The sequence below is a fragment of the Tamandua tetradactyla genome, chromosome Y (assembly GCF_023851605.1).
Source record: "Tamandua tetradactyla isolate mTamTet1 chromosome Y, mTamTet1.pri, whole genome shotgun sequence".
NCBI classification, from domain to species: Eukaryota; Metazoa; Chordata; class Mammalia; order Pilosa; family Myrmecophagidae; genus Tamandua; species Tamandua tetradactyla.
The window spans coordinates 3789685-3861773 of NC_135354.1; the positions used below are offsets into that span (position 1 = coordinate 3789685).

At 39.9% G+C, this 72089-nt stretch overlaps 1 long non-coding RNA gene across 1 annotated transcript; it reads left to right on the plus strand.

The window, feature by feature from the left end:
- The first annotated feature begins 12219 nt into the window (after window positions 1–12219).
- LOC143672568 (uncharacterized) lies at window positions 12220–51997 on the plus strand. The gene is made up of 3 exons (XR_013169896.1): window positions 12220–12286; window positions 20677–20734; window positions 51793–51997. It is a non-coding gene; the product is annotated as an uncharacterized LOC143672568 (long non-coding RNA).
- The last annotated feature ends 20092 nt before the right edge of the window (window positions 51998–72089 follow it).

The following is a 72089-nucleotide window of genomic DNA, read 5'->3' on the forward strand; positions in this document are numbered from 1 at the left end:
CTCATGAGCAGGCGCGGGAGCTGCAGCGGAGCCAGCCGTTCTCAGATGCCCGCTTTACGCGGACCCTTAAAGAGGAGCGGGCGGAGCCGGGCCGTGACGTCTGCGAGGCGCGCGGGGATGCAGATCCTCCGCGGCTTCGCGCTGGGAGGCAGGTAAGGGCGGGGCGTGCGCGGCGGCTCGGTCCGACTGACAGGCGCCCCCCCCCCCCCCCCCCCCGCCCCGCGGTCTCGCCCGGCCCGCCCCGCCGGCTGTGAGGTGCGAGACCCACCCTCGGAACCAGGCGGCGGCGGCTGCGGGAACCTTCCCGGTCGGGACCTAACGGCTGGGCTGGGCGCCCTGAGAGCCGGCGGCGGCGAGGAGCGCGCGGGGCGGCGACAGCGCAGCAGGGGCGAGTGAGGCCGCCTGCCGTACCCGGCCCTCCGCCCCCTCCCTCCTGGGCCCGGGGACGCCCGCGGCGCGGCTGAGGCCCCGCAGCCGCCGCTGAGACCGGCCAGGCCGGGCCGAGGAGCCTTGGCGGGGCGGGAGACCGCCCTGGACGCCGCGGTCCTGCCGGGCGCCACCACCGTGGGCTGCGGCTCCTCCAGGTGAGTGCCCGCCGCGTGGGCCGGGGCAGGGGGCGCGGGCTCCAACCCCGAATTCAGACCCCGACGGCCACTGCCCCGCCCCGAACTCTGCTCTCCTGCCCGTCCCGGAACCCGTGGCCCCGGATCCCGAACACTGTCCTGGATACGGCCCTAGAACCGGACCCGAAATCGGGTCCAGGCCCCTGAACCCTGGGCTCGAATTTTCAGCCCTGACTCCCCAGTTCCTGCCCCACATCCTGGTTCTGGCCTCAGAACCCCGAGTTCCCATCTAAGCAACCACCCCTGGTTTCTGACCCTTGACCACATCTCCTGACCCCTGGGTCTTGGGTCAGTCTGCGTCTTGAACCCCAAGTTTGTTGCCCTGGATTCCCAACCCTTGCCCAGGAATTCTAACCCTTGGCTCTCGACCCCACATGCTGACCCCTGACCTCTGACTCCTCCTGGCCACCTGTCCCCTCTTGCCCAGCTGTCTTCCCAGCCTCCCAGACTGAGCAGTACCCCAGGGGGAGGGAGGTCACTGCTGGGCCTCATCAGGCCGGGCCTGGCTGCCATGGGGCAGGGACGGTCAGTATCAAGAAGCTCATTTTGCCAGGACTTTGTCAGGGACATCCTCACTTCACCCGTTCCACGTCTGGCAGTAGCTGCAGTGTGCCGTGGGGGCAGCTCGTCCTTCTGCTTGCTTTTCTAGGGACATAAGTTGTGTTCTAAACAGTGTCCTGATTCAGGGACGAAGCCTTAGCACCATATTGAACTCAGGGTTGAAACTGTAAACATGTTTTAGGTTTACCCACTTAGACCCTCTTGACTTCACTTGGGTGGTGGGGGTGACTGCAGGCGAAGCTGCAGTTGGGGCAGCAGGCCTGGGCCGAGAGGGGTCCAAGTCGATCAAGCCAGGACTTCTGTTTCATCTCCTTGCATCCTCAGGACTCCCTTCTGAGGTGGTTTGACAGTGCACTTGCCTGGCAGTGAGGACAGAGAAAGCTCCCCGTAGCTCCACTGGCCATCGCAGCTCCCTGCACTGGCCGGGTGGCCACCTCTGCTCCACATAAGGAAGGAAGGAAAGCCTCCTGATGTCACGTGAAGTGTTTGTCCGGCGAGTGCTTAATTTTAATAACTCATTTGTTTTCTTCTTAAATTTTCCAAGATGAAGGTGTTATCATTTTAGTCCTTAGTTTTCATATGAAAAGTGACACTTTATGTGTTTAGCTTACAGTTCTGCTTGGCCTCTTAAATGTGGGAAGGTCACAGCCTTTTACTTGTGCCTCCTTTTGTGTTTCTGGGGTGTGCGCTCTGCAGCTTGTGCTGGAAGGAGCATCTTGGGGCATGACCAGCCCCTGGGTTTCAGGTGTGCCTGGGGCACAGCAGGAAGTGGCCAAGTCACAGCCTGTGGGATGTGTGTGGGTCCAGTTTTGGGGCTGGGCCCTGTGGGCCTTGTGCTCCTGTTGGGGTCCAAGGCTATCAATGGCAGCCAGGGTTGTCCAGGCTGAAAAACCATGTGGGCATATAGCTGGGAGCTTTGGGGTTCCTAGAGGGGAGTGGGCCCAGTGGGACAGGGCCAGGGTGGGTAGAACAGGGGGAAGCAGGATGGGGTCTGCCTCGGTGCAGCTTGCTGGCTGCATGACATGCTAGGGCCCTGCTTCTCGCTGTGGTTTGTTTTTCTCCATGCAACTGCTTGTGACCACTTTAGTGTGCAGTGTGTGTCCAGGTTAGTTCCCCTGTGATTTCTTCCTTGCTTTATTCCTTGGAGATGACACCCTCATGCAGGGCCAACTGACTTGGTTACTGATGGGGCCATTGGAGCCCAGTTTAGTTTGCAGAGCTGTGTCGTGCCCCATGTCCCTGAGAGGTACAGTGTGCCCTTTCATCCAATGGGTGCAGCAAAGCCACATCCATCAGGCATTCACCAGCTTCCAGGGAACCCACACTGCTCTCCTCTGTTTGTGGGGTCTCCTGCCAGCATTTGAATGAGGCCAAGTCGTGTGATTTAGGTCCCCCTTAGCCCACATGAGAGACAGCCCATGTTGTGCTGCCCTCCAGGGTTAGGAAATGCTTGCCACTGTCCTGTGTTTCATGGTGCACACCTGGCATCTTGCTGCCCAGGTAGCCTGGAGCCAGACTGTGTGCTGCTGTGTGGCTGGCCGCCTCCAGGCCACCTGGGAAGAGTGGAGTTGCTGAGTGCAGCACATGTCACTCAGGCAGAGGTTGTGGCAATGAGCTCGTGGGTGTCATTTCTGAGAGCCCGTGACTCCGAGGACTGTGGAAGTGGCAGTGACTCGGGGCACCTCAGTGCCCAGAGTGCCCAGTGAGAAAGCAGTAACCAAAGGCCTTGAGGATCCTGTGCCCCAGAGTGGGCAGCTTGGTGTCTGGGTCTCAGACTAGTTCACTGCAAGGGGGTTGGTAGGGAAAGGAGTTGGCATGGGTCCTGGTGGGCAGCCTGGTGGTGGGTTAGGGGTGCTGGCTGGGCACCCCGGCTCGGTGATGGAAGCTCCCACCTACCTGTGCCTGGTGCCCTCCGGGATTGGTGCCGCTGTCACCCTCTGCTCAGCTTGAAGGAGGCGCCTCAACCTGCACCCATGAGGCTTCTCATCCGTAAAGCCCCAGTGTTGGAAGAACTGCAGATTTCTGAGTAAAGAGAAGCCTAAAGGGGAATGTATTAGGTTTCCCATGGAAACAGAACCCATAGCGTATTATGCTAATATGAGGAGATTTATTATAGTAATTTTTTGCTTCCTATTGAAACAGCGCGAAGGATATTAAGGAATGATGAGAAAAAAAGAAAGAAAGAAAGACACAGACGGGCTCAGGGGGTCTGAAGCTTGAGTTTACTTCAGACAGACTTCAGACAACTTTATTCTTAACCAGATCCTAGTTATATACCACAGGATGTCAAAAGATATGCAGGCATTTCCTGAGGGAGCAAGATTCTTATCTCACAGTGTTCTTCATACTTAACATAACTATTTGGGGTAAACATTCTCTTCCTCCCAGACTGCTCTACATAACAATCTCCACAGTTTACTGCCGCCATCCTGAGGCCAGCAGCTTGCAACAAATTCTGTAGGTCTTGCTTTAAACTCTTGGCTTCTACAGTAATTGGCTGTTGTGATTGTGGGGATTGACAAGTCTGACTTTCATGAGGCAGGCTGCAGGCCCCGAACCTAATAGGTTTCCAGGAATCTGCCAAGAGAAGCCAGATGGTGAGTGGGGTGGGTAGGGGAACACAGGCCCTTTGGTGGGTCATGGGGAACCTGGTGGATGGTCAGAGCTCCTGCTGGGGGGATGGGGGCTGAGGAAGTTGAGGTTTACAGTCTTTGGTATGGAGCAGATCTAACTGATGGGGTCAGGTGAGGGAGGGCTGACACTGTGAGGGGCAGCGGGAGGCCCCTGCAGCCCACAGCCATGCTACTGGGGTGGGATTCACTAACCATCCACCTGCAGGCCACCCCAGCCCATGGCATTGAGCACAGCCCTCCTGACAGCCTCTGGGGGTGAGGGTGGGGTCTCTGGTGCTTCTGTCTTGAGACCCCTGGCTAGTTCCCCCTCAGACGTGGAGATTGTGCTGTAGAGGGACAATGTCTGGGCAGCACCCAGGGCAGTTACACCCAAGGGCCCATAGCCCCACTGGGTGGGAGATGAGCCCGTGGCCCAGTGGGAATCTTGCTTTCCCCCAGCTTCTCTCTCTACTTGCTGGGCCTGGATGTGGCTGCCAGCTAATGCTCCCCACTCGTGTGCACACTGGCCCTGGGAACTCTGAGGCAGTTTTTCTAGATAACATCAGGTAAGCCTCTAGAAGAGAAAGTGTTTGTTTTTTCTTTTTCATTTGGTTTTCTGTCCTTTCTGCTCCTTCCTTACTGGAATGTAGATGTGAGGCCTGGAGGCCCAGCAGGTGTGGTACAGACCCAAGGTCATAAGCCTCTTCTAGAAGATACTCCAGGGGGCGAACCTGGTGTTTATGTTCCTGGAAGGGAAGGAGACAGGGCAGGGCAGAGGCCAGGGGAAGTGGCGAGTGTCCTGGGGAAGGGTGGCCGAGGGCTCAGGAGAGCTGGCCGCCGCTGCTTCCGCACGCCCTGATCCTGCGTGGCCCCTCTGTCTCCCGGTTCCATGCCCTACTCATGAGCTCTGTTCTGTGGTGCCTCAGGACATGGCTGGGGGACTCAGGGGGCATTGCATGGATCACACCCATGGTCACACCATACCTGTGTATGGTGACGGTCAAGGTGGTGCATCATGGGAGCCATGCTTGTCTGACCCTGTCCTGGCTGTGAGAGAGCCCAGCTGCCCGCTACCCCAGGGATGGCACAGGCTGCTCAGGGGCCCGTGCAGAGCCCAGCCTGGGAGTCTTCATGGAGGCCAAGGCTGAGCGGGGCCAAGCACTGACATTCAGGCTGGTAGACTCGGGGACAGAAATCCATGACAAATTCCACTTGGAATGATCAGAAGTCACAGAAGGAAGTCCTGGAGTCAGAGCAGGTGGTACATTCCCTTCCACCTGGTGATTGCAGGGCATGGGTCATGCTGAGGTACCCCATGCCTTGGCCTCAGGTGGCCTCTCAGTAGCCCCATTAGTCCCCTCTGTGCAGGAGGAAACTGAAGCAGCAGGTAGCTGTTGCCCCCAAGGCCTGCGGTTGTTGGTTCCACGTGGAACCCAGCCCCTGGCCAGGAAATGTTTCTGTAGTATTTTCTGGTTGGCAAATGTTATTTGATGCCAATTTCTGAGATTCTTGATGCTGAGATTCCAGAAATGAGTACTGTGGTAACTTCTGCCTCTGTAGGAATGTCTGTCACCTGTGAAGGCCAAAGGCTGCAGCAGGGGTGGGGGTGGGTGGCTGGAGGTGTCATGGCTTAGTCTCTTTCTGACCTGAGCACTCGGTTCTGGGGCTGGGGGACTTCCATGTCCTTGACTGGCCTCTCACAGTGACCCCAACCATGCCCTTGCTCATGTCCTTCCCAGTAGTGGTTGAGCTTATGTAGGATGGAAAGTGGAAATCTCATGAATTAGTGCTAAGCCCCTTTCCAAAGTAGATGGAGGAGCAAGCCAGGAAAGTCTGCAGCATACTTAACTAGCTGGCCTCCAGTGGGAATGTTTGACCCCGTGGCCCAAGGAAGGGTCTGAGGAAGGACACTTCAGAACGTAGCAGGGGTCCATGACTGGGTTTCCATGTCAGCCTCAAAGCAGCGTGGGCCTGAGCACAGGTGTCCAGTGAGTCTGGTGCTGGCCGTGGGATCACATGCCCTGGCCTGAGTCAGGGCTGCCCTATGGCCTCAGCATCCTCCTCTATTATGGAATGTGGGCTGGGGGCAGAGGGGCCCCTGCCAGGCTTGGTCACTTCCAGGGAGCTCCCTTTATTGTTTCCAAAGAGGGAGTAAATTGTGTGTGCACAGCTGTATGCACAACCCCACACGCACACACGCACACTCACAGAAACACTTCTTGCTCCTTTTTGGAGGGACACCTGGAAGTTCAACACTGGCTGTATTTATTTATGAGATTATAACTGATTTAAAAATTTGCATGTACTTTTCTTTTTTTTAATTTTTATTTGTTTTTTTTTTTTTTGGGTGCATGGTTCAGGAATCAAATCTGGATCTCCTGCATGGAAGATGAGCATTCTACCACTGAACCACCCATGCACCCTATAACGTACTTTTTATAATTAGAAGATTTTGCCCCTTAATTATTAAAGACAGTATAAAGAAATTCTGCATCCTTTCTTATGAATTTATAGAAATGGGGAAGTGAATGATGACCAGGAGTAAAACAGCTGGATTCGTGAGGGTGGGGTAATGCCTAGAGTTCCAGGTGCAGGCCTCTCTTGGTGTCCCTGACTGCTTGTGCCTTCCTCTCACTGTCCATATGCATGAGCGGCCCTGAGCATGTGTGCCTCCCTCTGACTGTCCACCCACACAAGCGACTCTAAGTACGTGTGCCTCTTCCCTGCTGTCCACACACACAAGCAAGCCTAACTGTGTGTGCTTCTCGCCAGGTTGTTCACACACAGGAGTTGCATTTCCTGGCCTTGCACTGTCAGGAGTTCGGGAGAAGAATATGAAGCCTTGATGGCAGTGCACATGGACAAGTTTGTCAAGTAAGTGACTGTGGGCCTCCTGAGGACTGGGGAAGGGGTTTTCACGGTAATTTTGTCCACAGATTTACCCTCTGGGCATGTCCTCATGATTTGCTCACAAGAGAACATGTGCCAAATGCTTGCCTCTTCCCTAGGGTGGGCACAGAATACAGCATGAATCACCTGATCCTGAAATGGTCTAGTGACTGTTTCCCTTGGGCTTAGATGAAAGTCCCAGGCAGCATTTGTGGGGAGGACACCTCTGTGTGCCCTCTGGATGTCCCACACTGTCCTCAGGCTGCCCACCCCACTCCATGACAGATGGACAGAAAGAGGGTTTCAGTGTTCTTGGTGACTCCATGTCCTTGGTGAGTTTTGTAACTGCAGACAGAAAGCACTACAGGCCTCGTGTCCCCAGCCAAGTGCACGCCTAGCGCCTGTGGGGAACTGGCTCTCCTCCTTATCCTGTATGGGGTCTCAGTTCCCCAGGCCTAGGGAGGTCCCAGCAGTGGCAGTAAGGAGGCTCAGCTCTCGAGTCCCTGTTCAAGAGCAGGAATTCGCATCTGTGGTTGGTGGGCAGCGGCTGCGGGAGGCTTCCCTCCAGGGCCCCTGCCCCAGTTTCCTTCGGTGGCCACGTGTGGGGCCCAGAAGACGCCTGTCCTTTGCTCTGGGGGCCAGGGAGGCCTGGGTCTTTCTGTTCCTCATGTCTTCCTCCTGAGAGCTTCCTGGTCACAAGGGTGTTCTGGTTTGCTAAAGCTGCCAGAAATGCATCGGCTTTTACAAAGGGGATATGTTAAGTTATGAGTTTGTCATGCTGAGGCCATGAAAATGTCCTAATTAAGATGCCAACAAGAGGATGCTTTCTTGGAGGAAAGGCTGCCAGCTTCTGGAACACTGTCAGCTGGAAGGGCCTGTGGCTGGGTCTGCTGGTCCTTGCTCCCCCTCAGGAAAGAGGCCTGCCATGGCCATCCTTACAGATGACTCCTGTCCCCACTCCCCCAGTCTTGCACACTCCCAGCCACCCAGGAAGCTCTAATGACATAGCTGGGAGCTGTGGAGGACAGTGCCCGGGGACCACAGGAAGACCCCGGTCCACAGACCGTGTTGCATCCTGGGCTGCCATCTGGCCTGTGAGGGCTGTGACTCTGCCCATGGTGCCCCCCAGATGTGGGTCTCACCCTGGGCACAGCAAAACCCCATGTGTGGGGCAGCCTGGGCAGGGGTCCCACTGCAGTGCTGTCTGCTGTGAGCTCTCTGGGCACCGGGTCTGTGCTGGGGTATGGACCAGCAGTCCAGGCTCATCTGCAGATGGAGAGTTGGGGAATTCTGTGCAAGCTGCCCTCCTGCAAATGTGAATGCCATACGGTCATGTGGGAGCCCTGTCTGAGTCTGCTGTGTTCTCAGGTTTCCCAGGGCATGTGTCAGGACCCCTGCCACAAGTTGCCATCAAGTGCACTGGGGTGACCAGGCCAGGGGCCCACTTCGGACTGGTGTCCTGGGGCAAGAGCAGCTGCTCAGTAGTGGCCTCTGGGTGGGGCTGAGCTGCTGCTGCTGTTTCCCACCATCTCCCAGGACCCCTCCTTGTGCTGTCACATGTGCTCTTTCAAACTAGGATACCACAGGAACCACAGCTGCTTTTTAGTAAATGCTCACAGGACAGTAGGTGCCCCTGAGAAAGGAGATGTATGTATCTGCAGATAAGTCTACCCTGGCTGTGAGCCTCTTCTGCTGGTTTATTTTAGTTTTGGATTTATGCTTATTACTAACTTGACTGTGGCTTTAAGCAGTGAATGTATACGTGTATGTATTTAAAGCCACAATGTGCCACACAGTTTTCAGGGAAAAAGGTAGTAATTAAATACATCAGGAATTCCTGAAGCCTGAAAAAGACAACAAAACCAGTTGGAAAATCTAATCACTTTAAGCATTTAACATGGAAGAGAAAATGCAGATGAAGAAGTACAAAAAGAGTTAGGAGATGTCCATTCACCTCGGCAGGCAGGGAGACGTGTCTTTTAATTTGGAATGAAGTTGTGCTGTGTCGCATCCCATTGAAGGGACTTAGAACAGAGCATCACCATTTCCAGTGTCTGTATATTAGTACATTTCTACCTGTGTCCTACCTACATACAGGGTCTTTATTTTTGCGTTACATAGTTATCTTTTAAGGAGATTAAAAAGTCAGAAAAATGTCATTTATTTTTAAGAAGCTATTTATCATTTTGAATGCTGTTCATTCTTCGTGTAGATTCAGGTTTCTAAGTGGGATCATTTTCCTTCAACCTAAAGAGCTCCCTTTAATGTGTCTTGTAGCTCCACTCTTCTGCTCTTCGTTTTCTCAGCTGTTACGTGTCTGAAAAATGTCTGTATTTTGTCTTCCTTTCTGAAAGATATTTTGTTATCAAAAGAACTCTGGCTGTTCATTTTTTTCCTGGAGGACTTTAAGAATATTGTCCCACTGTGTTCTGGATTGCATTGCTTCTGATGAGAATTGAGCCATTATCCTCATCTTACTTTTCTTGTCTCTAGTATTTTTGTTTTTCCTGTCTGCTAGATTTGTCTTCATAGCCAATTTTCAGCAATTTGATTATGTTGTGCTTCTGTTGGATTTTATCCAACAGTTTATCCTGCTTGAGGTGCCCTGAGCTGTTTTGATTTGTGTATTTACAGTTTCAATCCTATTTGCAAATTTGTGTCCATTATTTCTTTTAAGTGTCCCCCTCCCCCTTCTTTGCCTTATCCTCTTTTGTTCTGGGACTCTAATTTAAGTTTGTCAGATTGCCACATTCTGTCCCACAGATAACTGAAACTCTTTTAAGGTTTGTCAATTCATTTCTTCTCCTTGCTTCATTTTGCAAGTTTTAAACTGCTCTTCAGTCCATCCATGAAATTTTTTTTTTCCATAAAGTTTGTTGCATTTCTCCACTCTGGAAGCTTCACTTCTGGTCTTTGTATCTGTATGTTTTCCTCCTATGCGTGATTTTCTTCACACTGTTGGCCATATTCAGTGTCACCGTCTCCAAGTTCCTTTCAGCTAATCCCTTCATTTCTGCCCTCTTCATCTGTTTCTATAAACTGAGTTTTTGTAGGATTATGGGTCCTCTTTTCTTGATTCTTCACAGATCAGACGATTCTTGATGTGGCCCAGGAGGCCTTTTGTTCAGTGTATAGACCTTGTTCTCCTTTGAAGCATGCTGAAGTTTGCTGTTGCAAGCTTCTTTCGATGCTGCCTTGTAGTGTTTAAGGTAGGGTCTCTTTCAGCCTTTGCCCTGGACTGACTTGGACACATGCTCAGCAGCGCCCCAGCCTCCTGTGAGCTGCATCTTTTGGCTGCTGTGCTTTGCCCACTGGTGGCGGGTCCCCGGAACTGGGGAGATCTGCAGGGCCCCTGCTCTGTACACAGATTGCTGGGGCTCTCTGTTGGACAGCACATGGTTCCGGGTCTTTGGCGTGCAGATCCCAGCCCCTTGGCCTCCCCAGGCTCTGGCTGCCTCGTCCTTCCAGGCCTGGGGATTTTCGCAGGTGTTCCTCTGCATGGCAGGTGAGATGCTGGTTGGTGCCATGTGAACCTCCCCTCACGAGTACAGCTCTGTGTCCTTTTGGCTGAGGGTCTGCAAGTGGTTGTTTTCTAGTCTTTTTTCTTTTCTTTAACTGGCCTCAGGACAGGTGTGCTTCCATGAGCGTGATTCGTTCGAGTCCTTCCACGGCCCCTGGTGCTAAGCGAGTGCTTTGTGGGGTTTGTGGCCTTCCAAGGTATTGCCTGGCCCCCTCTGGGACACAAAACCATGCAGTCCACGAAGGAGCATACAACACTCATCCCTCCTCCCCGAAGCCAGAACGTTGATAGGAGGACACCATGGCAGTGACTTCCCTGGACCCTGGCTTCCAAGTGGCTGAATGAGGTAGAAATGGCAAGTTTATTTTCATATGATTTCCTGTCACCTTGTCTGGGTGCAACAGCATGGCATCACCCCAGGAATGTCATAAGTGCTCTCTCCTGACTGTCTGATGTAGGAAGCTTGAGGGAAGGGGAGAAAGGGGCTGTGGAGCCATTGCCAGCATTTGGTGTCAGCAGGGAGCCTGCAGGAACATGTTGCCAAGGCCCCTTCCACGGCCCTAGGCCACTCTCCTCCCACCTCTGCCTTGGGCCTCCTGTTGACCCCATAACCAAAGTGCAGTGGGGATTTTTGGGTGTAGCCCACAAAGGGAGCTCAGGCTGGCAGCAGGGGTAGAGGGGGACCCTGAGGGATGGAGAGGTTCTGGAGCTCAGGATTGGGTGGATGGCTGGGGAATGCTGTGGGCTAAGCCTGCCACCCCTTAGGCTCCTACAGCCAAGATGAGAACAGCTCTGGCTCCTCTCCCTACACTAGAGGTTGTGGGTGGTGGGGGATGAGAGGCTCCTTGTGGGGCAGATTCGGACAGCCAGGATGTTTCATTGTTGGGGCTGCCCTTGAGGCTGCAGGGCTTGACAGGGCAATGACCCCACGGACAGATGTCTGAATCCCCCTTCTGGGTAGTAGGGTCCCTGGAGTGAGAGGCCTGTGTACCTGGCATGTGCTGTGAGCAGGGAAGTGGGTGTCAGGCCAGAAACCCAGGGTCATGACCGGTGATAGGGCGGTCTTCCCTTCAAGGCCCCACCCCCTGAATGGTCAGCATTGATGATTCATGACCCTGAAACCAGGCTGTCTGAGGGACCTCTCCTCCAGGCCTTCCTCCGGGCAGGGCCCAACAGCTAGCTGCACAGGGGCCCTCAGTTCCCGTAGCTGGAAGTGGGGGCCCCAGGCCTCTGAGCACGGAGTTGCATTGAGACCCTGGCACTCAGCAGTGTTTGTGCTGATCCGAGGCAGGCTCGAACCCACAGGGTGGCAGCTCCTTCCATTGTCCAGGGCATGCCATCCATGCAGTGGCTTCCTCTGGAGTGTTGCTAGTGGCTGGGCCTGGGAAGGCCAGTGCCCCCAGCCCTTCTGACCAGCAGGTGGGCTTGTCCATTCCTACTGCCATTGGCCCCCTCCAAGAAGCCTCCTTCTTTGGAGGGCCTGATATCTTTTGAGGATGGGCTGAGCCCAGAAGACTTTCCCACCCCCTCCAAGTGGGAGCCCCTAGTTTTCTGGGGTGGGGTTAGGGCATTCTTGCTGAGTTTTGAAATAGGGGATCAACCCAGAGGGCGTCTCCCCAACTGAGTGCAGCCCCTGGGATATGTGAGGGGTGGCCTGGGACTGTAGTTGTGGTCCCTCCCGCTTACTGCCCTCTGACGCCTGCCCCACCTCCTCTTCTCTCCTGGAGAGATTTTGGGGAAGACATAAGGGGAAGGGAAGGGGTAGGGAAGAGGAGAGAAGCGAACGTGCTTCTGATGCAGGAAATGCATTTGCTTCTACCATCAGCTCCTCCCTACCTCCCCCTCACCCATCCTGGGGGCGAGACAGGCCTGAAAAATGGAGAGAAGCAAGACTGGTTTTCTGAGGGACCCTGGCCCTGCTGAGTCACTGCTCTCTGGCCTGTCCACACACGCAAACAAGCCTAACCTTGTGTGCTTCTCCCCAGGTTCACACACACAAGCTGCACTTCCTGGCCTTGCACTGTCAGGAGTTCAGGGGAAGAATATGAAGCTTCCATGGTGCACATGGACAAGTTTGTCAAGTAAGAGACTGTGGGCCTCCTGGGGGCTGGGGAAGGTGTTTTCATGGCAATTTTTTCCACAGATTTACCCTCTGGGCATATCCTCATGATTTGCTCACAAGAGAATGTGTGCCTAATGCTTGCCTCTTCCCTAGGGTGGGCACAAAATACCAACATCAGTTTCCTGACCCTGAAATGGTCTCCTGACCCTGAAATGTGTCCCTTGGGCTTAGATGAGAGTCCTTCCCATTTCCCTCCCTTTTTCTGTCTCCTTTCCTCCTTCTCTACTGTCTCCTCTTTTTCCTTCTTCATTTTTGTCTTTGTCTTCCATCTCCAGGCTTTAATATAATTTTTGGTACATAGCAGATTGCTTCTGTGTATAGGTTTAAGGGATGATTGAATGATCAGTTATTATGTCTCAGGAGAGTTGTGTATGGTACTGATAACAGTCACCAGCCCTAATGAGATTACCTTAGTAACATTTCTGGAATAAGTAAAAAACATGTACTATTGGCTAAAGGAAGCCATTGTGTAGTTACCTGCAATTATCTTAGTTCTCTCTTTCAATTTGCTCTCCTTTCTTGCAACCAGTCAATTACAACTGGAGTTGGACTGGAGGTAGAATCACTGGGTCCCAGGAACCAAAGTTTCTTAAGAAGTGTAGTAAGACTTAGGTCCAACAAGTAGGAAATGTATAGAAAATGAAATTGTCTTAGGAAATGTTTTAGTTGGCAAGCTGTCAGAATGCAATATACCAGAAACAGAACAGCTTTCAAAAAATGGAATTTATTAAGTTGCAGGTTTAAAGTTCTGTGGCCATGAAAATGTCCAAGTTAAGGCACCAACAAGATGTTACCTTCACTCAAGAAAGGCTGATGAAGTTTGGGGTTTCTCTGTCAGCTGGAAGGGCACATGGAATGTCTGCTGCTAGTTTTCTCTCCTGGCTTCTTGTTTTCATGAAGGTCCCCCAGGGGTGTTTTCCTTCTTCATTTCCAAAGATCTCTGGCTGTGTGGGCTCTGGGTATTCTTTCCAAAATGGTTTCCTCTTAAAAGGCTCCAATAGGCAACCCCACCTTGAATGGATGGTGATGCATTTCCATGAAAATCATCTAATCAAAAGTTACCACCCACAATTGTGTGGGTCACATCTCCATGGAAACATTAAAAAATATCCCACCCAGAGATATTGAATGAGGATTAAAGAACATGGCTTTTCTGGAGTATACAACAGATTCAAATCAGCAAAGGGAACTTAGCAAGAAATAGGCCCAACAAGTAGGAAATAAATAGAGTCTAAAAGATAAGTGAGTTAATCAGTAGGATGCAACAGAAAATAACAGGCAGAGATGCGGATAAGCACACAGGAAAACATTTTAATCCAAAATAACAGTGTCAGACAATGAGATTTAAGCCATGGAGATTGAATAAGGGACAGAACTTCATTGCCTAGGAGGATTGTATAGGGTAAGGAAGAAAACCAAGGCAGGATATTTACATGAATTTATCTCCTATCAATTCAGAAATGCAAACAGCATAGGAGAAGAGTAACGATGTATTAATATAGAGTAGAGATAGCAGAAACTGAAGTGCCTCCCAAGAGAAAAGTTATAAAAAGCAAAATAATTCATGCCCAGAACCCCAGGAAGGTACAGGATTTGGAGGTACTGAAATTTCAAGGGTGAGAGGTGGGACTGAAAACAGGGTTATGAAGAATCTCTATAAGGAGCTGGCAGTCCCTCTAGATCCCCATTCATTGCCCTGTTCAGCTAGATTACTATTCTCCATCGACCTAGAACACTGGTAGGTTTGTTTTCTGGGAACACTGATTTGGAGAAGTTGTGGTGTACAAATATCAAGCAGAGAGAGGATGTGGGAATGAATATACTTCTCTGTTAAAAATATAAGGATTAAATGAAAATCTAAACTTAAACTTATAGATCCCTAGCCCTTTCCCCAAACAGGCTGAAATAATTTGAAAGTTAAATTTAATCTTCCAGGCAGGATATTGGTAGGTTCTTCTCTGGAAAGACCTGCAAAATAATAAGCTGCAGATATTGACATTAGGGTAGAGGGTCTTCCAATAAATACTAGGTCCTTTTTAAAACACACAGAACTTCTTATCACTTTTACATTCCTTGGTCTCAAATATGAATGAATAGTCAAATGTCATCAGAAATTTGAAGGAAATCTCTTTCTTGAAAAAGAAAGCCAAAGAAAATAGCAGCAAAAAAGAAAGGCAGAATAAATAGGCATTACAGGAAACAGGGGGAAAAAGTTAACATTTAAAAGTTCTTTTTAATATATCTTTAGAAAGGTAAGAAAAGGTTCTAAATCTATGAAATACAGGTGGACTATAAAGCAAAACTAGAAATTAAAATAATATAGCAGACTTAAAATTTTTAACGACTGTTTGAATTTTAGCAAATTCCCAGAAGGGAAACAAAAAAAAATACCCAAAGATATAGGAAATAAGAGAGAAAAAATGAAAAATGATTTATAAACCCCACTTTTATGGAATAATAGGTATTCCATAAAGATAGAAGATAGAGAACAGAGGGAAAGAAATTATTCAGAAAATTTAAGAAATTCTTGCCCTATTGAAGAACATGAATTTCTTGCTTGGGTGTTCATTTAAAATGAATGCAAAAATATTTATTCCTAGGCATACCATAAAAAAATTATAATACTAGTGATAGAGGAAAGGTTCTAAATGTATCCAAAGATTAGTTTTTTAAAGATAACATTCAACAGCATTTTAACTGATCTATCATTGTACCTAACAATAGCAGTACTGGAAGTTAGAAGACAATAGAATAAAGTTTTTAAAATACTGAAGCAAAGTAATTTCCAAACTAGAATTTGATACCAGGTCAAAGTATCTATTTATTCTGAGAGGATGGAGAATAAAGTGCAAGGTCTCAAAACCTTTCTCTATACCAACAAAGGGGTATACAAAAGAAGAGAGTTTGAAGGGTCTCCCAACATGGATGAGCCAGTGTAACAGTTTCAGAAGCTTTAGTCCAGATTGCAGGAGAAGAAAGAAAACATCCAGGAAGTATGATTCCAAGAAAGAAATAAAAGAACCTGTTCATTTTCTGCAATACATGACCATATTGAAGGAATTTTTCACATTTGTCAAGATAAATGGAGAAAGATTTAATAGTAGCTATACAGAAAACTAAGAAAATGAATAACCTACATTAGCAGTTCTCAAGCTGTGGTCTTAGGACCTCTGGGGTCCCCTATGAATTGTTGGGGGTCTTTGAAGTAAAATTTATTTTGTAACAGCACTAAGACCTTATTTGCCTTTCTTACTTTTCCTTTTCTTATAAGTGAATAGTGGAGTTTTCCAGGGACTGCATGATATGTGATGTTGTGATGAATTGAGTGTAGCAACAGATATGAGAATCAGGCTTTCTTCTCTTAAGCCAGACATTAAAGATAGTTGCAAAGATGAATGTGTTTAAAAATAGTTGTTTCATAAAAATATTTCATGTTTACCTATAGTTTGTTTATTGTTTAATTCATGGTTAAATAGTATTTTAAAACATCTCCATTTTAATTTCTGTTTTGGAAAACATTGATATTTACAACTTAAATGAACAAAAACTACTTGAGGTCCTTCATGATTTTTAAGAGTGCAAAGGGGTCATAAGAGCAAAAAGTTTGAGAACTCCTGACCCAGGCAAAAATTATTAATTCTAGGAAAAAGAAAAATATTGCAAAAAAAAGAAAATGTTATTATAGATATTACAATATTCAGTTTTGAACAGTATTTATATTGTCATATATATACATATCTAATATTGATTTGCAACAAATCAGAATACAACTATTTTGGGGAAACTTGGGGAGAGGGATTATTTATAGTTGGCATAAAAGAGTGAGAGTCTGAATTCTCATCTTCATAGTAAGGAGTCAGTACATAATTTCCTAAATGAAAAGCACCAAGAAATTTGAGGTAATTTGATTGACTTAAAGAAGATATGTCTTTTAATATCAGATATATGGACATAATTTAGAAATATGGAATTAAGTTCCAGGAAAGCTAAAAGGATTGAAGGATTTTTCTGTGGTGTTCAGATGTGGTGTGGTGTGGGGGCTCTTTTTTATTATTGTACACCTGGTAGATTTTTTTGCATGAGCAGGCAGTGGAAATCGAACCCAGGTTTCTGGCATGGCAGGTGAGAACTCTGCCTGCTGAGCCACTGTGGCCCACCCAACCTGGTAGATTTTTAATACTAAAATATATACATTACTCTGACATAAAAGTTAAAATAAAAACAAACAGAAACCCAAGTCAGAGACACAGAGGAATAAGACAAGAGAATCCTGTTCAATAGAACTGGATTATAAAGTTGGAGTAAAAGTAGTACCAAGTTGAATTGTTTGGAGAATGGGTAGTGTTTGTTTAAAATGTTTTAAAGGCCCATTATCTAGAAGCAGGCTTGTTCCAGAATATTAAGATGGGACTAAACCTCTTATGGAGGTATTCCAGCTGGCAAGGTTAAATACGTGCAGGATTAAGGGTCTGCTTAAAATTCTTTGTCCCTTCTCATAACCCCAGCCTTCTCAGCAAGTTGGAAAAATTGGATTAGATAAAGGTGCAATATTTGGAAGAAACTGAGACAGTCATCTATCTCAATTTCTGGTCTATATACACACATGCATTTGTGCTGTAGCTCTCAGTTCAAATTAATACAGAGAGGTTATATAATTCAGAAAACAATTTTGAACAATGGTCTAATCATACAAGATAAAAAGTTAGATCCCTATCTCCTACTATAACCCAAATAAAATGTAGACAGCTTAATGTATTTTGGAAATTAAAACTTGATAACTGAGTAAAATTAATCTTAAAAATAATCTTGAAGTCAGGAAAGCATTTATAAGCAGGGCGTCTTTACCGAAAAGCATACTGTGGCAAGTCATAGATTTGACTATGGAACAAAGACAGAAGAAATATGATTCACTTTGGAGCGAGTTCAGGTATTGCAGCTTTTCCAAATTATTAAAGAAAATCTTAAAATTGTCAACTCAATTTCTCCTCCTCTAAGCCTTTCTCTTGTAGAGAAGTTGCAATTTCTTGTGAAGTATGATTAAATTAACATGCATAGTAAATTCATAAACATGAAGAATCTTTAACCAGAGAAGTGGAGGAAAAATGAAAAGCTCAATGATCTGGGTTTATGGAGTAAATTTTGGAAGGTTTATGGGCAGTAAAATGGGGCTGCTGAGTTTGTTTTTTATTTATTGGGTGGAAGAATAAATTCAGAATTTGGCTTATGGGATGACTGTGCATCCAGAATCCTATGTTTTACTGCAAGAGTGCAGAGAGCTCAAGATATGAATTATCTCTGGGTGTAAGGGAGAGAGAAAAGAACATGAAAAAAGTGTGTCATCACTTAATACCGCTCTATACTTCACTCAACTGACCCAAGCAATCTCCTTGCTGTTTATACCTGGCATGTTCCTTGTTACACAGTTCTTTATGTTGCATTTCAAACATTTTCACATGGGTGAACATGTTTTGGTAGCATGAAATGAATTGCCTGGGAGACCCATATTATTTCAGAGATGACCCTATAGGTAGATTCCTTTTCTTAGGTGAAATTAACCACACGTGGTGCAAAATAAGTCCTTGAGGGCTTACAAAACTAGTGAGTTACCCAGAGTTGCTATTTCATTTAAAACTGTGTGAACATGATACACCAAATGAAACCCAATGACCAAAGACTCATCTCAATGGAATCTGTGATCTTAGACTCATGAAACTTATTTAGGTGAGACTGTTGCATTTCCCACAGCTGAACCTGAAACTTCCCATGGCAAAGCTCTTTACCTCAAGGCAGACAATTTAGTGACTACATCTGCTTTGTTTATAGCTATGGTCAGGTCTGTCAGCAGATGAAAGAATTAAGATAAACCTATTAGGCTACAGTTATATGATAACAAACCAAAATAGTCATTTTAAAGGCTGAATTTTAAAATGTAGCTGGAATATGAATATGAATGAGTGATGCTAGATTTAATGAATAATTATAATAAGTACTAACAAAGCAATACATTCTTTACATGGTGATTCCTTAATTATGGCAACTACTGGAGTAATCACAACATATTTGTATCTCATGTCATGTTTGTGAAGACTGTAACAAAGGTCCTGTCTGTGAAAAAAGGTGATAATGCAAGTGATGGTTAAATTGAACTAAAGTTAAATTACTGGATTTAAGAATTCATACCACTACTGTCTAATAAGATATTAGAGTTTTGTTTTAATCCTATATATCATTTATAAAGTATCATTTTAGATGGGTTATTTCAACTATGGGAATTAATAGTTTAATTATAGAAAACAAGCTGTAGTTGTCTTAGGGATTTTATCAGGATTGCCTCATGTTACAGCAGACCTCTGAGGAGGTCACTTAACCACTGTGGGCCATGATTTTCATTTTTTTTGTCAAATAAAGGAATGGAAGAAATCTGTAACATTTTCCTCACCTCCAAAATGGTGTAATTCCAATAGTCTTTGAGAAATTAAAGCACGTGGTACATCTTTTTTTTTTTTTTTTTTTTTTTTAAAGAAAGACAGAGAAAGAAGGAAGGATAGAAGGAAGGAAAGGAGGAAGAAAGGGAAACATCTTTAAACATTTTCTTGTTTTATTATATTTTGTTTGTTTGTTGTTTACATGGGCTGGGGCCGGGAATCGAACCGGGGTCCTCCGGCATGGCAGGCAAGCACGCTTGCCCGCTGAGCCACCGCGGCCCGCCCACGTGGTACATCTTTACTTTGCTGTTACCAACAAAAAAAAAGCAAAACAAAAGAGTAGAAGACCTATTAGGATATCTATGGACATGGTTCAGATAAAACATGTTTATGAGATTCTTATTGCATGGTGCATCGATTCTAAGGCTAATCCCTTCTCCAACTCACACATATTTTATCACTTAAAAATTTGGATTAATATTACATTTGATGGCATATCATAATTCAATCTTTGGCAGCCTGTTTTTTTTTCCCTTAAAGATATATAAAGTAATGATGTAATTTATTCTCTATGAGGTCTTAGAGTTGATTAAATTCAAGATAAAGTCAGCAGCATGCTGTATGTTGGAGGTACATGGTCACTGCTCTTATAAAACTACCGTTTTAAATGCATGAGGAAGTGGTAAAATTATAATAGAGCTATAAATGCTGTGAGGTAAAATCTCTACACTGTGTCCTCATCTCTTACCATCCCACCTCCACTCCAGCCCTTCCTTCTACATGAATGAATGTTCCCTCCATGCCACAAATAACCTTTTTTTTGAAAATTGTGTGTGCTGTAAAACAAAAGAGTAATTTTTTTAACTTTTTTTATTAATTAAAAAAATTTAACAAACAAAACATTTAGATATCATTCCATTCTACATATACAATCAGTAATACTTAATATCATCACATAGTTGCATATTCATCATTTCTTAGTACATTTGCATCGATTTAGAAAAAGAAATAAAAAAACAACAGAAAAGGAAATAAAATGATAATAGAGAAAAAAAGACTATATATAACATACTCCTTACCCCTCACTTTCATTTACCACTATTTCAAACTGAATTTAATTAAACATTTGTTCCCCCTGTTATTTATTTTTGTTCCATATGTTCTACTCTTCTGTTGATATAATAGCTAAAGGGAGCATCAGACATAAGGTTTTCACATTTGCAGAGTCTCATTGTGAAAGCTATATCATTGTTCAGTCGTCATCAAGAAACATGGCTACTGAAACACAGCTCTACATTTTCAGGCAGTTCCCTCCAGCCTCTCCACTACATCTTGAACAACAAGGTAATATCTATTTAATGCATAAGAATAACCTCTAGGATAACCTCTCCACTCTGTTTGGAATCTCTCAGCCATTGATACTTTGTCTCATTTTATTCTTCTCCCTTTTGGTCGAGAAGTTTCTCTCAATCCCTTGATGTTAATTTTCTGCTCATTCTAGGGTTTTTCTTAGTCCCTTGATGCTGAGTCTCAGCTCATTCCAGGATCTCTGTCCCACATTGCCAGGAAGGTCCACACCCCTAGGAGTCATGTCCCATGCAGAGAGGGGGAAGTTGATGAGACTGCTCATCGTGTTGGCTGGAGAGAAGGGCCACATCTGAGCAACAAAAGAGGCTCTCTTGAAAAGAATAATTTTAACATATTGTATCTGGGTTAATGTTCCATACCAGTGAGGTATTCCTGTGGTCTGAGAGGAAAATGGAGAGGGGAGGTTCTTTGTCTAAAATCTGAAATCCTTATTATCCTGCTTCTGTCTGTTTTTTGGACTGATTTATTTTTTGCTATTCATTGTCTCAGTCTGCAAATTGTCATCACATTATTTGTATAATTTTCTAATTTTTTAAATTTGTGGTTTTGGTTTCAGGGTCTTTCACCATGAACCTGTGCTCTGAAGTGAGATGTGCTTCATTGTGAGGTTAGAGGTAAGAGGTAAAATGATTCTTGTATATTTTGGGGAGCCACAGCCATACAATGACTTTTACATCAAAAGTTGTAGCTAGCACCCCTCTGTCTGGCATAATCAGGATGATTTGCTCTTGCCACTGCAGTAACTGGAAGAGGCAGAAAGCATGACGGTGAGGAAGGGAAAAGAGAGGAAGGCAAGGGAATAGAGGATGTGGCAGTCTTGAGTGGTCCAATAAAAGCTTCATCCTGGAAGTACAGAAGAAAAAGAGTTGTCCCTTTTGACTGGACTTGTCAATGTGAGGGTAAAAGGCACTTGGCAAAACCTTTCATGCAAACATCTGTTTTTGGTTCTTATTACAGAAGAAAAATACGAGAGAAAACTTGCAAGCACCAGAAAAATAATGTTGATGACTATACTTATAATTGTTTATTCTTTTCCACCTGCCCACAAAGTTTTCATAGTGAAACCCAAGTTGCAGACATATTTTGTGTTTGCTTTTCCTGCTTCACTTTGTGCTTTTTATTAGAAGTAGTTGTGCCATTTAATTACATAATGTACAAAATTAAAATGTCAGTGGCTGCATCATTCAGTCATTCCTTCATCAGCATATAGATTTTGAGTGTCTATCATGTGCTAGGATTTGCTATCAGTGCTGGGAGTATAGGGTTGTGTAAGACAGAACTTGCATAAAGTTTTTACTTGGTGGAAAACTAGCTTAATTAACTATTCCCACATTGGTGGGTATTTAGGTCATTTCCAGTTTTCCCTTGAGGGAATCTCTTCAATATATAGATTTTTCCCTTCTTTTGTATTATTTCCTTAGGATAAATAATCAGAAATAGAATTTCTTTCCAAAGATACCAGTATTTTTTCTGAGGATGAGTCTTGATTTATAATTCAAGATTTTAGTGTTTTCCATATTAAAATGGTTATTTGCTTACAAAGAATGATAAAAACCATGCCATTGTTTGGCTAGTAGGATGTTTAAGGTAGAGGTGTAAAGACATTTTGTAGCTATGTAAGGGATTTTGGGAATAATTTACTTAAATTATTTATATTATATTAATATTAATTATGCTAAAATCTTCTAAATAAAAATGTAGCTTTAGTTTGTTTTAAAAGAAGTTAAAGGATATGGGTTTCACTTGAAAATACCTGGAATTAATAAACCAATCAAATAAAACTCTAGTGTGATTTTTAGAAACATTACTTAACCAGCATTCATGACATTATGGAAAATGAAGGAATGCTCTCTGGCAAAGAAACCAAAACTTTGAACAAGCCCCAGGGGACATTCTCTTAGAACTAATCCTAAATTTGCCAAAGGATGTAACAGATGACCTAAGAATCCTCTGCTTTCTGGAAGACTATGCTAAAAGATAATTCATATTTCTATTTTGGTACATAGGGATTTAGAAACATGACTCATCCCCATCACCTGCTCATTGGTGAAAGATTAAAATCCTTATAAACCTCCACATGTATATGGGCACCAGACATTCTTCATAATTTATTCTGAAGTAAATATCCCTCTGTGATATAACCACCTCTTAAGATTTATGGTCATTCTTTCTGACCATTCTTGTGGGATATTGGTATTAACATATCAAATGCCTCTTTCAGCAGACAACCGAAAAATGAGTAAGAAATCTTATTATTGCAACAGCTTTAATTTTTAAAAAAATATAAAACCAGGTTAGCAAGTTAACTGGGCTGTTAGGGAAGGGCTACGTATGGTTGATGCATTTTAAAAACAAACAAAAATCAACAAAACTACTTAAATATCAGAAAGGTTTTGTTCATTTTGTAGTCCTTCCTTTTTGGCATGGTAAGTTAGTCAGTTTCATTCTTTTTTAAAGAGAGAGAAAAAGTACTAAATATTTCCAAATTAACATTTAAATTTCAATGATATTGGCCTCAACATCAACTAAGATTTTATTATAGACTTTCAGTTATCTCTGTGTTATAAAGAAAATAAGATGGCACATTTCAGTACACAAAAATGCATTTACAAATGTGCCATGACAAACCCTATGAGATATAGGCAGGATAAGGCAAAAAGAAAATTGTAAAGCAGTGTATTTTAGATGGCCTAATGTCAAGTGTTTGCTTTTACCTTCAGCAATTTACTATCAAAAGTTGCATAATCAATTCCTTTTGGTAGAAACTTCTGCATGGTCCTAATTTAACTTTTAGATAAGCAGTTCCATTCTAAACAGCTTAGGGGTGTTGTGTACAATTCTATTCCTAACTGGGAAAATGGACTATAGAAAAATCTCACCTTAACATGTTCAGCCATCTTGAACAAAATCCAGTTTTGAATTCTGTTCTTTCCTTTCTTAGTACTTATGGTCACAATCCATGAGAGGTATATGTATGCCACTCTAGCTTCTCAAAAATCCTGATGCTATTATGTTTATTGTACAAGTAAGAGACTATTTATTTTGACTTGGAATGAAGACAAAGCAGATTTTTGCTGTGTAGTGGAAGTAAAGATAATGCCATCCCTTCTCAACTGTGTTCTTGCAACATTCTCCTAACTATAAGCTCTACCTTCTTCATACCCTCATCCGTTCTCCAGTCCTCATTAAAAATCTCAATTCTACCCTGGTTCAAACCTTCAGTATCTCCCAGCTATGACTTATCATTGTTCATATTGTCATCTGTAATTACTGTCATATACTGCAGCTGTTCTCACTGCCTCACTACGTTTTCTGTCCTCCAGCCATACTGAGTTACTTGCAGTTCTTCAAGTGCACCTTGGTCTCTTGACCTGAGGATGGGGCACATGCCTGCTTTCTCTTCACTAGTTAAAACTCTCTGGGTTGCCACTCATGGAAACTTTTATGCAAACTGTTTCAGACAATAAAGAAATATATTGTTTTTATAAATCAGGACAATGAGGTCAACCCCCATCCACCCCGTGTGATGGCTTGAAGACATATGAAGCCCAGGAAAACATGTTCTTATATCTAATCCATTCCTGTGTGCATGAACCCACTGAAAGTAGGATCTTTTGATGAGGTTACTTCAGTTAAAGTGTGATCCACCTTATTCAGGATGGGACTTAATCCAATTACTGGAGTCCCTTATAAATGGAATGAATTCAGAGAGATAAAGCCATGGAAGCAAGAAGCTGAAATCAATGGAACCTGGAAGAGAAGGGAGGGGTCAGCAGATATCTCCATGTAACTTGTCCTGTGACGGAGGAGCCCAGGATTGCTGGCAGCCAGTTTTTGGGGAAAAAGCCTTGATTTGGACATTTTCTTGGCCTCAATCTGAAAGCTAATAAATTTCCATTGTTTAAACCAACCCATTTCATGGGACTTGCTTTTAGCAGCCTAGGAAACTAAAACACCCCCAAAAGGAAGAATTTACCTGACAGTGTCATTAAGAGCCCAGGTTCTTTCTATTTCCTCCCTCTGTTACCTCTGGTCACTACTTTTTCCTTCAAGTTGGAAGCAAAGTGGCTACAGCAATTCTAAGCACTGCATCAGTGCACAAATAGGTGAGGTAAAATAAGAGAGCCAGAATTTGGACACATGTCAATTCTAGAACTGTTGGAATTATCCTTAGACTGTTGGTTCTCAACTTGGGATGATTTTGCCCTACGGCCAACATTTTGCAATGTCTGGAAGTATTTATCATTGTCAGAAGTGGAGAGAGTACTTTTGTGTTCTAGTAGATAGAGGCCCACCAGGATGCTGTTAACCATTTTTACAGTATTCAAGATATCCACCCCAAACAAAGAAATTCCATCCCCCAAATTCCAAAATTAACAAGGCTGAGAAACTCTACCTTGGATCAGTTAGAACCACACTTGGATCAGGGGCTAGAGTTTGCTTTTTCTGGGGAACATGGTGATAAATGGAAGGGGTGGGTCCCTGAGCAAACGACATGCTATTGAGAAGGGCTAAGGAAGAAGAAGAAGGTCAGATTTGTAAACAGCAGTATCTGCAGCATCCTTCTTGGGTTCCAATCTTTCCCTTCCTCACTTGCCCAACACACAGGGATTCTGGAGACAGTGCCTACTTTATGATGCCTTATCTGAATATGGTCTCCCCTCCTTTCAATCCTTTTTTCCATAGCTGTCAGGTCAGCTTATTTGTCCTTCCTATGCTCTCCCAAACATATGCTAACTCATATTACAACACTCATCCCTTGGAAATTTAACTATCTCTTTACTTGTTAAAATCCCTTACTAGCATGTAACTTCTTTCTTTAAATAATTTAGATAGTTAGTTTAGGGCTTATATCTTTGTCTTATTCATGTAAAAAATTCCCATCACAAAGCAGTACTTTGTGTCTAGTATCTGAACAATCAACAATTGCTGGATGAAGATAATGTTTAATATCAATTTTATTCATTTTAAAAATGGAAACAAATAATAACTAAAATAAAAGGTAGTGGTTACTTTACACACTGTGCCTAGAACATGGGGCATTGTGCCCACAGCATAGTAAATGCTCAATAAATAGATTAGGATGTTAGACTGGTACTCTTACTGCCTCATGTTTGAGTTGATCCCAGTACAATAGATATCAGGTGAAAAATAAGCCTGAGATAGACCACCATAAGTTGAGTTTACTAAAGAAACACCTGAGAATCAACCCCAGGACTCTTGAATTCCTTGGCTCACTTTGAGATTATAAAGACATAGAGAGAGGGAAGGAAAGGCACAGTTTAGTAAACAAAGTTATTGGGAGAGAGCTATTGCCTTGCTTTGAGTTCCATCCCCTAACAAAGGTGCATTAGTGGGAGGCCTACTTCCTTCATTCAAACCCAATGAAAGGGTGTTTTGATGGGCCCATCTGGGGACCTGATGTTGCAAGTTGCCTTGCAACTAAGAGACACAGTAGAGTTAGGCAAGGTTTAAGATGGAGAGCTTAGAGCAGTCTGTGACCCTAGGATAGATACAACTGCATTGTCACCAGCCTGGACTTCCAGAGTTTGTGAAGAAAAAAAACGTGTGTTTTGTGGACCAGATTGAGTCATGTGGGAGGGAGAACTGGCCTGGGTTGTTTAATGTGGTGATTAGAAGAAGAGAGGGACCTCAGCATAAGAAGCTGGATACGAACACTGGATTAGTATGGGACGTTGAAGGAGGTACAAGCATCACTCAGAGGAGAAATGCATCCAGGCAAGTCAAGGGAATTTTAGAAAAGAAGTCTCCAGTCATGGGAGTCTTTAAGGAACCCTGTCTTTGAGGCATATGGTGATTGTACTGTTATCTATCACCTAAAAGTGAGCAGAAAAGCTTCCATATTTTTTTTCCAGGAGTGAGAAATTAATTCCATGTATAACTTTGAAAGAGATTATAGGAGAGAAACATGAAGTTAAAGTTTGATTACTTCATGTATTAGGCACATTCTACTTGCCAGTTTTAATTTTGATAACAATAAAATTTAACACACCAATGAAAGCCCTGGTCAAATATTTTGGAGACTTCCCAGTGTTTGTGATCTGAATTTAGACTACTTGACTTCCAATCCTGCTTCCATCACTTAATACTTACCAATGGGATATTGTGAGTATAAGTGACCTTATGCATTTTAGTCACCTATCACAATCCCTGGCTCATAAATATTTTGTTTAAATTGTCTATATTTTACTATTCATGTACAAAGTGTTAAGTTTCACTTTTTGCACTATGAGATTTTCAAGAATGAGATGTATTTTGCAGAAATAATTAGCTGCCAAATATGGATTCAGATATAGCTTGAAAGGGATTCCTCAGCTCATCCTTACCAAAGCACAAAAAGGTTTGATGAGCTTTGAGGGTATTAAGAGTAAAGTAAGCCTCTGCTTTTGACCAGAGGCAGCTTCAGTTCTTTATTACATCTCAAAGGAGAGAATTTGAAATATATTCCTATTTTGTCCTGATAAAGTGACATTCTTGAATTATTTTATGGGTTATACTGGTTTTTCTATCAGCACCGGCATCCTTCTAGTTGATTGCAATTTCTGTGGGGGATACCAGGAAGCACTCAACACCTTTAAGAGGATGCATATATTCTGAAAGAGACTCACATCCTTTTGACCACCTTGTAACCAAAATCTCTGGAGAGTTACTGGAGTGCCAGAAGCCAGACCTGACTTGGAGCCCTAGAACCTAAGGCAAAAGTACTGAGGTGCATGACTGTTCTCCACCTGCCACCACTAGCTCTGGTGGTTCTGATCTTGTCAACCTGCAAGGACTAGTATATGGGTCATACAGCCATTACCATCGTAAAAATATCCTGAGATATCAGTCTTCTCTGCAATGAGGGAATATGTTTTTATTCTGATGCATTTTCTTGGTAAGGAAGAAAAAACAGAGATGATATTCAAGAGAAACCACACGAAAGTGTTAACCTTTCAGAGTTCTCTAAGAAAATTGGAACTTTACCAGATGTCTCTTTATTTTGGCTTCAGTAACTGGTAAGAGGTGGGGAAAGAATATTTTGACATGCAATAGCTACCTCAGTTGTGTCATGATAGAATCAATTGCTGTTCTTTGTTGTAGTATTGAAAATAACATTGATTTGAAACTCTTCTAATAAGAATGTAAATAGCTGTGTTGCATGGTCTTCACAGAGGCTTTATTTATTTATTCATTTTTAACTTTTTTAGTTGTATAGTATAACATATACAAAATGAAAGAAATAAAAAAGCAATAGTTTTCAAAGCACTCTTCAACAAGTGGTTATAGGACAGATCCCAGAGTTTGTCATGGGCTATAATACCATCCTCTCATATTTTTCCTTCTAGCTATTCCAGAATATAGGAGGCTAGAGGGATTAAATATTTTTTTATCAACACAATCACCTTTTTTCCTTCTTTTTTTGTGAAAAATAGCATATACACAATAAAGCTATAAATTTCAAAGCACAGCACCACAATTAGTTGTAGAATAGATTTCAGATTTGACATGGGTTACAATTTCACAATTTTAAGTTTTTACTTCTAACTGCTCTAAAATACTGGAGACTAAAAGAGATACAAATTTAATGATTCAGCATTCATATTCATATTCATATGTTAAATCCTATCTTCTCTGTGTAACTCCACCATCACCTTTGATCTTTCCATCCTTCTCTTTAGGGGTGTTAGGGCTATGGCAATTCTACATTTTTCATATTGGAAGGGTCTGTCACTAATATGGGGTAGGGAGATGGAACTATCTGATGTTCTGGAGAGGCTGAGGACTTATCTGATTCAGGGACCCATATGGAGGTTGTAGGTTTCTGGCCAGGTACTCTAGTGCCTGGAACCCTTGTAGAATCTTACATATTGCCCTAGGTGTTCTTTAGGATTGACTGGAATGGTCCTGGTTGGGGGTTGGCAGGTTGTGATTGGCAGCAAGGTCTAATTGAAGCTACATAAGAGCAACCTCCAGAGTAGTCTCTTGACTCTATTTGAACTCTCTCTACTGCTGATACTTTATTAATTATACTTCTTTTTCCCCTTTTGGTCAGCACAGAGGCTTTATTTTTGAAAAAAATTATATCAAAGTATCTTTCTATTAAAACTGGAGGGATTATAATGGATTAGTATCATCTAATTTTTATTGCATATCAGAAAGAAGAACATATTCTCTTTAAAACACTGAGGAAAAATAAATCTCAATTTAATTAAGGCAATGTTAGACTGATACAGAGATGTATAAGAGTTTTTCTGTTTAATATATTTTTCTGCATTAGAGAATTTGTAGGTTTATTGAACAGTCATGCACACGATACAAGATTCCCATATACAACCACACCACCAATACCCTGCAAAGGTGTGGAACATTTGTTACAATTGATGATAGTACATTTTTATAATTGTACTATTAACTGAAGTCCTTTGTTAGTTTAAGGCCCACTATTTGTGTAGTGTATTTCCATGGGTTAAAAAAATACATTGTTGCCATACATACAATCTAACATTATGCCTTTAATCATACTCAGGTATATATATTTCCCTGCTGTCAATTGCATTCACAATTGCATCACCACCATCCTTTACCAAGACAGTTCCATTATTCCAAATAGAAACTCTGTATATTTTTTGCCTTAACTTCCCATTCCCTATCCCCACTCTGCCCTCTGGTAGCCTATATTCTAGATTCTGACTCTCTGAGTTCATTTATTCTAATTGTTTCAAACCAGGGAGATGGCACAATATGCTATTGGATTTGGTTTACTAGTATTCTTTTTTTTTTTTTGAGGATCTTTGCATCATGTTTATAAGAAACATTGATCTGTGGTTTTGTTTGCTTGTGAAAATGAAACAACAATTCAAAATGGTTTTTGCTTTATCTTTGGCAAGCACTGCCTTTGTAGTGCTACTATATTGACATATTTTCTTCCATTGAAGCACCCTTGCATTCCTTTGGATAAATCCCACTTAGTCGTGCTGTTGAATTTATTTTGCTAATATTTTGTTGAGGATTTTTGCATATGTATTTACAAGAAATATCAGTCTATAATTTCTTAGCTTCTGGTATCTTTACCTGGATTAGGTATGAGGATGATGTTGGCCTTGAATGAATTAGGCAGTGTTCCTTCCTCTTCAATTTTTTGGCCAAGTTTGAGTAGAATTGGAGTAGTCTTCTTGGAATTTTGGTAGAATTCCCCTGTGAATCCATTTGGTCCTGGGGTTTTCTTCATTGGAGGTCTTTGATTACTGATTCAATCTTTTACTTGTAATTTGTTTGTTGGGATCTTCTATTTCCTCTTAAGTCAAAGTAGGTAGTTCATGTGTTTCTAAGAATTTGACCATTTCATATAGGTTATTTATGAATATATTTCATATAGGTTATTTTATTGATAGACAGTTGTTTATTTATCCTCATATAGTCATTTATTTCTGCAGTGTTGGTAGTAGTGTCCCATTTTCATTTCTGATTTTAGCTATTTGTATTCTCTCTTGCTTTTTACTTTGTGGTCTAGTTACAGGTATATTAATTTTTTATCTTTTTCAAATCAAATCTTAGTGTTTTTTGTTCTCTCTATTGTTTTCTATTTCATTTTGCTCTTCTCTAATCTTTATTTCCTTCCTTCTGCTTGCATTGGGGTTATATTGCTCTTCTTTCTCTAGTTCTTCCCATTTTGGGGTTAGGTCTCTAGTTTGAAGTCTTTCTTATTTTTTAATGTAAGCATTTAGAGCTATAAATTTTCTTCTTAGCACTGTCTCACTGCATCCTATAAGTTTTAATAGGTTGAGTTTTCATTTTCATTTGCCTCAAGATATTTCCTGTTTTAACTTCTGATTATCTATTTAATCCATTTTCCCTCTATTATTGATTTCTAGCTTCTTTATGTTGTGATTGGATATATATTGTAATGATTTCAATATTTTTGAATTTATGTAGAGTTGTTTTGTGAACCAACTTATGGTCTATCCTGGAGAATGTTCCATGTGGACTTGAGAAGAATTTATTTTTTATTATCAAACCAAAACAACATATAACATGAACATTCTTAACATACAAACATTCCGTGCATTGTATACAATCAAAGGCTCACAATATCATCACTTCATAGTATAATCATCACCATGATCATTTTTAAGAACATTTGCATCACTCTAGAAAAAGAAATAAAAAGAAAAAAGAAAAAAACACACACACCACACCCTTATCCCTCCCTCTCATTGTATTCTGTTCTTGTTGGGTGAAGTGTTTGATACACCTTTGGTAGGTCTCGATGGTTTAAACTGTCATTCAAGTCTTTTAGTTCCTTATGATCTTCTGACTAGATGTTCTAACCATTATTGAGAATGGTATATTGAAATTTCCTGCTATTAATTTAGAACCATCAATTTCTCCCCTCAGATCTCCCTTAAAATCTTATATATGCTTCATATATTTTGGCACTCTGCTGTTAGTTGCAAATATATATATGATGGTTATATCTTCTTATTGAATTATCCCCTTTATCACTTTGTCCTTTGTAACTTTTTAACTTAAAATATATTTTCTCTGATATTAATACAGCTACCCCTGTTCTCTTTTGGTTACTACTTGCATGGTATATTCTAGTCCATCCTTTCACCTTCAACCAGCTTATATCTTTGAATTTAGCATGAGTTTCTTGCAGACAGCATATAGTAAAGTTACACATTTTCAATCCATTCTGCTCATCTCTGCCTTTTGATTGTAGAGATTAATTGGTTATATTTAAAGTTACTACTGATATTACTGGACTTTATTCTGCCACATTCTATTAAGTATCTTATACCTTTGTTGTTCCTCACTTCCTTTCATGCAAATGTAGTACCATATGCTGTTCCATTTTGAGTACCTTCTAATTTTGAGTACCTTCTGAATTTATTTTTCATCTACTTTTCTTTTTTATTACGTGTTAACACTTAACATCCTAAATATATAACACTCATATTTTGGGGGTAACAAATTCATTTCAATAGCATGCACATTGGTTTTTATACCCCTCAGTCCCCCCACCTTTTTTTTTGTACTTCTCAGCTGTTATGTCTTTGCACATTGTATGTCCCAAACCACAGATTTATCATTATATTTATTTATGTATTTGCATTTTAGCCCTTAAGAAAGTATGAAGTGCTATTCATTCCAAATAATACACTAAATAATAATGGCATTTACAATCACCCAAATGGTTAGCTTTACTACAGCTCTTTATTTCTTTATGCTACTTTGAGCCATTATCTAGTGTCCTTTCCTTTTTGTCTGAAGAACTCTCCTTAGTGTTGCTTGTAGGGAAGGTCTAGTGGTGATGAATTCCTTCAGCTTGAAAGAAATCTCACTGGATATAAAATTCTTGGCTGCCAATTGTTTTCTTTCAGCACTTGAATTATTTCAACCCACTGCTTTCTTGCCTCCATTGTTTCTGATGAGAAATTAGCACTTAAACTTATTGGGACATCCTCATATGTAACACATTGCCTTACTCTGGCAGCTTTCAGAATTCTTTCCTTGTCTTTTGCATTTGATAATGTGATCAATATATGATGGGTATATTCTTCATCTTTATCTTGTTTGTTATTCTCTGTACTTCTTAGATGTAGTTATTCATGTCTTTTGCCATGTTTCAGGAGTTCTCCATCATTGTTTCTTTGAATATTCTTCCTGTCCCTTTCTCTCTTTATTCTCCTTCTGGGATTCTCATAATGCATATATTGGTGATCTTGATAGTGTCCCAGTAGTGTCATAGGTGCCTTTTAATTTTTTTCTGCTCCTCAGTTTGACTCATTTCAAGTGTCTTGTCTTCAGGTTCACTGATTCTTTCTTCTGCAAGCTCCAATCTGCTCTTGAGACCCTCCTGGGCATTTTCCTTTCATTTATTGTGGTCTTCCACTGCAGTAGTTCTGTTTGGTTCTTTCATAAAATTTCTTTTTCTTTTCTGTGGCTCTCATATTGCTCATTCATTGTTTTTCTGATATCAGTTAGTCTTTCTCTGTATTTTCCTTCACCTCTTTGAGCAGATTTAAGATCATTAAAAGGCTTTGTTTGTTATGTCCACTTTCTTGTCTTCTTCCATGTTGTTTTCTGGATTTTTCCCTCTTCCTTTGGATGGACCATCATTACCTTTTTCTTTGTTGGTCTTGTACTCTTTTTTTGTACACTGAACATTATTATATTTTTAAATGTTAACTTAGATTGATTCTTTAAGATGTTCTGTTTCTTGATTTTGTTAACAGCTGGTGATAAAACAGAGACTTCTTTTTGTTTCAGCCCTCCTGTCATCAAGGTCTGCCCAAAGCAGATGGAGTGGACATACTTTTCCCGATTTTTGGTGCTCTGTCTTATCCTGGGCCTTTGTTTGTTCTTTATTTTGGAGTTCCCTTATTTACTATAGCTTGGTTGTTTCTTAGGAAATAGACCTTCCTCTCCCTGGTATTTGAAGCAGGCTAGCCTTTGCCCTAGACTCTCAGCAACTATGTTTTTTTACATTCCTATTGTGGTCTCATGCAGCCCCCGCACAGGGGGCACAGCTGGCCCCTAAGTGCCCCTGGAAGGGAATAAGGAAGTTTGGAACAATTTCTCTGGCAGTTCCCTACACTTGAGCTTTCCTGGCCTGCCCAGCAAATGCAGCCCTGTAGTCCTGAGGAAACATATCATCTTTAAGTCTGCCCCAATACCCCTGAAGCCCTTGTCTGGGGTGGGTTGAAACAATCACTGCCACTGCCTTTGAGTGAGTGACTTGAAACAATAGCATTCCTCAGAGCCTGGCTCCAGCTGTCTAAATGTGTTCATCAGAAACAGTGCTTGGTGACCAGCCATGCCCAATGTTGTTCTTAGGGCAAAGGATAATGTACATCCCTTTCTGTTACCAGTGAGGTAGCCAGTGGCTGGGCCCCTAGGTGGCCTGCCAAGGGACTGGGGAATTGTTACTGGTGGCACTGGTAGCTGCCTTACTGAAGGAGCAATTTACTGTTATTTCCTATAATTTATCATCCTTCCCCAACTCCTTACTTTCTGGATACTGTACACTGTTCTTCTGGGCTCTGGAACTCACTGGTTGTTTCAGACCATTTCCTCCTGTTCAAAAGTAGTTTTGGTGTAGGACTGGGTTTTGAAGGTCCCTACTCTGCCATCTTCCCACAATCCTGTATATGAATTTTTCAGTGCAAATTTATGGATTTAGGTCTGTGCCATTTTGCAAGTGTTGTACCCCAGAAAAGCCATGTCCTTTAATCTGATTCAATATTGTAAGGTAGAAACCATCTTGATTAAATTATTTCTGTGGAGATGCAGGGCTCCAGCTGTGGGGTTGTGACCTTTGATGAGATTATTTCCACTAAAATGTGGTGTGCCCAACGGTGGGTGTGGCCTTTTGGGTCAGCTGGAGGTGTGACCCTGTGCATTTGGGTGGGTCTTGATTAGTTTACTGGAGTCCTTTAAAAGATGAAACATTTTGGAAAAAGCTCAGAGCCAATGCAGATGCTTTGACAACAGTTGCTTCAGAGCTGGCAAAGACATGGATGTTTGGAGATGCCTGGAATGCTGACAGGGAGAGCAGATGCCTAGACATGGGCAGAGCCTGGTGGACATTGCTGTGCCTTCCCCTGAGATGCTAAGCAAGCCAGAACCTTTAGAGACCAAGGGAAATGAAGATATGAAAGCCAGCCCTGGAGAATGTGAAACCTTGCTAGCAGACAGGTGTTCCAAGACAGGATCAGCCTTTCTTGAGTGAAGGTAACCTCTTGTGGGTGCCTTTATTGGGACATTTTCCCAGCCTTAGAATTGTAACTTATTAAAGTCCCTTTTTAAAAGCTGTCCCATTTCTGGTATATTGCTTTCTGACTGCATTAGAAAACTAATACAAGGGGTCTATAAGATGATGGTAAAATTTCCTGGGCAGAAAGTTTTAATAAAGGCCTCAACCAATTTAACATATACTTGAGGAAAAAATATTAAAGTTAAAATAAAGAAGTATAGATAAAATTTATTTTTACTGTACTATTTATGATTGATTTTTGTATGTATGGTGTACTCAACATTCTTAGAAATGCAATTTCCAATCTTTAAGTCAAATATCATTGATATTTTCCAAAATGTTTTTTGATAGTGCCTTAGAACCTTTAATCTGTTCATTTTTCTCCATCTCCACCCACCACTGTCATTTATTTCAACCACCAATTCTTCCTCACTCCTGCAATATCTTTTCAAAAGCTTACCCCCATTTCATCCTTGTTCCTTTTGTAAGCCATTTCACCAACTGAAGCATGGAAATGAGTATGTCACTAACTTCCTTGGAACCCCTCAATGATTTCTCACAGAACTGACAGCATAAAATTCCAAATTCATAGCTCATTCTACAGCGTCTCTCACAGTTTATCTACCATGTTCTTTCACTATTGCTTACTATGGTCCTTGCGTTCTCCAAGTAATAACAGCTTAACTTCTGATTATAGCTACAAGCCTCACCTCTGTAAGCATTTTAAGTATTCTTCTCTTACCTCATTATTTTTCAGTTTTACTGCCTTTCATTATTTGCTCCTGAAACACTGTTCTAGTTTGTAGCTGCCAGAATGCAATATACTAGAAATGGAATGGCTTTTAAAAAGGAGAATTTAATAATTTGCTAATTTACAGTTCTAAGGCTGAGGAAATGTCCCAAATAAAGTAAGTCTATAGAAATGTCCAATCTAAGGCATCCAGGGAAAGATTCCTTGGTTCAAGAAGGCCAATGATATTTAACATTTCTCTCTCAGCTGGAAGGGCACATGGCAGCTGGAAGGGTACATGGTGAACATGGTGGCATCTTCTCTCTTTCTCATAACTCTATAGAAGGGACTTTCTCCAAAATGTTTCCTCTTTTAAAGGATTAATGTGTAGAGTCATAATTCCATTGAAGCTATCTGATCAAATTTACCACCCACAGTCGGGTGGATCACATCTCCATGGAAACAATCAAAATGCTCACACCCAGCAATATTGAATGAGGATTAAAGGGCATGGCTTTTCTGGGGTCCACCACAAATTCAGACCAGCACACACACCAGGCCTATCTCCACCTTGCATTATTTCCTCTGCTTAGAGACTTCTTCCCTCAGATCTTTTCTTGGCTGGTCTCATCTTATTAATCAAGCCACCATTAAAATATCCCCTCCTTACAGGGGCTTTTTCTCTGTAACAAATTTAAAGTCATTATTCTCCCAATCCTAGTACTCTCTATGATGTTTTCCAGCATTGCTTCTTTATTTTTCATGGTCTTGTCACTATCCTAAAAGCTAGCCTCCTTTCTCCCTCTCTTCCTCAGTCTTCTTTCTGTTATTTTTCTTCCTCTTTCTTTGCCTTCCTTCATTTCTTTCTTCCTTTTTTTGTTCATTTGTTCATTTTGTTTGTTTGTTTCTCTTTATTGTCATCTCTGTACCTAGAATGGAGCTTGGCATATAATATCCACTTACTGTTTTTGAAGTTTGACTAAATAAAGGTCTCCTTTGAATAGGAATTCATGACCATGGGATAACCTTCCCTCAACTTTTCACATGGTTAGTACCTACTGATCTCAGTGCTATTTCCTTAGACAAGCCTTGCTTGACTTTTATAATATTTCATTGTCCCCTTACTTCACCCTCATTGCATTTCTCAGAATATGTATTTATATTTGTAGACCTTATCAAGAAGGCAGAATACATATGTATATATAACCATAGTAGGTATGATGTAAATACTTATTGAATGAATGTAAGTTATTAAGGAAGGAACAAAAGAGATATTTTTCTTTTTCTGGTATATGTCACCGTTACCTTAGTTATAATATCAGAAGTAGCAAATATCGCTCACTGTTCAGCCTGTATTGGCATGGGATTGGGAAAGAGCCAGTAAGCCATCAATCAGAAATATGAAATCTGTGGGGAAGGCTGTTGGGCCTCACAATGGGAACACAAATCCAAGGGCTGAATAAATGATTGAACAGTTGGAGAGATGTGTAGTAATAACTAGAAAATCATTGGGAGCATGTGGGAAAGGAAAAAAAAATAATGAAGAGATAAGATTGCAAACCTGACAATAAGGAAAAGTAGTGGAGACTGACCAGGGGGCGGGGACAAGATGGAGGCTTAGTAAGGTACGTGCATCTTAGTTCCTCCTCCAAAGCAACTACTAGGTGAACTGAAACAGTGCAGAACAGTTCCTGGGGCTACGGCAGGGAATGGACACACAGCGTACCCCAGTCTGGACTGGCTAGTCTGACTGCGAGACTCGGCTGCGGTGAGATCCCCGAACGGTGCGCAATTTCCCGAGCAGCAGCAGCTGTGGCAGCCGGAGCTCCTCCCTCCCTCCTTCCCGGGCCGGCTGAGAGTCTCGGAGATGCAAGTTTCCCAAGCTGAGGCAGCCGGCGCCCCTCTTTTGCGGGCGGCTTCCTGGTCCGGCTACGAGTCTCGGATCAGAGGGCTATCCAAGTCGCGGTGGCCCTCCCCCATGGGCGGCTTCCTGGTCCGGAAGGGAATTCCCCAGGCCGTGGCAGCCGGTGACCGACGCCTCTCCCCCGCTGGCGACTTCCTGGTCCGGTGGCAAATTCCCAGGGCCTGCTGTGGCCAGCGACCAGCAACAGGGTCTCCTCAACCCACGGCGGCTGAGTCCCCCACCACGCGTGGCCCCCCCGAACCAACGGAGAGAATTGGATTGGAAATCCCCAGGCCGCGGAGATCGGTGACCGGGTGATCCCTTCCAAACACGTGAGACAAACGTGTGCCATGAGCACCACCTACTGGGCAGGATAAGAAAAACAGAACCCAGAGATTTCACAGAAAAATCTTACAACCTTGTTGGGTCCGACCCCCAGGGAAATCTGACTAAATGCGCAGACGCCAGCAGCAGAAGAAAACGGTCCACGCTCAGAAGATTGAGAATATGGCCCAGTCAAAAGAACAAACCAATAGTTCAAATGAGATACAAGAGCTGAGACAACTAATGCTGAATATACGAACAGAAATGGAAAACCTCTTCAAAAATGAAATTGATAAATGGAGGGAGGTCATGAAAAGGACATGGGCTGAACATAAAGAAGAAATAGAAAAACTGAAAAAACAAATCACAGAACTTATGGAAGTGAAGGATAAAGTAGAAAAGATGGAAAAAACAATGGATCCCTACAATGATAGATTTAAAGAGACAGAAGATAGAATTAGTGATTTGGAGGATGGAACATTTGAATTCCAAAAAGAAACAGAAACCATCGGGAAAAGAATGGAAAAATTTGAACAGGGTATCAGGGAACTCAAGGACAATATGAACCGCACAAATATACGTGTTGTGGGTGTCCCAGAAGGAGAAGAGAAGGGAAAAGGAGGAGAAAAACTAATGGAAGAAATTATCACTGAAAGTTTCCCAACTCTTATAAAAGACCTAAAACTACAGATCCAAGAAGTGCAGTGCACCCCAAAGAGAATAGACCCAACTAGGCGTTCTCCAAGATACTTACTAGTTAGAATGTCAGAGGTCAAAGAGAAACAGAGGATCTTGAAAGCAGCAAGAGAAAAACAATCCATCACATAAAAGGGAAACCCAATAAGACTCTGTGTAGATTTCTCAGCAGAAACCATGGAAGCTAGAAGACAGTGGGATGATATATTTAAATTACTAAAAGAGAAAAACTGCCAACCAAGACTCCTATATCCAGCAAAATTGTCCTTCAAAAATGAGGGAGAAATTAAAACATTCTCAGACAAAAAGTCACCGAGAGAATTTGTGACCAAGAGACCAGCTCTGCAAGAAATACTAAAGGGAGCACTAGAGTCAGATACAAAAAGACAGAAGAGAGAGGTATGGAGAAGAGTGTAGAAAGAAGGAAAATCATATATGATACATATAATACAAAAGGCAAAATGTTAGAGGAAAATATTATCCAAACAGTAATAACTCTAAATGTTAATGGACTGAATTCCGCAATCAAAAGACATAGATTGGCAGAATGGATTAAAAAACAGGATCCTTCTATGTGCTGTCTACAGGAAACACATCTTAGACCCAAAGATAAACATAGGTTGAAAGTGAAAGGTTGGGAAAAGATATTTCATGCAAATAACAACGAGAAAAGAGCAGGAGTGGCTATACTAATATCCAACAAATTAGAATACAAATGTAAAACAGTTAAAAGAGACAAAGAAGGACACTATATACTAATAAAAGGAACAATTAGACAAGAAGACATAACAATCATAAATATTTATGCACTGAACCAGAATGCCCCAAAATACGTGAGGAATACACTGCAAACACTGAAAAGGGAAATAGACTCATATACCATAATATTTGGTGACCTCAACTCACCACTCTCATCAATGCACAGAACATCAGACAGAGGATCAATAAAGAAATAGAATATCTGAATATTACTATAAATGGGCTAGACTTAACAGACATTTATAGGATATTACATCCCACAACAGCAGGATACACCTTTTTCTCAAGTGCTCATGGATCATTCTCAAAGATAGACCATATGCTGGGTCACAAAGCAAGTCTTAACAAATTTGAAAAGATTGAAATCATACACAACACTTTCTCGGATCATAAAGGAATGAAGTTGGAAATCAATAATAGGCGGAGTGCCAGAAAATTCGCAAATACGTGGAGGCTCAACAACACACTCCTAAACAACGAGTCAGTCAAAGAAGAAATTGCCAGAGAAATTAGCAAATACCTCGAGGGGAATGAAAATGAAAACACAACATATCAAAACTTATGGGACACAGCAAAGGCAGTGCTAAGAGGGAAATTTATTGCCCTAAATGCCTATATCAGAAAAGAAGAAAAGGCAAAAATGCAGGAATTAACTGTCAACTTGGCAGAACTGGAGAAAGAACAGCAAACTAATCCCAAAGCAAGCAAAAGGAAAGAAATAACAAAGATTAGAGCAGAAATAAATGAAATTGAAAACATGAAAACAATAGAGAAAATCAATAAGGCCAGAACTTGGTTCTATGAGAAAATCAATAAGATTGATGGGCCATTAGCAAGATTGACAAAAAGAAGAAGAGAGAGGATGCAAATAAATAAGATCAGAAATGGAAGTGGAGACATAACTACTGACCTCACAGAAATAAAGGAGGTAATAACAGGATACTATGAACAACTTTACGCTAATAAATACAACAATTTAGAGGAAATGGACGGGTTCCTGGAAAGACATGAACAACTAACTTTGACTCAAGAAGACATAGATGACCTGAACAAACCAATCACAAGTAAAGAAATTGAATTAGTTATTCAAAAGCTTCCTAAAAAGAAAAGTCCAGGACCAGATGCCTTCACATCTGAATTCTATCAAACATTCCAGAAAGAATTAGTACCAACTCTCCTCAAACTCTTCAAAAAAATCAAAGTGGAGGGAAAACTACCTAATTCATTCTATGAAGCCAACATCACCCTCATACCAAAACCAGGCAAAGATATTACAAAAAAAGAAAACTGCAGGCCAATCTCTCTAATGAATATAGATGCAAAAATCCTCAATAAAATTCTAGCAAATCGTATCCAACAACACATTAAAAGAATTATACATCATGACCAAGTACGATTCATCCCAGGTATGCAAGGATGGTTCAACATAAGAAAATCAATTAATGTAATACACCATATCAACAAATCAAAGCAGAAAAATCACATGATCATCTCAATTGATGCAGAGAAGGCATTTGACAAGATTCAACATCCTTTCCTGTTGAAAACACTTCAAAGGATAGGAATACAAGGGAACTTCCTTAAAATGATAGAGGGAATATATGAAAAACCCACAGTTAATATCATCCTCAATGGGGAAAAATTGAAAACTTTCCCCCTAAGATCAGGAACAAGACAAGGATGTCCACTATCACCACTATTATTCAACATTGTGTTGGAGGTTCTAGCCAGAGCAATTAGACAAGAAAAAGAAATACAAGGCATCAAAATTGGAAAGGAAGAAGTAAAACAATCACTGTTTGTAGATGATATGATACTATAGGTCAAAAACCGGGAAAAATCCACAACAAAATTACTAGAGCTAATAAATGAGTACAGCAAAGTAGCAGGTTACAAGATCAACATTCAAAAATCTGTAGCAGTTCTATACACTAGCAATGAACAAGCAGAGGGGGAAATCAGGAAACGAATCCCATTTACAATTGCAACTAAAAGAATAAAATACCTAGAAATAAATTTGACCAAAGAGACAAAAAAACCTATATAAAGAAAACTACAAAAAACTGTTAAAAGAAATCACAGAAGACCTAAATAGATGGAAGGGCATACCGTGTTCATGGATTGGAAGACTAAATATAGTTAAGATGTCAATCCTACCTAAATTGATTTGCAGATTCAATGCAATACCAATCAAAATCCCAACAACTTATTTTTCAGAAATAGAAAAACCAATAAGCAAATTTATCTGGAAGGGCAGTTTGCCCCGAATTGCTAAAAACATCTTGAGGAAAAAAAACGAAGCTGGAGGTCTTGCACTGCCTGACTTTTAGGCATATTATGAAGCCACAGTGGTCAAAACAGCATGGTACTGGCATAAAGATTGATATATCGACCAGTGAAATCGAATAGAGTGCTCAGATACAGACCCTCTCATCTATGGACATTTAATCTTTGATAAGGCAGTCAAGCCAACTCACCTGGGACAGAACAGTCTCTTCAATAAATGGTGCCTAGAGAACTGGATATCCATATGCAAAAGAATGAAAGAAGACCCATATCTCACACCCTACACAAAAGTTAACTCAAAATGGATCAAAGTTCTAAACATTAGGTCTAAGACCATAAAACAGTTAGAGGAAAATGTAGGGAGATATCTTATGAATCTTACAATTGGAGGCGGTTTTATGGACCTTAAACCTAAAGCAAGAGCACTGAAGAAGGAAATAAATAAATGGGAACTCCTCAAAATTAAACACTTTTGTGCATCAAAGAACTTCATCAAGAAAGTAGAAAGACAGCCTACACAATGGGAAACAATATTTGGAAATGACATATCAGATAAAGGTCTAGTATCCAGAATTTATAAACAGATTGTTCAACTCAACAACAAAAAGACAGCCAACCCAATTACAAAATGGGAAAAAGACTTGAATAGACACCTCTCAGAGGAGGAAATACAAATGGCCAAAAGGCACATGAAGAGATGCTCAATGTCCCTGGCCATTACAGAAATGCAAATCAAAACCACAATGAGATATCATCTCACACCCACCAGAATGGCCATTATCAACAAAACAGAAAATGACAAGTGCTGGAGAGGATACGGTGAAAGAGGCACACTTATCCACTGTTGGTGGGAATGTCAAATGGTGCAACCACTGTGGAAGGCAGTTTGGCGGTTCCTCAAAAAGCTGAATATAGAATTGCCATATGACCCAGCAATACCATGCTGGGAATCTACTCAAAGGAATTAAGGGCAAAAACTCAAACGGACATTTGCACACCAATGTTTATAGCAGTGTTATTTACAATTGCAAAGGGATGGAAACAGCCAAAATGTCCATAAGCAGACAAGTGGCTAAACAAACTGTGGTATATACATACGATGGAATATTATGCAGCTTTAAGACAGGATAAACTTATGAAGCATGTAATAGCATGGATGGACCAAGAGAACATTATGCTGAGTGAGTCTAGCCAAAAACTAAAAGACAAATACTCTATGGTCCCAATGATGTGAATCAACACTCGAGAATAAACTTGGAATATGTCATTGGTAACAGAGTTCAGCAGGAGTTAGAAACAGGGTAAGATAATGGGTGATTGGAGCTGATGGGATACAGACTGTGCAATAGGACTAGATAAAAAAACTCAAAAATGGACAGCACAATAATACCTAATTGTAAAGTAATCATGTTAAAACACTGAATCAAGCTGCATCAGAGCTATAGGTTTTTGTTTTGTTTTGTTTTGTTTTGTTTTTTTCTTACTATTATTACTTTTATTTTTTTTCTCTATATTAACATTCTATATCTTTTTCGGTTGTGTTGCTAGTTCTTCTAAACCGATGCAAATGTACTAAGAAACCATGATCATGCATCTATGTGATGATGTTAAGAGTTACTGATTGCATATGTAGAATGGTATGATTTCTAAATGTTGGGTTAATTTTTTTCCATTAATTAATAAAAAAAAATTACCCTTTCAGAATACAAGTTAAAATAAATTAAGTAGATTTAAATACTAATGGTCAATGAAAGGGAGTGGCAAGGGGTATGGCATGTATGAGTTTTTTCTTTTTTCTTTCTTTTGCTGGAGAGATGCATATGTTCCAAAAATGATCATGGTGATGAATGCACAAGTATGTAATGATATTGTGAGCCATTCATTGTAACCATGTCAAGAATGTTGTACATCTTGGATACATGTGGGTAGTTTTAGCTTGTAGCTTATCAATAAAGCCAAGAGAAGGGATAAGTTCACCTAGAGAGAGAAAGAGAGAGAGCAGAAAACATACAGGGTAGAGCCAGAGGAATTCCAACATTTGGAGTTTGGAAAGAAGAGGAAAACCTACAGACTAGCCTGAAACAAAACTGTTCAGGAGAAAAGGTGGGAGTCACATGTGGTCAGGAGGTGAGAAGATAGTAAGGAGGGTGTGCTTTAGACTGTATCTAATGTGTTAATGCTGATGACTAGTAGGATGAGGGTTTAAAAACAAAAATTTTTGCATAAAAATATTGATATTGAATGTTCTATGTATAACATTACAAAGCATTAAAGAATGAAAGTGAGAAAAGAAAATAACTCCAGTTGGATTGACTTTGTCAGTATAAAATATCTCTACCACTTGAATCAATTTTTCTGTTAAAGTTGATTTTGTGCAATATTGGTATAGCCCCTACAGATCTCTTTCAGTTAATGCCTTTATGTAACATTTTTCCATCCTTTTACTTTTAACTGTGTGTTTGAATCCAAAGTGTGTCTTTTGTAGAGAGAGTATGTATGTGGCTGTGTTATTGTTTAATGTATTCTGCTGATCTCTGCTTTTTATTTCAGTGATTACTCCATTTACATTTAATGCAACTATGAATACATTAGGATTTATGTCTGGTATTTTGCTGTTTGTTTTATCTGTCTTATGTCTTTTTTCCTCAATTGCTTCATTACTGCCTTCTTTTGTGTTAAATCAGTATTTTCTAATCTATGATTTTGAGTCCTTTTCTTTTTACTGCATATAATTTTTGTTATTTTCTTGGTGATTGTCCTAGTGGTTACAATTAACATCTTAATTGACTGATATAAGTTTAATTTTAATAGTGCACAAAATTAATATTGCTCTATTTCCTTCACTTTCATTTTGTTATGATTATCATGCAAACCACATCATACTTCCCTTTTTTATTTTTTTGCATGGGCAGTCATTGGGAATCAAACTCAGGTCTCTGGCACGGCAGGTGAGAACTCTCCCTGTTGAGTCATACTTCCTTCAGTCCTTTAGATATGATTTCCTTTAGTTCTTTGAATATATGTGTATAACAGCTGATTTAAAACTTTTAACTGAATCTGGACCCCCTCCAAAATATTTTTGCTGGCTAGTTTTTGCCTTATGTGGCAAATATTCTTGGTGTTTTTTCTTTGTTTTGCATGTTGCATAATTTTTCATTGAAATCTGAACATTTTAGATAATAAAGTGTAACTACTTCAGTATCAGATCCCCACCCCAGGTAACATTTTGTTTTTGTTGTTTTCCTAATTCCTACATTGTAGTTTAAAGTGTCTTTCCTGGACTGACTCCACAGATTCTCTGTCCCCTGCAGTGTGCAGCCACTGAACTCTCTACTAGCTTTTTTTCCTCTTATTGATGGAGGTAGAAATTGAGCTATCCTGCCACAAATCAAGAAACTACAAAGTTTGCCTGAAAACATCAAAATCTTTGTGAGAGATATGGAACAGATTCTCACCTTGAATGCCCAAGAAGAAGGCAAGCCTTCTTAAATGGATACCAGTCATATTGGAGTTAGGGCCCATGTTAATCCAGTATGACCTCATCTTGCTTGATTCTATCTGCAAAGACTCCATAGACAAGGGTTCTGGCACACATGAACTTTGGGGGGACACTATTCAACATTGAACAAAGAGAAATAATGTGCTTTAATTCAGTGTTTTCTATTATTTCTGCATTTGTCTTAGTTTCCTTATTTTTAAAAGTGAAAATAATAAAACGACAGTATTGTTGTACTATTATTAAATGAGATAACGCATGAAAAACTGGCATTTTGATAAATATTAGGTCATTTTTCCTTTCAAAGCAGCAATCAAGGATCCGTGAAGATAAGTAGTACACATGAGTGGATGAGGGAAGAGAAGGACACATTATGGGAATTAGACACAACAGCCTTGAGGAGTACCAAATTATGGACACTTGTTTAGAGAAAGAGTCACAAAGAATGTGTTGCAAAAGCCAAACATCACTAATCTAATTTTTTATGATTTTACCTGCACCTGTTTTATTCCCTCTGCAATATAGACAGATGAATCTTTCTTTGCAGTTTCATTTTTGCAACCACAGTCTACACTTACCATTCTCTTAATCTGTTGTTGTTCTATATGTCCCATCTTTACTCCACATTTCAAAGACATTCAAAGAATGTCTTTGGCATTCTTGAATTATCAAGATACCAAAATATATGTTTCTATAATTTCAATCATTTTCTATCCTTAAACATTTGTGTTTTCTCCATGTTTCATGTAATTTTCTCTAAATAGTTTCAGAAATCCTACAGTTGATATCAGGTACTGCATACTTGAGTCTGGGCTTTACATGTTTGTTTCCTTCATTTACTTCATGTATCATTGTGCTCTGAGATGAAGCTTTTAGAAACAAATTGACATTTTAATAAGAGATTATATATGTATAAAACTTATGCCATACATACATGTGTTTAAAGATGAACATTACCATAAGTTTTTGTTGGTTCATTTTTTCACATGGGCAGGCACCGGAAATTGAACCCTTGTCTCTGGCATGGCAGGCGAGAACTCTGCCACTGAGCCATTATTGCCTGCCCAACCATGAGTTTTATATAAACTACATATGGATAGATTTTTAATTATAATTATTTATAAGATTCTAGTTTAAGCTGTATGCTAATTTCCTTGTGTCATGGGTCTTGATTTCTAGTTTTTAATGTTTGTTTAACCAATGTAATAGAGTTAGTATAAAGAGGTTAAAAAGACTTTAACATTTATTTCTGCACTTTAACAAATTATTAAATAGTATAGCCATTTTAGTTGTTATCAAGTATAGTTTACATATCTAGTATATATTCTTAAGATGAATATATAAGATTCCACAATTCTTAATTTAAAGGGGAACAATGTATGGCTAATGTTAGAAAAATCTGCCATCATTGATTAATGTGAAGTAATGCTTTCTAAAGCTACTATATGCTAAAATCGATGGTCAAAGGATGAGAAATCCAGCTGTTTCTATTGCTACAGTAGATTTGGAATGGAAACTCTATAATATTTTCTCAAAAAGAAATAAACTATGCTCTAAAGGTTTGGTTTTTTTGTTTTTTTTTTACAGCAGGGGAAAAAATGCCCTGGAAAAACTTGTGAATGCTTTGTCATTTCTGCAAAACTGTGAAAACACCAAAGCAGCCAGTTTACTCATCCCTAATTTCCCCAGATGGCCGAGTTCCCGTTAACTCACCAGAGAATGAGATGGCAGACCCACTGCCTTTACATGTCAGTTTGACAAGATATAATGTCCAATCTTGTCTGTGCATGCCTTTCCCTTCTACCTCTAGCCTGCTTCACTACTGGTGGTCTGCCTGTGTGCAACACAGATGTTTCTCTCTCTCGACTGTATGCTTTATTTTTCAAGTAGTTTCAGAAAGCATATGTTTCCATGGGAGTCTGTTCCTTCCTTCTCCCAACACTTTCTTGTGCTACATAAACAATCTTCATCTGCTCCCTCAGATCTGGGGTGCATGAGACTTTCACAGATGTTGATTTCTTTTTCAGTCTGTTTGCCTCTGGTGAACATAGTCTTCAGATAATGTCTCTCTTCTGTCTCTGTTCCAAAGGACTCAGAATACAAATTTTTCCCTCTTTTCAACTCACTTTCCTTCTGTGACCTCAGCATGTTTTTGTCCCCTTTCTTCTGAGCCTCTCTTTGTACTAGCTATCCAGATGGGATCAAGGATGAGCTCTTCATACTCCTTGTTTTATTCTCCTTGGAGCTATTTGGTTTGCAGGAAAAGGAAGAAACAAACTTTGCACATTAAGTATTTCACATGCATGGCCACTGTTCTAGTTTGCTAGCTGCTGGAATGTAACACACCAGAGATGGATTGGCTTTTAATAAAAGGGGATTTATTTTGTTGGTTCTTCAGAGGAAAGGCAGCTAACTTTCCACTGAGGTTCTTTCTTACGTGGAAGGCACAAGATGGTCTCTGCTGGTCTTCTCTCCAGGCCCCTGGGTTCCAACAACTTTCCCCTGGATGACTTCTTTCTGCATCTCCAAAGGCCTGGGCTGAGCTGCTAGTGCTGAGATGAGGAATGTCGAGCTGCTTAGGCTGTGCTACATTGCAATCTCTCATTTAAGCACCAGCCAATTAAGTCAAACATCACTCACTGCAGCAGACACGCCTCCTATCCGACTGCAGATGTAATTGGCAACAGATGAGTTTCAGGTACTGTTGGCTTATGTCCGCAGCAACAAGACTAGGTATGCTCACCTGGCCAAGTTGACAACTGAATCTAACTAACACAGCCATCTACATTTTTTATTTGTTTCTTTGACTTTTGTGTTCTTTCATAGTTTATGTATTTATATTTGATAGCTGTCATGTTTAATTGCCTTTTCCTGTATACCCTGTCTTGACAAAGAAGGGCTGAGCAAATATACATACAGAGACATATCTATGGCAAAAAATTATATTAAAAACATGGGGGTAACAATTATTTTAATCTAAATTTCCTTTCTTTCATAAAAGAGGGATTTCAGCTACCCTTTTATTCATTCAACCCATAGTTTTTGAACATGTATTATGTGCCAGAAATTCTTCTGTGTGCCGGGATTATGGCAATGACAAAATAGGAAGAGCCTTTCTTTTCTTGGAGTTTATATTTTCTGGTATGAGAGACAAATGATAAACAAGTAAAGAAATAATTAAGATAATTATGAGAGTATGCTTATCGAGCTGAAATCTGAACGACAAGCAGAAGCACTGGTGCAAAGACCAGTGGGATGAGAACTCCAGACAGAAGGAACAAGTGCAAAGTCCCAATAGGGCCCAGTTGGCATGAATGAGAAACAAAAGAGAGCTCACATGGCTGCAGCATCACACCAAGCAAGGTGGAAGAGGATGGTCACAGTGTGGGACTGGTAGTCAAGGAATTAACCATAGAGGGCTTTTAAAAACAGAGTAGACATTTTCAGTTTTATTCTCAATGTCCTTGGAAGGCATGGAGGGCTTTAAGCCTTAAGCAGCAAAGTGGCAATATCTGATTTATGTTTTTGAAACATCACCTTGGCTGCTGCAATAAATTATTACAGTGGAAGAAGAGGTAGGAGGGACAGCAGATGTGATATTTTATAATTATCAACCTTAATATAATTGTGATTGGCCATTAATGATTTATTTTCATGTAAGGCTTTGCTAACTCTTGTGTTTCCCATCTCTCCTCTTAATTAGCTTGCAGTATTGTTAGTGTAAGGATGATGGCCTCCTTATATTTCAAATTTAAATTCCCATCTGTTATGTGAGGATTTCTAGAATTTTACCCTTTCATCTCCTTCCTAACTTCAGAGCTTTCCCTTCCCATTACAAACACATTGCTTTGTAAATGTCAGCTCCGCTGAACCCCTTGCTGTTTCCCAACTGAGCTACATGACTCATGCTCTATCTCTGATCAGCCTGAGACATCTGTCACTACCTTGTGTGTACCTTCTCCATAACCTGCAATGGCTTCTTCTACCAAAACTCCCCAAACATAAATGTCTGTGGATGAGTAAAGAATGCTGGAATGCTAGAGAGCTATCAAGGACAAACATTAGTAAAACTTTGATGGAAAGTTAAGGACCTGTTGACTTCAACCCCAACATGCTAGGAAGACTTTAGAAGAATTTTAGTGTGACAGTAACAAGATCAGATTTGCCTTTTAGAAAACTGGCTGTGGCAGTATATAGGCAGCAGGAGAGGTTGGAATGGCTGAACTGAGTTTGGAAGCAGGCTATTATATTACTAGTGATATAATAAATAGTAATTATATATTTGCATATGATTATTATATCACTAGTAGTATAGCCTGGGGGTTTGCAGCCTTCACATAAATGCACACACACATATGCATGCACACAGAAACAACAGTGAAAATGCAGAAGAATGGGTGCAGAAATATTTAAACAGCATCTTATTGGTGAATGGTATGCAAGAGAATGCAGTGCAGAGAGAAATGATGAAGACTCTAGGATACCTCTCATTTCTGTTTTGACATCAGGTTCAGAGTGATGTGATTCACTGATGTCAACTTTTGGAGTAAACATCTGAGAAGCAGGGGGTGATCTTTATTTAACAATAACAAGAACCACCACAACCATAACAATATGATTCTTGCAAGTGCAAACGCTGTTTTTTGTTTTACAAATTAACGTGAATCTCAATTATTTGACTTATGATTTATGATTTCCTCCTTTTTTAATAAATTCATTTTGAATTTCTTAACTATCTGTAGTGATGTGGAAGTAGAAGAATTAGCATTTCCCATACTTTGTCCCATATACATAGAATAACAGTGGTCCCTTAGCAGGCAGAGGCTGGGTTGGGAAAAAGTTGGGTGATTTGGGAAAACACTGTTCAGGGACACAGGAGAAATCCGGACAGGACCAGGAATAGGTCATGGGCTTTTCGTTCCTTCTCTTACCATTTCATCATAATGTCCCTGTCTCCCTTCTACCCAGTTCTGTGACCTTCATTTAACACATACTGAATAGCTACTTCTTTATTAAATAAATGATTTATATATATATATATTTTTTTCTCAAATGGGTAATGGAAAGCTTTCTCAACTGATAAAGAAGCTTTAGAATCTTAAATCTTGAAAGCTTTGCCAAGGTTTTGTCATTGTTTACTTGCATTTTATAAACTTCCTCTTTTGCTAGGTATTATTTTTAAACTGAAAAAAACCCACTCTGTGATTTGTTTACATAGAGTATGTGCTGTTTTTGCTCATTGTTTTGTCTCCCTCTAACTCATTTTTGAGGTTAACTGTATAAATGGATTTACTTATTTAAGAATTTTTGCAAAAAGATGTTTTCAGAGAGTTCAAACTACTTTTACTCTGATGGGAGAAAGTAGGGAATATGGTAAAATAAACCAAACATCATTACCAAATATTCACCTGGATTTTAAAGTGTATTCATTTAGCAAATGTTTAGTGAGCATTTACTGTGCCAAAGCACCCAAATACATGCAATGAAGTTGCTTGCATTCCAGAGGACAAAGAACATAAACAATTAACCAGATAAGTAAATGAAATAGGTGGTGATAAGGACTAAAAGAAAAGAGAAGCAGGAGGGGGTATATATAGAGAGAACATATGTTCCAGGTGGCCAGGAACAGTCTTGATTTGTGCCTCATGACCCAGCATAATTATTAATAGTATGTGTTTCACTCTCAAATTGGCCAATTTGGAAGATGAACTATATAGTAACTCTAGGTATTGAAATGTTGGGTAGGAACAGGTTGTGATTTCAGATTGAGCGATCATGAAGTCTTGGTTGAGATGACATTTAAGTAAGACTTGAAGGGCATAAAGGGGGAGGAATCAAGACATCTTGGGGGCAAAGTTTCCAAATGTATGAAACAGTAAGTGCAAAGGCCCTGAAGTGAGTGCATACTTTGCATGTTCAAGAAAAAACAAAAAGGGAAGTGTAACTGAAGGAGAGTAGAGTGATGGAGGGTGATGGTTGAAGGTGATGAGAGCTAAGAGATAAGAGGGCTTTGAAAAGTGCAGGCCTTATAAGGCCTTGGTAGACTATCAACTCTGAGTGAGGCCAAAGCCAGTTCAGGACTTTCTACATTGTAACATGATCTGACATATTTTAATTGGAACACCTTGCCTGCTGTGTGGAGAAGAGACTGTTGGGGAGGACAGGTGGAAGCAGAAAGACAAGTTAGAGGCTTATAATGATTCAAGGTTGAAATGATGGTGACTCAGAGAGATTGGTGGCAAATGAGAGGATGAGAATGATCAGATTCTTCAATAAGTGGATATAAGAGAAAGAACTATCGCAAAACTCTGAGGCTTAGGTTTGAACCACAGGAAGAGTGGGTTCCTTTTTTACTGATATGGGAAAAAGACTGAGTTAAGAGTAGGTTTGATGACAGATTTGGGCTTTTAGATTTTACATAAAATGTAAGTTGTGTATTAGACAGCCAAGTGGAGATATCAAGTAGGCAGAAAAGAGCCAGAGTTACAATTTTGGGCTCCATTACCATGCAGGTAGTATTCAAAGCCATGAGGTAGATTAAGTCACAGAGACAGTGCATCCAAAGAGAAAAGAAAAGTGGTTCAAACAGAGACTCAGTCCTGAGGCATTCTGAAGTTTAGAGGCTCAGGGAATATGGAAGGATAATCACAATGGAGAGAGAGATTTTCTAGCAGGTTGACAATTATCTTCAGGTGAAGGAATTATGATTTTTACTTTTACTATTTTTTAATTTCCTAAAATAAGTAGGGTATATATTTTTGTATATACAGTTCTTAGGTGTACAGTTCAATAAGTTGATAGTTGTATAAACTTATGTAACTATCTTCTAAAACAAGATGTAGAATTCCATCACCCCAGAAAAATTTCTCTCTCTTTCTAGTCAATCCCTTCTCTCAGATGCATCCATTTTCTGATTTCTATTACATGAATGAGTTTTACCTGTCTAGAATTTCATATAAATTACTGTTCTGCATCTTTGCTCAGCATGATGTCTGTATTATAAATAACTACCTTTTGTTGCTTATGTCAATAGTTTGCTCTTTTATTGTTAAGTTGTTTTTTATTGTAGGAATAAGCCATTATTTGGCTTCCCATTCTCCAGATGAGGGAAATCTGAGTTGTTTCCAGTTTTAGGTTATTATGAATAAGGCTGTTATGAACATCCTTGTAGAGTCTTTTTGTGGACATGTGTTTTCATTTTGTTTGGATAACTACCTTGGAGTGAAATTGCTGGTCATAGGGTAAATGCAATTTATCTTCATAAGAAATAGCCAAGCAATTCTGAGGAATGCTTACTTTCCCTGTGGAAAACATTTTAAAACAAGATAGTTGTTTTCTAAAGAATTTTACCTTTTTTTGTTTTATGAATTCCCACTTTTAAGTATTCATTATACCTTTTAATGTAAATCCCTGATTTGAAATCTTGTCAAAATATTTTAAGTGGCAGTTTTTATGGATCTATCTTAATGTGTTAGTATAAGTTGCAAATTGATAAGCGTAACTGGGATCAATTGTGGAGAGATTATTCATTTCTTAATTTAGCATTATTGCAAATTATTTTATTAAGCTCTTGGCTCAAGCAGAGATGGGAAGGAGCTCTCATTACTCCTTTGATTAGCTGGGAAGCTACTGTCCTAACAGGAGCAATCCCAGAACGTGCTCTCTTCCCATCTTTCAAAGGCAAGTCTTAACTTCTTCCTTTGTTAATTTCTTTAGCTCCAGCTTTATCCATTTGGAAGCAAACATGTTGAAGATGTAGGGGCTGAGTACAAGTGAGAGCCAGCAGACCGACACTTCTCAGTGACTACTGGCAAAAAGAATGCTTTCTTGTTAGAGTGGCAGAGGTGGCAGCAGCTAAGGCAATTAAAGCAGAGTCGCTGAGGTGCCAGCTCAGCCTGGAATCAGGCACATGACCTGGAGAAATGTCACCCACAGGGTAAGACTGTGGCTTCAAATATGGTTTATTTTACCCCTTGCTCCAATGTTTCAACACCTTTTTAATGTTTATATTTAGCTGTTTATTGATGTTATAGTTTTGATAAATGACAAATTGTTGAATATTAATTTATCATGAGAACTTAAACTTTGTACCTTGTATAAAACTGGGTGAGGAACTTCTTGTGTAGCTTAAAGCCCTAATTAAAGTGACATTTCTACCTCGCAACAGAGTTGTAAAAGCAATAAAACAGTGGTTCTCAACGGGGGAAAAATTTTGTACCCCAGGGGACATTTGTCAAATTCTGGAGACATTTTGGTTGTCACAACTTGGAGGGGGCCATTACTGGCTTCTAGTGGGTAGAGGTCAGGGATGCTGTAAATATCCTGCAATGCACCTGACAGCTTCCCACAACAGAATTATCTGGCCCAAATGTCAGCAGTGCTATTGTTGAGAAATCCTGAGTCAAATGATCAGTTTGGGTAGGAGAATGCTTTTAAAACCTGAAATTACAGACCTGAAGTGATTTGTCTTTCAGGAGACTGGGTTTTATAATCTGTTGGCTAAAAAGACTAACATAGGACCCACCCTCCAGGATGGTGTAAGACCCAAGAGCTGAAACAGGTTCAAAAAGATATGGTAAATTTAGCTTTGACTTTAGGCAGTTGGCAATCAGTTTTCCAAGTGTAGATATTGGGATCTCAGTTGGGCTATAAGGGAAGCAGAGCTTGCTGTGTTGATTTATTCTCAGTAGGAAGGGCAGCATCTCAACTAAATAAGAGAGGAGGTGAATACTCTATTTAAGTACCCCCCATTATTTTTTATCATAGCATGCCCTTTTCTTTCCTAGCACTTTGATAAACTTACAATTATTATTGTTCTTATTATCAACCTACTATCTGTTCATCCTATTGGTCAGTAAACTCCATAAGGACAGGAGCTATATATGTCATTCAGTAATGTATGTCCTGTATCTAACACAGTGCCTTGTCATGGTAACGACATCAATAGGTAATATTTTTGTTATATCAATGAATTAAACATTCCTGTAGTTTGAATGCTCACCATTATCCATTTCTATTTAATAACAGAAAACCTTCATTTTTCTGCCATCTTCCTTGAGAAAGGAAGCTTTCCCTAAGAAAGCTCATACATTATATTCCTTTTGTTCTATTCATTTAGAAAGTAAAAATTAGAAGTTGGCAATATAGAAGGACCATTTACTTGGCCCAGTTCCATATTATGTGTAGGTACCTTTCATGGCTGAACTACCTCTGGCAACTTTTCCTCCTTTCCTGGGCTCTGAAAAGCATGGAGAATATGAGTTTTTGATCTATGTACTATAAGGATCACGACAAGAGAAGCATGTTTCAGGTTGGCCATCAGGGAGCAAAGAGGAGAGGAAAAGAGGAGCAGGAACTGAAGGGTTGGAGGAGTCAGAAATAATGAAGGCAAGGAATGAGTTAAAGAAAAGGGAGGTATTCTGGCTGAATAATATAAAAGATGATAGTCACAACCATTGCTGAAATGAAATATAATAAGATTAAAAATATTATCTGGAGAGAGCAGAGCATTTAAATGGCCCTTGGTGAAACAGGAAATAAAACTGAAATAAAAAAACCCAAACAGTCCTTTTATCACATGGCAGCTTTTTATCTTTTCATTTACAGTATTATTTGCAGTTCCCTAACAAGTCTAATGAAACATATGATACCATGTCAACATCTTTAAAATTGAATATAGACATACACTATCACACACTCTCTATATGTTGATTTCCATATGTAGTGCAGAGAGTATTTGAAGTGTCTGAATCAATATTTATGTGTCACCTCTGTGGCCCTAACTAAAGTCTCTTTCTGTGTGATTTTTAGGACTTTGGAAGGCACTTGGAAATTGAGCTGCTCAGAGAAAACCACCATTCCCTTTACCATAAAGTGAAGGTCAGAGAAGCACTATTAGAACTCCTGGATTTTTCCTGTCATTTGAGAAGTTAAGCAGCCTTTGAGAGCCTTAATTAATAGTATAGCTGCTAATTTATATATTTTATGACAAACTACTTGGGAACTTATTTATAAAGCTGTATAAAGTTTTAGATGCTATTCATGTTTAGCGATACACTGAATGAATCCTTTTCATCAAAATCATCCTGTTCTTTTCTTTTATCAACTTACCAAATTTTGTACATGTTATTTTATTTATCTTTTAAATATTTTGTTCCCCAGTAGACTGTGCTTCAGGTACCATGTTTTTTGTTTATGACCATATATCTAGGAAAGTACCAAGTACTCAATTATTATATTCTGAATAAAGAAATGTTTGAATTGTACAACAGTAGTGACTTTTAAAGCCCAGGATTTACTAGTTATTGTACTTACATGTCACAATGAATATTCACTGTGAAATAAATGTTCCATTTTGGAACATTCTTTCCCTTTTTTGTAGGCATCAATAGCCATATGTAAGTTTATTTTTATCTGGTAACTGTATCTTAAATTTTATTCTGACGTATTCAAAATGCAGTGAACTCTCTTATCAATCTCAACCCAAAGGTTGGCTTCCAAAATTTTAGCAATTTGAAATTAAGTTGCCTAAGTTTTTTCTCTGAAATTTTTGTATTTGGTTTCTGACTAGGCAGTCAAATGCAGTGTTTCTATTAATTTATTTCCAGGCTGTGATCTTCTGTTCGCTCCCAGATCAGTTCGTGGACAGAAATGATTGCCGTGGGTGAAACCTCCCCTGCCCCACCCTCCAATCCCAATCTCCAGTAGCTCTTAGTAGAGGTAATTGATGCCTCCATAAAACATCATAAAACATTGTGTTTAACTTTAAGCTCCCTTAAGCACTCATCCGCTGATCTTACATACTCTGACTCTTTCTGCAGGCAGGCTCCTGGGATGGCTGCTGAGTCTGTGAAGCGGGCCCGTTGTCTGATTTCCTATAGGTTTTTTAGTTTAAAGATGATTCCTGTCTTCATAATTTGGGACATGAAAGGGATATATGAGGCTTTGAAGAGAGATCTGCCTATTTCTTCTATTTTACTGTCTTCATATGGTGGCAATTTCCTGTTGGTGTTACCATAAGAAAAATGTCCTAAAATTGGAAATAAGGTATGCTGCAGGACTGTGTTTTATTGATTTGGTACTCATCCAGTTATTGCAACCTTTTAACTGGTTTCTAGTTTTTGAGAAAGATGTATCTGCTAGTTTTTGATGGTTGTTCATAGATTCTGTATGGGAACAGTGCATGTTATTCTGCCATCGTGGTAAACCAGAAGTCCCTTGCATATATTTTTAAGATCTATTTTAAGGCCTCGCCTACTAATTTCAATATCTGGATCATCTTGACATTACTATTTTTTACATGAGTCTTAATTTCCTGTTCCTTTATATATATATATGAGCTATATATATATATAATTTATATAAATAATATGAATACATATTTTATATAAAGTATATATAGTGTATTTTTATTATACACTGGTCTGTAAGTGACATGTTTAGAGACTCAATTCTTTTCTTTGGAACATTTTGGCATTTCTTCTGTAACATGATTAAATTACTGACTAATCAATGGCTATCAAAGTTGATATTGTGTTGTCTTGGTTTTACACTTTGATATGTTGGGACTGTCTGTGTTTTGCCCTTATTCCTTTGGTGATAAATACCTTGTTCTGGGGATATTGAATTTCTTCCTATGGTGTGTCCTTGTGTCTTTTCAGAGATTTCTACAAAAAGTCTATCTTTTGGCTAAGCTTATAAACTTGGTGGCACTGAAACCCTAATCCTTTTTTTCCTCTTCAGTAAGAAGTACCTGAAATCTATGCTCAGATTTTTCTGCCTTCCAGCTTTATTTCCACTCAGATTCTCTGTAGAAAAAAATGAGAATCAGCACCAACTTGCCAGCCAACTGTTAAGGAAGTTTTGAAGTAAGACCTCTATCCCATAGAGCTGCCTCAGCTGACATTACATGGAACAACGAAAATGTGTTTCTGCTGATCGCTGATCCTTACTGAACTTGTAGAATTTTGTTTTCCTCTAAGTATTTTTATGAAAAAATATGAACATATTCACATTCTTGAATGCTCAAATAACAAACAACACTGAAACATAAAAATTAAAAAATGAAATTCCTCATTAACGTTCATCACACCTAACTCCTCCAAATTGATTTCCAGGGATACATGGTCTACTGTGTATCCTTCTGGATGATTTTGTATTTATGCATGTATTTATATAAGCTGGTAAATGTTCATTTATAATGTAAGCCACATTATGCAATAAGTATTATTTGTATCTTCCTTAATTATAAAAAATAAAATATCTTTATTTTTATACATCTATAGATATAAATTCATTTATTATATTTGATTTATCTGTTGTGTTATTTTGTGTTATATATCATATTATCAATGTGCCAAAATTTAATGATAAGTATATGGGCATTTAGGTTATTTTTAATTTCTGAGGTTACCAATATTGCTCTAATAAACTTCCTCATATGGATATGTATACAAAAATACACACATACTTGTGCAACTGTTTTGGCATGATAGACTCCTATGAGTGCAACTCTTAAGTTTTCAGCTTTTAAAGTTTTGATACTGTAAGTTGCTGTTTATAAAAGTGATCCTAATTTTCACCTTAGAGTCTTTGATTCCTCTGCTTTCGGGGCCTTTTTCCCCAGAAACTGAAGGACTTGTGCTTCCTTGCAGTCATCTCTGTTGCATCTCTCTGTCTTAATGTCCTAGTTCTTGGAAAGTATATTTCATTCATTTGTTATAGTTTTTATGAAATCTTTCATTTTTGTGCATCCGTATCCTTTCCCCTTTGTGCATAGCACAATGCTTTAGAGAATGAATAACTATGTGACAAATAATATGGTTTAGTAAAATTCTAATCTTTCTGACTTTTCTGAAGGCACTTCTGAAAGCTGGAGAGCATGGATGTCCATTAGAAAATGAGCTACTACTGTATCTAACATTATTTTTATCTGAAGTTATTTAAATATTTGAAATATTCCATGCTAACAACTCTTGCCTCCTCCTGAGACTGTGAATAGTATTATTTCCAGATGGTCCCAAAATTTCAGCATATTGCTACAGTTAACAAAAAGCTTTTGTAAATGTTGTATTAACCACTAAAGGGCATGTACTACCATTAATTTGTGTTCTGAGTTCCTGTTGTTAATGGTAGAATCTGTCTGTGTGTGCATTTTTCTCCTTGCCTCGTATAAAACAGAGTATCTGTTATTAAGACTCACAAATCCCAAAGAACTAGCATGAAGGTACTTAATGTTAGGTGTGCCTCTTACCAAAGAACTATCTTTCAAAATAGTTTGAAATATAGCTATGAAAGTATTGTATTAGTTTGATTTCAAGGAGAATTTCTTTCAAAATCTGCTAATGCTAAAACAAAAGTAAAAAGAGCTGAATTATTGTTCTCAGGGAGTGTGTAAAATGCAATTCGTTTGTTTTTTTCTTCTTCTTGCTTTTGCATCAAGTAAATTAATGCAAAAATCTGTTTAGAGCATTGTATTTCTATTTAATTACTTTAATAATAATTACAGTGTTTGTACATTGCATGAAATAGGACTGTGTTTTTCAAAGCCCTTTTATTTATTTAAGTTCACAGATATTAGATTAAAGATATATATTTAAGATCAGTACTCCTGTTGTTGGCTTTTGATTATTTCCAGAACATTTCCAGGACAGGAAGTCACCACTTGGGCTCATTGTAATTTGACTGAAGAAAGCTAAAAATTGTTGTTTTTCTTTATTGGACTTGCATATTAATGAATGAAAGAATGCAGGTTAGTAACATTGTTAGTTCTAATACAAAATATCAAAAAGTTTTTAAGAAAATGGGATAGGATTAACTAAAGCCCTCTTCAACCTACTTGTAAACAGTTGACTTAAATGAAAAAGACAAACCTAAAATTATAGTGCCATAGCCCAGGAGGAAGGAGTTAGCGAATAATGAATTCAAGGTCATAAAGTATATTTCCTATTTCTTTGCAAGAACCTAAGGCTATAGTTTTACTTGCTGTTTTTCAACTTACATATGGTTACCAGGGAAACTTCCTGTTCTAAATTATGCTGTGTGGAATTTACATGTATTCTGTTAATTTAGGTCCCAAATTTAGGTTCTATTTAAAATAACTAGGATATGTTAGAAGGGAGTTCTCTAATATATCATTAGTATTTGAAGGTTCTTGCTTAAACTGAAAAACTGTTTAGTGGCACGCAAGTATTTATAAGATTGTAAGTCAATACATAACACATTTAACCAGCACATAAATCTAACCATTCTGGTTTCTTTCTCTAAATAGAATAAATTAGGCAAAAAGAAACATTGTACATTGAGTAATTTTATGTATGAATATTATAAAGTGTGCCCCAGAGTTTAGTGTTTATATAGCATTTCCCTTTTGTACCTATTGTGGGATTTGTATCTCTTGTGGATTTATGGGCATATTTTCAAATGGGAACAAATATAGAGAGTCTTAGAAAATATTCTACCTCAGTCCTTTAATAAAACTTTGCATTCGTATATTTAAAAAAAAAGTGATCCTATTCAACAGTCTATAATATTTCATATTCTTACTAAAAGTAGATAGTGAACTTTTCAATATTTTTTGCCATGCCAATAACAGAAGCAAAAGTGGCATGTAACTATAACTTGTTTGCATGTTGTGCTGGTTTGGAAGGATGTATGTCCCCTGGAAAAGCCATGTTTTAATCTAAATCCCATTTCATAAAGACAGAACAATCTCTGTTCAATACTGTATGCTTGAAACTGATTTCAGATCATCTCCTTGGAGATGTGATTTAATCAAGAGTGGTTGTTAAGCGGGTTTAGGTGATGACATGTCTTTACCCATTTGGGTGGGTCTTGATAAGTTTCTGGAGTCCTATAAAAGAGGAAATATTTTGGAGAATGAAGAAGATTCAGAGAGAGCAGAGCAGAATGGCATAGCCATGAGAAGCAGAGTCCACGAGCCAGCAACCTTTGGAGATGAAAAAGGAAAATGCCTCCTGGAGAGCTTCATGAAACAGGAAGCCAGGAGAGAAAACTAGCAGACGATGCCATGCTTGCCATGTGCCCTTCCAGATGAGAGAGGAACCCTGACTGTGTTCACCAGGTGCCTTCTCATTTGAGAGAGAGAAACCCTGAACTTCATTGGCCTTCATGAACCAAGGTATCTTTTCCTGGATGCCTGTGATTGGACATTTATTTAGACTTGTTTTAATTGGTACATTTTCTTGGCTTTAGAACTGTTAACTTGCAACTTATTAAATTCCCCTTTTTAAAAGTCATTCCATTTCTGGTATATTGCACTCTGGCATCTAGCAAACTAGAACACATATTTATAATCTTAATGATTTATGCATTTTTTTTGTATTTTATTGTCCCTATGCATTCCTATATGATTTGTTCAGACTTAAATTTGTCTCAATTTCAAACTGTGCATTTTTTCTATTAATTTTAAGAGCTTTTAAACAAACTTTGTATGCATTTGTAATTCCTTTTTTCCTATATTTTTTCAAATATTTTCTCCAAATTCATTGCTTTGTGTTGATGGTGTCCTTTATCTTTAAATGTTATACATGTTTACACTTTTTCTTATATGGCTTCCAGATTTTTGTGTCCTCAGGAAGGTTTTAACCAATCAAAGGTTGTAAATATATTTTTATATTTTTTCAATTATGTTTATATAATTTTAATGCCAGTTTTTTAACCTTTCAGTATTGTGTGAGATAGAGACCTAACTTTTTTCTGTCAGTAACCAGTGCTTTCAGTTTCATTCAATTAATAGCCTGTAAACACTGATTTGAAATTCCTACAAATACATATATTGTTGTATATAACCTACCTGAGGGGTTCCCTACCTGGTATTAAATATACTTTTCCACTTACATGGCAAGAACATTTACAAATAATTCACTGTATATTTTGGAGCAGAAGCATTGAGCATCCTTAAGTGGGTAAGTCTAGGACACATTGGCCATTGTGGACGTTGTCCCTTAATAGAATAAATCACCCTAGAATTGTTGGGTTTAGCCTCCTTTGGAACAGCAAATGCATGACAATAAACTTGAATGCCTGAGAAAATAGACATAACAAAATGCTCTGATAATATCAATGTTTGTGTTTTAAGAATTTAACTTCATTTTTTATCAACTACTTTGTGACAACCACAAATGAAAGAGCAATGAGAGTTCTGGGACAGAGAGGTACTGAGTGCAGAGACCTATCCCCACCAGATCTGATTTAAATCTCACAAAATGACCATGGATATGATTTCGGGGGGATTGAATCATGCCCGCCACAAAAGATATATCAAATGCTAACCCATCTCCTAGGTGTGAACACATTTGTAATTAGAACCTTTACAGGTGTTGTTATTATTTAAGATGTAGACTCATTCATGACTAGGATCCTTAAACAATTAGTGCGGAACTTAATGTGACTAAAGCCCTTTTAAGTAAAGGAAGTTAGATGCCATGAGTCAGAAGAATCTAGTTGGAAATAAACCAGAGAGAAAGAGACCACCATATGATGGAGAACTACCATCACCAGAATGCTTCAGACTTTGTAGAAAGTATGGCCTTGCTAAGGCCTTGGTTTTGGACTTCTAGCCTCCAAAACTGTGAGACTGTAAAATTTTGTTCGTCAGTCTGACCTGTGGGTGGTACTTGTCATAGCAGTCTCGGCAAACTGAGACATTATTTTAAAGTACAAAAGACAACTATAACCCTGGAGCCCAAAGGTAAAGAATTTAATCAAATTTAGTAGAGAAGCTGTGTAGGAGATAGAATTAACATAAGACCTGCAGAACTACTTGGGAGTAGATGGCAATAGGGTGGTAGTGGCAATAAGCTGCTTTATGTTATCTGATTTATGTAGAACAGTCTGGGAGGAAGAGAATGTTTGTTTACCCCAAATGGTGATTTTAAGTATGAAGGAAGAGCACTGAAAGATAAGAACTTTGTTCCCTCAGGAAATGCATGCATGCCTTTTGTCATCCTGCGGTATATAACCAGGATCTGGTTAAGAATAAAATTGTCTGATGTCTGGTCTGTTATTGCTGAGCTTCAACCCCCCCTGAACCCATCTGTGTCTTCCTTCCTTCCTTCTTTCCTTCCTTCATTCATTCATTCCTTCATTCCTTCCTATCATTCCTTAATATCCTTCGAGTTCTGTTTCATAGGAAGCAACAAAGCTGGGAACACCCACCTTTCAAAAATTATTGAACAGGATTCTAGGCCCTTGAAAGTCATCATCTAAACAATATTGCACAGTGACTGACAGGGACCCTGTAGAACATTTAGAAGCAGAGACACTAGTGGACAGATCAAAGTCCAGTTCTCTACTTGTCTGGCCTAGGGCAGTTGAAAGAACTTTTGTCTGAGTAATCCTGAGAGTTTGGGGAGTGAAGGGAGCAGGAAACTAGAAAATCTATTAATAACAAGTGAGCTCTCAGGTGAGTCTCTGAATAATTAATGAGATATTTTCATATTTGTTGATACTATACAGAACATGATATATTCTATGTCTTTCATGTTGATATCATTTGGATTTTAGATCTTTATTTGAATATACTTTTGTTTTTATATTATTCATAAGCAATTCAGTTCTTTAAATTACTGGTTCCTTTGGTTAACAATCATTTACATATTCTCCATCTTCTTCCTATACAGATTACTTTGAATTTGCATATGGCACTTCTCAGAGTATCTCAAAAGGAATTTGTCAGAAGTAAAATATCTGAGATGGTGTGTTCCAGTTTATTATTGCTGCAGAAAAAAAAAAACTACCCAAAAACATAAGTAGCCTTGAATAAGAATCTTTATTTCACTTACAAATTTTTAGTTGGGTCAGGCCTGGGCAGAACAGCTTTTCTTTGTTTCATTTGTCATTAGTTGGAGAGACTTTAATGCTGGTGCTGGTGTCCTTTGTAGGCTCACTCACATTCTGGTGTCTGGTTCTGGCTGTTGGCTGGGACATTACCTAGGGGATGAGGATGAAACAGCTGAACATGGCCCATCAATGTGCTGTCTGACTTCCTTCCAGCATGGTAGATGGTTTCCTAAGTTTTCACTGAGAAAGAGAGAGAGACAGGGAGAGGAAGATATATTGCCATTTATAATTTAGACCCTGAGGTAACTAATGTCACCTCTGCCCCATTCTCTCTGTCAGGGCGTCAAAAAAATCCTGTCCAGTTTTGAAAGGATGGGCAATAGTCTCCACCTCCTGATAAGGAGTGTTGAGGTTCTACAAGGGTATGTGGAACTATAAATATTATTATGGATGTTTTGGAAAATAGAATCTTCCACAGGTTGCATTTCTAAAACTGCATGTATTATGTGCATATGCATACAATTTTGCTTGTCAGAGACCTGAAGTTCAAAATAATGTTCCCTCTTTAAAAATAGGGCTTCTTTGCTTTCTCACATTCAGTTTTGCTTAGAGGAAATCTGAAGCAAGTATGATTGTTGCTCCTTTGTAGTATTAAGTGAAAGAAGTTAGCTGCCTACATTGGTGTTGCTGGGAGCAATCCTTTAAACAAGAAGTGACAGGGACTTTTGGAAGAGTCACAAATAATTGTAAGGGCTTTCTGAAAAAAAATGGAATGCACCCTGCAAAAGCTGCAGTTTAAGCACAACTGGAAATAAAATTATTTTAGTCTAATAGCAATAGCCTGTTCAAATATATAAATATACAAATACATAATCTCTTTGTGCTTTTTTACTGAATGTAGAGACAGACCTTCCATTTTAATATGGAAATTTTTTCCTTTAAAAAGTATTCTGCATGAAAACAGTAAGCTGGAAACCAAAACCTAATTTTTAGTAACCTCTATAAGCATTCATAATAATCAATAGATGCATACCCTTTTGCAACACTCATAATGCTTTTCAAAATATCTACGCCTGATTTTGACAAATTACCGAATTGTGATCCAGAACTTTTCCCCACATTGTTTTGTTAAAAATGCTTTAATAAATTCAGATATAAAATATTCATTTATACTATACATACATCTTAATAAATTATATTAAGAAATATTAAATTCCATACAATTTGGATACTAAAAACTAAAGATAATTTGTGAAATATGGCTCAGATTCTTCAGTACAATCTTTCAGCTCAGAAATTTTATCTTCTCCATTGACAGCTAAGTTACCTAGTCCACAGTAGAATTTTACATTTGGTGTTCATAGTTTTTGTTTTCTTTTTATTACAACTTATTGTTGTTGTTAATGGACATTTTATCATATTGCCTCCCTTGAAGGTTACTCCTATTTTAAGTTTTCTGTTTTCCCTTTTATTTTTTACATTGAGAGATATTTCTTATATTCACTGGTTTGGTTCCTTTCTTCTTGGTATTGTTTTTTCCTCAAATGCTGAATACGTTTTTAAATTTCCAATTTAAGTGCTGCCTTTCTACAACCACAGTAGACATTTCATTTTGTCTTTGTTGAAGCTTTTTCTTGCTTATATTTTTCTTGTGATTTATTTAGGCCTTATTTCTATTAACCCGATTCTATTAGTATCTTCTAGGAATTCCTTATCATTTCTGGTTTATTGATGGCATACAAATATATTTTGGTTTGGTTTTATATTTCTTTACAGTTTTTTCAAAATTAGATGCATGATCTTTTTATTTGAAAGAGAAGTAAATTTGTATGCAATGTGTCATTTTGGCCCAATTTCCACATACCTATTAGTAAAGCCAGTAACATTTTATGTTTTCCCATTATACTAATAGGTATTTTTTTAAAGTTACATCAATGTTAATAATATGGTGATACACGGGTAGAATGGTTGAAGTGGAATTTGCATTAAATGTTAGGTGGTTTCTTTTGTTTGTTTGTTTGTTTTAATTTAGACATGGTCATTCTTGGCTGTAAGACTTGGATAGGTCATTTGATGTTTGGTTGTTTCTGTTTCTGGATTTGCAATATGGATATAATATATTAGACAAACCTAGCCTTGTTTTTCCTCATTGAATCATCTGAGTATCAAATTAAATGGCAGAAATTAAATTCTACTAAAAGTGTAAGACCATATACATGAATGGCATTGTCAGTAGATTTTCCTTGTTGAATTAAAATCTCCTTGAGGGCAAGGATCATGCTTAATATTTCATATGCAATTTATATACTCTTTTTCTTCTGTAAGACCCATTTGAAGCCATGTCCCCTAAGGGAATTGTTCCTTTGTAGTCCACCCTCCCCCAACTGTGCATATTATGGGCAAGATTGAGTGTCCCCTTCTATATGTTTTTTTCTAGCCAGAGCATAGCTTTATCACTTCATTCACTCTACTGCAATATGATTTTAAGTCCCCCATCCATGTCTGTGAAGTCAAAACTCTTGATTGAATATATCTTAAGCTATTCTGGGAGCTTTTTGAGAAAAGTCTCTGTTTATTTCTGCATTATTTTCCTGGCACATAAATAGTTACAGTAATATTTATACCATGTCATTGCTTTTCCATATGATATACATCTATATTCTTTTTCTAAGTGATAAATTTTTTCCTTCATTTACTCATTACAAAAAAAAAATCTTGTAATACAATTTTTATTTTCTATATTTTAAAGGGAAGAAAAATGAAGGCAAAAAGAGATTAAGTAAATTCCCTAAGTCACAATCAGAGCCAATACTCAAACCCAGAGAATTTAGCTACAGAACATGTACAATTAACACTATGCTTATAGTATAAACTTGATAACATTGAGTGAATATGCATCAGAAGAATGTAAAACATACATGAGCTGTATTTTATACATCCATTTCAATATTAATCTAAAAAGTTGTATTTATAAAAGTTAATAGAACAAAGACACAAAATTTCCACAAGATTTATAGTGATTATCTTATGACATTTATAGACAAGCAAACAGGGGTTTCCAATATTTTTTACCATTAAATTTATGAAAGTATTTGCAACATACCTTATTTGAGGATATATTCTGCCATGTCATTATTTTTCTAAATTAATAGAAATATTCAACTACTTACATTTGGATATATAGTACCTCAATCCAAATAATCTAATTTATGCACTTGCAAATGTTTTCTTAAATTTCAAAGTAAAACCAGCTTATTCTTTGAATTTATAGGCATAAATAGCCAATGAGAGATTAAGGTTAAAGTATTAATTTTGTGCTCCATTGGGAGAAAAGCTTTTGTTTTTCACCCTACACAAATATACAAAATATCTAAATGAAAAAGTAATAATGTTTTTAAAAACTACTGTCTATATCTATGAATATTTAAGATTCATTTACATATATGTATTTTTTCAAACAGTCTTGTTTGGGAATGGCACATGCAGAAAAACATGTAAATGTCTTTTTTATTCTAACAAAACTGTGGGATAAACATTAACAATGCCACTAAATTTCTCTCATCAGAAATAATCTTATTGACTGGTTTATTAACTAGTATTTCCAAAAGTCACAAACATACAGAACCCTACACATGGTTAAATATATCTTTTCTACAGGCTGAGATATTTTATTCCGGCCTTCCTAATTCCTTGTGCATAGAAATAATAATACTACAGGTCCCTGGCTGTATTTCACTTCCTTTTTTCTCTTCCCAAGCATTGTAATAAAAATAAATGAATATTGTTCCACTGTGCATGCTTTTTACATTCATGATGAGAATGTATTCAAGATAATTCATTTGTTTTCTTTCTTCTAACAATCTCTGTGGCAAGAATGAGATGTCTGGGTTTTAATACCTAATATGATCTTTGGCAGACTATAAACTTTTAATAGACTTTAAACATAAAGGGAGGGAGAGAATAAATAGCAGAAAAGTTCGTAGTTTGATCCCAGGAAATCCTGATTAATAACCTTCAGATTGTGTCAGACCACCCTGAATATTTTCTGATAACAATTGGCTCATTTTATTTTAAAATAAGTTATAATTGACTTTATTAACTTCAAACCAACAAACAAAACAAAGCAAAAACAAAAACAGAAACAAACAAAGGAGTGGTGATGTAAAAATATACATTTCTATATGTCAGATAGGAGAGGTTTAAGATGACAAGGGGTTTCTTTTTCAAACTTTCCCCTCCTGTGAATTTTTCTTGAGTAACCAAAAATTAACACAAGGTCAGACACATGTTAAACATTGTCTTTAAATCTCCAGAGCAAAATATCAATTGAGTTCAATGGTATGCAAGCATAGAATTTAAGTCCTTTTTTTAACAAAAAGTTGTCTTATGTAATATCTTTTAGCAAACTGTTCCTAGGTGACTTAAAATTTTTGTTCTCCATTTGAAACTTTACCAATATAAATTTTAAGCATTATGATGTTTATAGTGTAAAAGGGAATTTTATAAAGTTTAACAGTAGCTAATTTTTCCTGCTTAATTTAGCTATTTACATATATCTTAGCTTCTGAAATATCCAGCAAAAGCATTTGTGTCATTTTGTATTCATGGCTATGCATTTGGTGTGAGTTAAGAATTATAAAGAAAAGAATTATGGGCCCCATCAGGTTGAAAATAAACAATCCGAGACTTTCCCAGGGCAGTTATCTGTTTCTCGCCCTTCCCCCTCCCCTGACTCCTTGCGCCTAAATCACTTGTTGTAAAACTGTGGCTATCTGCAATAGCCACTCCCATGACTCATGCTCAAGAAATGCTCGCTGTGAAACTGTTAAAAGTGCTTGTTGTAAAGCTGCTCTTATCTGCTTTTTGCAAAACAGCACCTGTGACCCATGCTCAACCCCCACCCCCCTCATCTTACCCTTTAAAAAGCTTTTGCAGACTTAGGTTCGGGGCTCTCTGTTCCTGCGTGTTCAGCGAGCCCCACACATGTGTGGAAAATAAACCCCTTGCGTGTTGCATGAGAGAACGTCTCTTGGAGTCCTCCTTTGCGTGGCAAAATTCTCAAATTCTTACATTTGGAGGTCCCACCGAGATCGGCTCTTCGTAAGGGGAGGCTCCAACAGCTCTTTCTCTCGGGGTAAGTGAGGCCTTTTTGTCTGAGGTGCGATCGCTTAGTCTGTCAGACTGGCAGTGACTGTCGGAGAGTCGCGTGAGCACTCCCCGACTGCAACCGACAGACGTGTCCGGGGTTGCAGGTCACTCTCCCGAGGGACGCCTCGGGATTGGGGGACCTCCGGGGACGCCTGGAGGCTTCCTACAGGGCCGACTCTGATTCTGTTTCCCTTCTGACAGGGGGAAACTCGATCATAGTCATCAGGCCAGTCTGAGCTGTGTCTCTGAAACTGTGTAAACGTGGTGTGCCGCCTCTGTGTGTGTCTGTCTGTATTTGTGTGTTGGGAATTGTTTTTGTTTTACCGAAAATGGGTCAGGGAATGTCGACTCCACTTTCTCTGACCTTAAGACACTGGTCGGAGGTCAGGGAAAGAGGTCAGAATCCATCTTTTATTGTAAAGAAAGGCAAATAGCAGACGTTCTGCTCGGCCGGGTGGCCCTCTTTTAACATAAAATGGCCTTGTGAAGGAGCTTTTCATCTACCCTTGATTCAGGCCGTCAAGTCAGTCATCTTCCGCCCTGACCCATATGGCCACCCGGACCAGCAGCCCTACATCATGGTTTGGCAGGACCTGTGTGAAAACCCACCTCCGTGGGTAAAGCCGTTTCTTACTCCTCTTGGTCAACATGACTCTCCCTCTGTACTTCCAATCAAGGAGCCAGGTCCTTCTCAAGCTCCGAAACTCTATCCTTCTTTGCCTCCTGCAGTCCTACTGGAATCCCAATCGGATCTACTCCTCTTTGACGCAGGTCCTTCTTCCCCTCCTCTCTACCCTTCAGCTCCGGTACAGGACCCCCCTTCTCTCAGCTCACCTTCTCCCTCCTCTAGTTCTCTCTCCCCACAGGTTCACCAAGAGACGATCCCAGATGAACCAGGACCGGCACATAGTACACGAGGCAGACGAGCACTAAGCCCATCTGATGTGGCGGTCACTCTCCCCCTCAGACCGTATGAGCCTCCAGTGGATGATGGACATGGGGGAGAAATGCCCGCTCTACAATACTGGCCCTTTTCCTCCTCTGACTTATATAACTGAAAAAATAATAACCCTCCTTTTTCCGAGGCTCCCACTAGGCTGACTGGATTGGTGGAGTCCCTTATGTTCTCTCACCAGCCCACTTAAGATGATTGTCAACAACTCCTGGGGACTCTCTTCACCACGGAGGAGTGAGATCGAATCCTACCGGAAGCCAGGAAGCAAGTTCCTGGACAAGACGGGAGACCCACCCAACTCCAGCATATCATCAATGATCGGTTCCCGCTGCGCCGCCCTAATTGGGACCCGAACACCTCTGAAGGTAGGGAGCATCTGTCCATCTATCGCCAGACTCCAGTAGCGGGTCTCCGAGCAGCCGCATGCCGGCCCACCAATTTGGCCAAGGTAAGAGGGGTTATTCAGGGAGAAGACGAATCGCCCTCAGTCTTTTTAGAAAAACTAATGAAAGCATACCGTAAGTATACTCCATTTGACCCTCAATCAGAGGATCAAAGAGCCTCAGTGGCCATGGCCTTTATCGGCCAATCAGCTCCAGACATTAGACGCAAGCTGCAGCACTTAGACGGGTTGCAGGACCTAGCCTTGCGAGATTTAATCAAAGAAGCTGAAAAAATGTTTTATAAGAGAGAGGAAAAAAAGTTGGTAAGAGAGAAAAGGAGAATGAAAAAATTAACAAAGATCCTGGCCACAGTAGTTGAAAGAAACACTGAAGGTAGAGGACGAGCTGGAGAAAATCCCTCGGGTCGGCGTTATCGTACCCCTCTTAGTCCAGACCAATGCACCTACTGCAAAGAAACTGGGCACTGGGCCAAAAACTGTCTGAAAAACAAAACAAAACAAAAAAAAACGGAGGGGTACTAGGCCCCCAAATTGGCAACAGCCGGCCACGTTAGCTCTAGAAAGTGAAGACTAGGGGAGTCAGGGCTTGGCACCCCTCCCCGAGCTCAGGGTAAAATTTAATGTGGAGGGGGTACCAATTAATTTTGGAGTCGACATGGGAACAGTAATATCGGCCCTCCAAGAACCTATAAGCCCGCTCTCTACAAAAAAGTCCTTGGTGCGGGGAGCAAATGGCAGTCGCTACTGCACCTGGACTACTAAAAGAACCATGGACCTGGGGAAGGGGAAGCTTCAACACTCCTTCCTAGTTATCCCTGAGTGCCCTGCCCCGCTTATGGGAAGAGACTTGTTAACTAAACTAAGGGCGAGAATCACCTTCAATCCTAAGGGGCCAAAGGTGAAATTTTTAAACCCGCTAGTAAGCCAACCTGTAATAACTGCCCTCACCTTGCCAGTCGAAGAAGAATATCAGATGTATGTAAAATCAGAACAGCTCCACAGTTCTATTCCTCAGGCCTGGCTTGAAGAATTCCCTAATTCCTGGGCAGAAGTTGCCGGGTTAGGGTTGGCAATCAATCAGCCCCCAGTAATAATGACCCTAAAGCCCACCGCCTCTCCAATTCGGGTAAAACAATACTACTTAAGCAAGGAAGCCCGAGAAGGAATCAAGCCCCATATAGAGAAATTCCTTGGCTTGGGAGTACTTAAGCCCTGTCAATCAGCCTGGAACACTCCCTTATTGCCGGTCAAAAAGCCAGAAACTAGAGACTATAGACCGGTGCAAAATTTACGGGAAATAAATAGCAGAGTGCAGGATATACATCCTACGGTGCCAAATCCCTATAACCTGCTCAGCACTCTCCTTCCTGAAAAGACTTAGTATACTGTGCTTAATCTAAAAGATGCTTTCTTCTGCCTGCCCTTGCATAAGGACAGCCAACCCTTATTCGCTTTCAAGTAGATCGATCCAGAGACGGGATCCTCGAACCAACTGACTTGGACACGCTTGCCCCAGGGGTTCAAAAACTCCCCCACCATTTTTGATGAAGCTCTTCATAAAGACTTAAGCTCCTTCAGAATTCAGCATCCCAGAGTCACCTTGCTACAATATGTGGATGACTTACTGTTGGCAGCAGACACTAAGGAGGACTGTGAGTATGAGACCCGAAAACTGTTAAGTGAGCTAGCCGCACTGGGGTGCCGAGCCTCGGCCAAAAAGGCCCAAATCTGTAAAAAGGAAGTAATCTTCCTGGGATATACTCTTAAGAATGGAAAGCGATAGCTCACCGAAGCTAGAAAGAAAACTGTAACACAAATACCCCCACCCACGACCCGAAAGCAGCTACGAGAGTTCTTAGGGACAGCGGGATTCTGCCGGTTGTGAATCCCAGAGTTTGCAGCCCTTGCTGCCCCATTATTCCCCTTGCTCAAAGGGAGCGCTGATTTCCAGTGGGGAATAGCACAGCAGGAAGCCTTCGACAGCATTAAGAAAGCGCTCCTGTCAGCTCCAGCTTTAACCCTCCCAGACGTGAATAAACCTTTCACGCTCTACATAGAAGAAAGGAGAGGCGTAGCTAGAGGGGTCCTAACACAGGCTTTAAGCCCATGGAAAAGACCGGTAGCCTATCTGTCCAAGCGATTAAATTCAGTTGCCAGCGGATGGCCACGCTGTCTCAAAGCCATCGTGGCAGCTGCCCTCCTGGCAAAAGACGCAGACAAACTCACTCTAAGACAGAAGCTGACCATAATAGCCCCTCACGCCCTGGAGAGCATAATCCACCAGCCTCCAGATAGATGGATGTCAAATGCCAGAATTACTCACTATCAGAGCATCCTCCTAGACAAAGACAGGGTGACTTTTGGGGCCCCGTCAGCTTTAAACCCGGCTACCCTGCTCCCGGACGAGACCGCGGGACCTGTGCTGCACACTTGCCAAGAGATATTAGCTGAAGAGACCGGAATCCGCAGAGACTTAAAAGACCAATCATTGCCTAACTCGGAAGTAACCTAGTTTTCGGGCGGAAGCAGCTTTCTCCAACATGGTAAGAAACGAGCGTGAGCGGTAGTAGTCAGTGGGACAAAAATTATTTGATCTTCTAGCCTCCCGGAGGGAACATCTGCCCAAAAGGCTGAACTAATTGCCCTCACAAAAGCTCTAAAATTAGCAAAAGAAAAGCGAGCAACTATCTATACAGATAGCCGTTCTGCCTTTGCTACTGCCCACGTACATGGAGCAATTTACCAACAAAGAGGGCTATTAACCTCAGCTAGTAAAAAAATCAAACACGAAGAGGCTCTGACCCAATAACCCTGGGTAATAAGCAAGCAGATGAAGAAGCAAAAGCGGCAGCATTAAGGGACCTTATAAACTTAGTCCTAGTAACCAAAAAAAAACCCAGCAACCCCCTGAAACACTATCTGAAGTTGCACCCCTAGGAGAATCGGAAGCCCTAGCTTACATACAGCAGGTCCACCAGCTCACTCACCTGAGGACAGGGAAACTACAGCAGCTCCTGCAAGACCGGAGGGAATTGTACCCTCTGACAGCCTCAAAAAGGAAAAAGCTGGCAGATCGCGTAGCTAGAAAATGCCAGGCGTGTCAAATTGTGAACGCCTACCCCACCAAAGCTCCTAACGGAAAAAAACTAAGGGGAACTCAACCTAGGCAGTTCTGGGAAGTCGACTTTACTGAAATTAAACCTGCAAAATATGAACTTAAATACTTACTAGTTTTTGTAGACACCTTTTCAGGATGGGTTGAAGCCTACCCAACTAAGAGAAAAACGGCCCAGGTCGTAGTCAAGAAGATTATGGAAGAAATTTTTCCCCGGTCCGGTCTACCAAAGGTAATAGGGTCAGATAACGGACCCGCATTTGTAGCCCAGGTAAGTCAGGGTGTGGCCAGGATATTGGGGATTGATTGGAAATTGCATTGCGCATACAGACCCCAAAGTTCAGGACAAGTAAAAAAATGAACAAGACAATTAAAGAGACCCTAACCAAATTAGCTTTAGAGACTGGCTTGAAAGATTGGACCATGCTCCTGCCTTATGCCCTGTTCAGAGCCAGAAATACCCCCTCTGCTCTCTTGTGTAATCTAACCCCTTATAAAATCTTATATGGAGCGCCAACTCCAGTCAAAGACATGTCTTCCATTCTAGAGATTAATAGTTCCCTCCATACCCCCTTGCTTGACAGGCTGCG